The sequence below is a fragment of the Gobius niger genome, assembly GCF_951799975.1.
Source record: "Gobius niger genome assembly, chromosome: 1".
NCBI lineage: Eukaryota > Metazoa > Chordata > Actinopteri > Gobiiformes > Gobiidae > Gobius > Gobius niger.
The window spans coordinates 923,731-995,319 of NC_136852.1; the positions used below are offsets into that span (position 1 = coordinate 923,731).

General features: G+C 39.5%; 4 protein-coding genes and 1 long non-coding RNA gene across 5 annotated transcripts; 1 reads left to right on the forward strand and 4 right to left on the reverse strand.

Moving 5' to 3' along the window:
• Positions 1-12,328: 12,328 nt before the first annotated feature.
• Positions 12,329-19,563, reverse strand: LOC306978419 (arachidonate 12-lipoxygenase, 12R-type-like; the record flags this gene model as incomplete). The annotated part of the gene is made up of 12 exons (XM_079576948.1): positions 12,329-12,508; positions 12,587-12,757; positions 12,850-12,950; positions 13,040-13,161; positions 13,231-13,400; positions 13,466-13,552; positions 13,623-13,826; positions 17,123-17,266; positions 18,934-19,100; positions 19,181-19,296; positions 19,364-19,486; positions 19,556-19,563. 12 exons carry the CDS (start codon positions 19,561-19,563, stop codon positions 12,329-12,331), a joined length of 1,593 nt encoding a protein of 530 aa, XP_079433074.1.
• A 3,971-nt stretch (positions 19,564-23,534) lies between these two features.
• Positions 23,535-31,852, reverse strand: LOC306978426 (polyunsaturated fatty acid lipoxygenase ALOX15B-like; the record flags this gene model as incomplete). The annotated part of the gene is made up of 15 exons (XM_079576959.1): positions 23,535-23,714; positions 23,787-23,957; positions 25,068-25,168; positions 25,249-25,370; positions 25,451-25,620; positions 25,695-25,793; positions 28,459-28,662; positions 28,735-28,878; positions 29,211-29,365; positions 29,434-29,537; positions 29,605-29,721; positions 29,794-29,875; positions 30,739-30,943; positions 31,009-31,175; positions 31,840-31,852. The coding sequence occupies 15 exons, from the start codon at positions 31,850-31,852 to the stop codon at positions 23,535-23,537; spliced, it is 2,034 nt and encodes a 677-aa protein (XP_079433085.1).
• A 26-nt stretch (positions 31,853-31,878) lies between these two features.
• On the reverse strand, positions 31,879-33,759 carry LOC306970263. Its single transcript, XR_013793383.1, has 3 exons — positions 33,733-33,759; positions 32,110-32,276; positions 31,879-32,044 (listed from the first exon to the last, which is right to left on the reverse strand). It is a non-coding gene; the product is annotated as an uncharacterized lncRNA (long non-coding RNA).
• Positions 33,760-42,054: 8,295 nt separating this feature from the next.
• Positions 42,055-53,610, forward strand: LOC306978449 (polyunsaturated fatty acid lipoxygenase ALOX15B-like; the record flags this gene model as incomplete). The annotated part of the gene is made up of 15 exons (XM_079576983.1): positions 42,055-42,157; positions 44,520-44,686; positions 44,752-44,956; positions 47,513-47,594; positions 47,667-47,783; positions 47,851-47,954; positions 48,023-48,177; positions 48,522-48,665; positions 48,738-48,941; positions 51,134-51,232; positions 51,307-51,476; positions 51,557-51,678; positions 51,759-51,859; positions 53,188-53,358; positions 53,431-53,610. 15 exons carry the CDS (start codon positions 42,055-42,057, stop codon positions 53,608-53,610), a joined length of 2,124 nt encoding a protein of 707 aa, XP_079433109.1.
• A 9,353-nt stretch (positions 53,611-62,963) lies between these two features.
• clrn1 (clarin 1) lies at positions 62,964-69,100 on the reverse strand (the record flags this gene model as incomplete). The annotated part of the gene is made up of 4 exons (XM_079563427.1): positions 68,838-69,100; positions 64,507-64,686; positions 64,354-64,436; positions 62,964-63,146 (listed from the first exon to the last, which is right to left on the reverse strand). Exons 1-4 carry the CDS (start codon positions 69,088-69,090, stop codon positions 62,964-62,966), a joined length of 699 nt encoding a protein of 232 aa, XP_079419553.1. The 5' UTR covers positions 69,091-69,100.
• Between the last annotated feature and the right edge of the window lie 2,489 nt (positions 69,101-71,589).

The following is a 71,589-nucleotide window of genomic DNA, read 5'->3' on the forward strand; positions in this document are numbered from 1 at the left end:
TCTTTTGTAATTTATATAGAACATCTGTATTGCTTTTATACGTGTTCCCCCAGATTTCCGCGCAGTAGGTCAGGTAAGGTAGTATAAGAGAACTGTACATATGTAATGACTGCTTATCAAAGAAATGTCTCGCTCTGCCCATTAAAGACACGTTTTTTGCCATTTTGGCTCTGATCTTAGTGATATGGGTTTTCGCAGAGCTTTTCGTCAACATTATGAATTGTCCCTTGTTTTGCTCATCAGCTTCTGATTCCTCACACTCGTTGCACCTTTGCTATCAACACTTTGGCGAGAAAACAACTCATTTCAGAAGACGGGGTTTTGACAAAGGTAAGCCATCATTTCATAGATAGTATGTCCCTAATGCACAAAGATGATTAAAAACAATCAAACTTCTGTCTCAGTATGCAGCCGCTGGTGGTGAGGGTATAATCACCATCCTGGAGAGGGCGCTGTCCTCACTGACCTACCGCTCCCTCTGTCTCACAGAGGACATTAAGGACAGAGGGGTGGAGTCAGTGCCCAAATACTACTACAGAGACGACGGCCTCCGGCTGTGGGACATCATACACAGGTACAAAGGATTCTGAGGAGGCTGTTCGTTCTACTGCTGCAACAGAGACACATGTGACTGTGAAATGATGATCTTTTAAGGTTTGTGAGCGGCATCTTGACCAACTACTACAAGAGCGACAGCGACGTCCAAAAGGACTCGGAGCTGTAGAACTTCATCAAGAATGTATTTGAAAATGGATTTCTGTCTCGCAAAGAATCAGGTGAGTCATTTGGAAAACTCAGCTCTTTACCAAACACAGTTGGACAATAATGAAGTTTATAATGAAAGTCGTGATGTTTTAGGAATCCCCCAGAGCTTCAGTGCAGTGGATGAACTGGTGAAGTTTGTCACTATGGTCATTTTCACCTCCTCCGCCCAGCACTCAGCGGTCAACAATGGACAGGTGATGATGTGAACTATGAAAAAGGTTCCTTGTATATTGTATATCTGCACTATAGGATTGTACCTATTAACGTCTATATCCAATTTTAATATGCAGTGGTATCTGTTTAAAACTTCAATAATAATAATACATGTTATTTGTTGGTGCCCTTCTTAACACCCAAGGTCACCTTACATTTAAAAGAGGGTAAAAACGACAGCACATGGGTGAACGCATGTGCAGTGGGAGTGAGTTCCGGAGCCCGGGTGCTGAGCGGCTGAAGGTCCGAGCGCCCGCATGAGGAGCGGCGTGAGCGTGCTGGGGTGTAAGGGGCGAAGTAAACCGGAGCCAGATTATGGAGAGCGTTGAATGTTAGCAGGAGGAGTTTGTTCTATTCGCTACTTGACCGGCAGTGGATTTGTTCAGAACTGGTGTTATGTGATCTGAGGAACAGGTGTGGGTGATGATTCCCAAACCTTTTTGTCTCCGAGGCCAAAATGAAAAAGTGCCTGTGAGTCGCGGGCCAAACACGGGGATGTCAAGCATGAAAAACACATAGAACTGAAAATTATAAAGCTACTTTATTTTATTTACTTTTAATGTTTTCGATCGCCTACATTTGCATTTGATTCTATCCATGCAAATAACGTGCTATATTAAAACAAATGGTAACTATGGCAAAAGCCTAGATTTAGTAGAACAAAGTCAACCATTGTGGCAATTTAGTGCAAAAAAAAAAAAAACACCTGCATCTACATCACCTACAGAAACTTTACCTCATTCGTTCACTCAAAGAAAATGCTACATTAGATTATTTTGAAAAAGTGTCAGTTCAGCATCAATTATTTTATAAGTACAATTTTAACATATACTGTTGTTGATGTAACAACCTTTGCAATAAATGTTGGAAAACTGTGAAAGTTGCTGCTAAAACGCTCTGTAATTGATAAATACCAAGACACCACAACAGTGTTTCCTTAACTCTGTGAAAGGAGTGAAACAGCGCCCCCAATTTGACGCTGGTGGTCAAAAAGTGTACTGCATCCATATTTACCATTGAGAATGAATGGAAGAGAGTTAGTATTAACCACACACAGCGCAAAGGTTGGTCTCTCTCCGGCCAACAGAATTGTTTCGGCCCCACTTTGGGCACCCCTGTTCTAGACCGTCTTGCGGTGGCTTATGGGATTTCACGTAGCTCCTAACCGCTAGTGAGGAACCTCCAGAGGTCCCTATAATAAAGGAGGAAGCACAGGCTCCTTTCCCAAACTCCTTCCTCACTGACAGCTCTATTCGGACGCTTCTGATCATGGCAGACGCTGATGCACATCGAGTAAACCGGACCTCTAAGTCTAAGCAGAGAAACTCAGAGTCTGGGGGAGGAGGCAGCAACTATTAAACTGTTACATCTAAACTCAATTGCCATCGAGAGTGTGTGTCATTTTAATGTGTCAGCCTCGGGTGATTTTGATGCTTTGCAGTTGGACATTGGGAACTGGATGCCCAACTTCCCGCCCACCTTGCAACGCGCCCCGCCCACCGTGAAGGGCGGAGCCAACGAGAACGTCTTTCTGCAAACACTCCCTGACGTCAACGCCACCGTGAACATCCTGGCCATTCTCTGGCTCCTCAGCAAACAGTCCACAGACTTTGTATGTGACTTTTACTTTTACCATGTGAGCTACTGTTGCTGTTGTGTGATTGGTTTCATGACTTTTGCTGTTCTCTCAGGTTCCTCTTGGTCGGTACCCAGAAGAACTGTTCTGTGAGGAGGTTCCCCGTGACCTGATCAAGAAGTTTCAAGAAGAACTGAAAGAGTTAGGTGCAGCTATTGGCAAACGGAACGCAAATCTGGACCTGCCGTACACGTATCTGGATCCAGAGTTGATGGAGAACAGTGTGGGAATTTAAAGCTTTTACTTTTATCTTTGTTTTGTCCTGATTTCTGGTGGAGGGCAGAGTGCTGATCCTGGCTTTGTGCTTGACCAGTGCTGTCGAATGTGTCGTGTTTCTTACAGCATGAATTCCAAACTAATCAAATGACGTCTGGTAGATATTGGGAGGAAAAATCTTTCAAAATAAACTGAACTGTAATGAAAGACTTGTGTTGTCTTGCGTGATGTGGATAATGGTGTGATTGTTTTCAGAGCGAAACACAATAAAGTATTCAGTGTCACTCATGGCGTCTGACCTGCAGTTGAACTCTGAGGAGTCAGTTCAAAGTAACAGTGGGGGATCAGCATTCTTCTTCTCTTCCAATAACCTTTTTCTCATTTGGACTGAAGACATGATTATTTTTTTCCCATCATTTAATGTCTGGGTTATTTTTGCAATGAGTTATTTCCTTTTGTTAGAGAGTGGTTAATTTTTTGTATAAAAAGTGACTTTGGGCAGAAATTGCATTTACATTTATTCTAAAACACCCTTGGGTCAACGATCAGTAACAGCTTTGATTTAGATCGTTTTTTTTGGTTTGTTTGTAAAGTTGAGTTTTCACATTTTCTCCCTAGTGGTTTTTTCTGCCCCATCGACTCCCGTTATAAACTCACCTTTTCCTCGCTCTGCATCACACTTTGAATCTGCAGCTTTAGTTTTTGGAGAGTTTGTTTGCAGGATGTCAGAATAACCTCCCAGAGCTGCTGTTTGGATGTGAACTGCCTCCCACCCTCATAGAAGTTTTGCTTGAGGCTCCAAAGGTTCTCAATAAGGTTGAGGTCAGGGGAGGAGGGGGTCCACATCATGAGTTTCTCTCCTGTTATGCCCAAAGCGTGGACATTAAACTGAATATAAAAAAACATCCTCGTCATTAAGCACAAGGATCAGAACTGCTCTCTTCAGCTATTCTATTCTTAAACAAAGCCTCCTCATCCAGCTCCTCTAACCCTAAGAACCAGCCCCACTGCTGCCTCCTCATCCAGCTCCTCTAACCCTAAGAGCCAGCCCCACTGCTGCCTCCTCATCCAGCTCCTCTAACCCTAAGAGCCAGCCCCACTGCTGCCTCCTCATCCAGCTCCACTAACCCTAAGAACCAGCCCCACTGCTGCCTCCTCATCCAGCTCCACTAACCCTAAGAACCAGCCCCACTGCTGCCTCCTCATCCAGCTCCACTAACCCTAAGAACCAGCCCCACTGCTGCCTCCTCATCCAGCTCCACTAACCCTAAGAACCAGCCCCACTGCTGCCTCCTCATCCAGCTCCACTAACCCTAAGAGCCAGCCCCACTGCTGCCTCCTCATCCAGCTCCATAAACGCTAAGAACCAACCCCACTGCTGCCTCCTCATCCAGCTCCACAAACCCTAAGAGCCAGCCCCACTGCTGCCTCCTCATCCAGCTCCTCTAACCCTAAGAACCAGCCCCACTGCTGCCTCCTCATCCAGCTCCTCTAACCCTAAGAGCCAGCCCCACTGCTGCCTCCTCATCCAGCTCCCCTAACCCTAAGAGCCAGCCCCACTGCTGCCTCCTCATCCAGCTCCTCTAACCCTTAGAGCCAGCCCCACTGCTGCCTCCTCATCCAGCTCCACTAACCCTAAGAGCCAGCCCCACTGCTGCCTCCTCATCCAGCTCCTCTAACCCTAAGAGCCAGCCCCACTGCTGCCTCCTCATCCAGCTCCTCTAACCCTAAGAGCCAGCCCCACTGCTGCCTCCTCATCCAGCTCCACTAACCCTAAGAGCCAGCCCCACTGCTGCCTCCTCATCCAGCTCCTCTGGGTTCAGGACCACGGACAGTTCCCAGGCGCAAACGGGGAAAATCACTTTTAATCCAAACTAAAAGCAACCAGGGCTGTAGAGGGACACCTGCTGCCATCTGGTGTTCACTCTGGGTTGATGCAGCCATGTCATGTCCGGAGTTGGTTGGATGAGACTTTATCCACACAAGAAGCAGAGAGTGAAGGGTCAAACAGTGTCCAGAGGGGGAGAGGGTTAAACAGTGTCCAGGGGGGAGAGGGTTAAACAGTGTCCAGGGTGGGAGAGGGTCAAACTTCAATCATCAGCTCCAGGTTCTCAGGGCTCCACCAGGACAAGAGCCGAGGCACCGCTCTCCTGTGAACAGAATCATCACGGGTCAATATGAGCCTGATGATTACGGTCCATCAATGCCAACATCGAGTCATCAATGTTCTACAACTACTCCAGAAATAGATTTGAAATTAAGAAAAAAAAAAATTCACAAAAAAATGTCAATTTACATGAAAGATGTTTTTCCCCCGTCATTTTAACCTCTTAACTCCCACCTGAACCGAGCACATTTTCTCCAGCTTTACCCCAATCCAAAAGCTTCTGGAAAAAAGGTGTGAAAATGGCAATAAAACAGAGACGAAAAAATTGATGGAAATGTGAAAAAAGTGAGAAAAATTTGATGAAAAAATGACAAAAAATGGACAAAATGAACGAAAAGTGACAAGAAAATTAAAAAAATGTGACAAAAAATTTATAAAAAATTGACAAAAAAATGACAAAAAATGGACGAAAAAGTGATATGAATATTACAAAAAAATGCAAATAATTTGTCGAAAAATTGACAAAAAAGTCACGAAAATTATACAAAAAAGAGACGACTGCCCGACTAAAAAAGTGATGAAAAAAAAATCTGACGTGAGGAAAAAGATGCATTTCATTTTGTAGGTCTTTCAAATGAGGCGCTACACTGGCCTACAGGATTTGGGTAAAGCTGAAGTGGAGAAAATGCTCTCGGTTCAGGCGGGAGTTCAGAGGTTACCTTTAAAGTCAACATTACTCAAATGAAGGTCAAATCTTAACTTGAGTCATTCTAACTCTTTGGCAGTGGAGATAAAACAGTGGAGATGGTGAAAAACGAGGGTTAACACAAGGGGTCTGCGCAACAACAGAAAAAGAAAAGCTAAAGAGGCAAAAGTTGTATTTTTTTTCAAGAATGTCCTTGTACTTTAGAAGATATATCTTTTTTGAAAAGCCAACGGGGAAAAGACTTGTGGCCAGCACGTGGTTCAAATAAATTAGCTGGAGTGGGTATTTTGAAAGATCATTTTAAAGGTAGAGTTTTAGCTGTGATGTCTGATAAAAAAAGGTCACTGGATTTTTTTGGTGGTTGAACGTCATTGTAATGTTTTTTTGCTGTGAAATATTTATGGCTACAACAACTCAGACGGCTTAAATGCAACCTTATTAAAAGAACTGGTCATCCCACATAGTTATTGGGAGGAAAAATCTTTCAAAATAAACTGAACTGAAATGAAAGACTTGTGTTGTCTTGCGTGATGTGGATAATGGTGTGATTGTTTTCAGAGCGAAACACAATAAAGTATTTAGTGTCACTCATGGCGTCTGACCTGCAGTTGAACTCTGAGGAGTCAGTTCAAAGTAACAGTGGGGGATCAGCATTCTTCTTCTCTTCCAAAAAACTTTTTCTCATTTGGACTGAAGACATGATTGTTTTTTTCCCATAATTGAATGTCTGGGTTCTTTTTGCAATGAGTTATTTCCTTTTGTTAGAGAGTGGTTGATTTTTTGTATAAAAAGTGAGTTTGGGCAGAAATTGGATTTACATTTATTCTAAAACACCCTGGGTCAACGATCAGTAACAGCTTTGATTTAGATCGTTTTTTTTAGTTTGTATGTAAAGTTGAGTTTTCACATTTTCTCCCTAGTGTCTTTTCTGCCCCATCGACTCCCGTTATAAACTCACCTTTTCCTCGCTCTGCATCACACTTTGAATCTGCAGCATTAGCTTTAGTTTTTGGAGAGTTTCTGCCGGGATTTGTTTGCAGGATGTCAGAATAGCCTCCCAGAGCTGCTGTTTGGATGTGAACTGCCTCCCACCCTCATAGACGTTTTGCTTGAGGCTCCAAAGGTTCTCAATAAGGTTGAGGTCAGGGGATGAGGGGGTCCACATCATGAGTTTCCCTCCTGTTATGCCCATAGTGTGGACATTAAACTGAATATAAAAAAACATCCTCGTCATTAAGCACAAGGATCAGAACTGCTCTCTTAGCCTATTCTACTCTTAAACAAAGCCTCCTCATCCAGCTCCTCTAACCCTAAGAGCCAGCCCCACTGCTGCCTCCTCATCCAGCTCCTCTAACCCTAAGAACCAGCCCCACTGCTGCCTCCTCATCCAGCTCCACTAACCCTAAGAACCAGCCCCACTGCTGCCTCCACATCCAGCTCCCCTAACCCTAAGAGCCAGCCCCACTGCTGCCTCCTCATCCAGCTCCACTAACCCTAAGAACCAGCCCCACTGCTGCCTCCTCATCCAGCTCCTCTAACCCTAAGAACCAGCCCCACTGCTGCCTCCTCATCCAGCTCCACTAACCCTAAGAACCAGCCCCACTGCTGCCTCCTCATCCAGCTCCTCTAACCCTAAGAGCCAGCCCCACTGCTGCCCCCTCATCCAGCTCCTCTAACCCTAAGAGCCAGCCCCACTGCTGCCTCCTCATCCAGCTCCTCTGGGTTCAGGACCACGGACAGTTCCCAGGTGCAAACGGGGAAAATAACTTTTAATCCAGACTAAAAGCAACCAGGGCTGTAGAGGGACACCTGCTGCCATCTGGTGTTCACTCTGGGTAAATGCAGCCATGTCATGTCCGGAGTTGGTTGGATGAGATTTTATCCACACAAGAAGCAGAGTCGAGGCAAATTAATCAGCTCCCTCTTTGTTGGCCCTCAGATAAAGTTTGTACAATTTATGAAGGGTCAAACAGTGTCCAGGGTGGGAGAGGGTTAAACAGAGGTTCTGGCAAACCGTCCGGCGCCTCAGGAGGCAGTGCTTCACCAACACTGTTTACAGTGCGGGTGGGGGGCTGCTGACCTCGACTGGGGATGTCGTCGGGCGGTGGAAGGAGTACTTCGAGGACCTCCTCAATCCCGTCGTCACGTCTTCCAATGAGGAAGCAGAGGCTGAGGACTCGGAGGTGGCCTCGTCCATCACCGGGGCTGAAGTCACCGAGGTGGTGAGAAAGCTCCTTGGTGGCAAGGCTCCGGGGGTGGATGAGATTCGCCCTGAGTACCTTAAGTCTCTGGATGTTGTAGGACTGTCTTGGCTGACACGTCTCTGCAACATCGCGTGGCGGTCGGGGACAGTACCCCTGGATTGGCAGACCGGGGTGGTGGTCCCTCTCTTTAAGAAGGGGGATCGGAGGGTGTGTTCCAATTACAGAGGAATCACCCTCCTTAGCCTCCCCGGTAAGGTCTACTCCAGGGTGCTGGAGAGGAGGATCCGGCCGATAGTCGAACCTCGGATTCAGGAGGAACAATGCGGTTTTCGTCCTGGTCGTGGTTTTCGTCCCGGTGGTTTGGGAGCCTCAGGATCTCATCTCTGCTGTTTGCGGATGATGTTGTTCTGATGGCTTCAACGAACCAGGACCTTCAGCTGCTCTGGGGCGGTTTGCAGCCGAGTGTGTAGCGGCCGGGATGAGGATCAGCACCTCCAAATCTGAGGCCATGGTTCTCCTTCCCCTCTACAGGTCGGTGGGGAGTCCTTACCTCAAGTGGAGGAGTTCAAGTATCTCGGGGTCTTGTTCACGAGTGAGGGACGGATGGAGCGTGAGATGGACAGACGGATCGGTGCGGCGTCAGCAGTGATGCGGTCGCTGTATCGGTCTGTCGTGGTGAAGAGGGAGCTGAGTCGGGGCAAAGCTCTCGATTTACCGATCGATCTACGTTCCCGCCCTCACCTATGGTCATGAGATTTGGGTCATGACCGAAAGGACAAGATCGTGAATACAAGCGGCCGAAATGAGTTTCCTTCGCAGGGTGGCTGGGGGTGAGGAGCTCAGTTACCCGGGAGGAGCTCAGTTACCCGGGAGGAGCTCGGAGTAGAGTCGCTGCTCCTTCACGTCGAAAGGAGCAGCTGAGGTGGCTCGGGCATCTGTTCCGGATGCCTCCTGGTCGCCTCCCGCGGGAGGTGTTCCAGGCATGTCCTAGTGGGACAAGGCCTCGTGGAAGACCCAGGACACGCTGGTGGGACTATGTCTCCGAGCTGGCCTGGTGTGGCCTCGGGGTCAGAGCAGCTGGAGGAGGTGTGGCCTCGGGGTCAGAACAGCTGGAGGAGGTGTGGCCTCGGGGTCAGAACAGCTGGAGGAGGTGTGGCCTCGGGGTCAGAACAGCTGGAGGAGGTGTGGCCTCGGGGTCAGAACAGCTGGAGGAGGTGTGTGTGGATCGGGAAGTTTGGGCATCTCTGCTGAGACGCTGCCCCCGCGACCCGGCCCCGGATAAAGCGGAAGAAAATGGATGGATGGAGTAACATTATTGTGGCTGGATTTCTATGGCCGTGATGTGTTAATGTGGAAAGACATTCAGAGTTTGTAAAACAATTGTTGTAAATATTGTGCAGGTTGTTATAAAAGAAGAACGATTTGAGCTTCTTTTGCTCCTGTAAAAATATCAAGTAGAAAGGGGGGCGGGACTAAATGAGGTCACACTTCAACCCACTCCTTTTTGAACAATTGCTGTGTTGGTATCCATTACTTGTATTATCATTGTTTTTAAATTGTTCGAAATAAACTAAACTATTATAATCTAATCTATCAACCAAAATCGTCTGTTGATCGTCTTTAAATCATCACAGATCCAATGGTTTTGGTTGGATTTTGATCATTTCTTCTGTGGGAAGTGTCTACAGTCTGTTGAAAATAATGGCATATTGACTGATGCCATAAGTGGGTGAAATAGTTGATTGCCAATGAAGTAAAGATAAAAATATTGGAAAAAAAGTGAGAAAACGCCTAATTTTTCTACATTAAATTGATGAAGAATCTTGTAAAAATGTGTTTTAAGAGCTATTTTTTCAGTGGATGTTCTCAGCACATGTGTTCTGTGTATCTGGAATGCATTTATTGACAGCCTACTCAACCCACTGAGGATTTGAGGGAAAAACATAGTTTTTCACATTTTTCTGGGTGCATGCACTAAAATGGCCATAATGTTTTTTGTCGCGATACTTCCATCAGAGCAGACCCTCCGATTATTGGTCCTTAGGGTCAAAGTTAACAGAAAAAACACAAACGAAAGGTATAGCAGACCATGTCAGGTTCAACCTCATTTAAAGAGCTTTTGAGACTTTGGGGCCCTGACTATTAGACGAGTTGATCTGTACCTGTCTGGTCTTTGTGTCCGTGGAAGAGCTCGGTCGCTTCAAACTTCACCCCCGTCTGGAGCCATAGGAATACACTGGGAGAGGCCAAATACTAGCAACATCTTTGGTCGTTTTGCGTGATTGAGCGCACACACAAAGACCAGACAGGTACGCATGAACTCGTCTAAGCTCAGGTAAGAACAGATCTCAGTGTGGAAGAACCGCGGTCTGTTCCTTTAAACACCATTATAGTGTTTATTGGTGTGTTGTTTTCAAGCTCATCTTTTAGCATGACTTGAAGTGCGCTTAACCCCTTAACTCCCACCTGAACCGAGCACATTTTCTCCAGTTTGGCTTTACCCCAATCCAAAACTGAGACGAAAACAATGATGGAAATGTGAAAAAAAAGTGACGAAAAATGGATGAAAAAATGACACAAATTTGACCAAAAAATGACAAAAAAATGACAAAAATGTGACAAAAAATGACAAAAATTTGATTAAAAAATTGATGATTTTTTTTTTTAAATGTGACAAAAAAGTGACGAAAAATGGATGAATAAAAGACACAAATTTGACAAAAAAATTACAAAAAAGACAAAAATGTGACAAAAATTTCACATTTTGATAAAAATTTGACAAAAAATTTATGATTTTTTTTTAAAAATGTGACAAAAATGTGACAAAAAAAAGACAAAAATGTGATAAAAATTTGACAAAAAATAAAAAAAAAATGTGACAAAATGTGATACAAAATTGACAAAAAAATGACAAAAATTGGATAAAAAATTGATGATTTTTTTTTTAAATGTGACAAAAATGTGAGAAAACATTAACAAAAAAGTGACGAAAAATGGATGAAAAAATGGCAAAAATATGACAAAATGTGACAAAAAATGTGACAAAAATTTGATAAAAAATTGACAAAAAATTACAAAAAATGACAAAAAGTTACAAAAATGAGTTGAATACCCAACAAACAAATGATGGAAAAAACGTGCTGACGTGAGGAAAAAGCTCCTCTCAGGCGGGTTCAGGCGGGAGTTAAGAGGTTCATGAAGGACACGCGTGTGAACACATGATCCACAGTTGAAAATAGAGAAGATGGAATTGTTTGAAAATACGGTGACACTGACAGATAAAAACATAAGGAGGAACCCCCTGGAGCTTATTTCTGGTCTCTTCTATATTTTCATAATCAGACTGTAAACTTCTGTGGCTGAACCCGTGTGACAGTAACACGTGACACATGTACAGGACTGTCGTGTGAGCCAGTGATGAGCATTGTTTCTGTACTGGATATAACAAAGCTTTATTTGCGTCGCTCACTTTGGCTGTTGAACATTTCACAGAAGAGTTGAGACAAAATAGAGATCAGACTTTTAAACAAATGAAAAAACAATATCCAAACCAAACAGTGACGGTCAATAAGAACACGTTTGGATCCAAAAGAGCAAAGAGAAGCAGCTTCCTGTGGCCTCACCTTAGAGGCAAGAAAAGAAGCATTTCTGTGACGACCTTTAACCCCTTAACTCCCACCTGAACCGAGCACATTTTCTCCAGTTTGGCTTTACCTCAATCCAAAAGCTTCTGGAAAAAAGGTGAGAAAATAGCAACGAAACTGAGAGGAAAACAATGATGGAAATGTGACAGAAAAGTGAGAAAACTTTGATCAAAAAGTGACGAAAAATTGATGAAAAAATGTGACAAAATGTGACAAAAAAAAGACAAAAATCTGATAAAAATTTGACAAAAAATAAAAAAAAAATGTGACAAAAAAGTGACAAAAATGTGATACAAAATTTACAAAAAAATGACAAAAATTTGATAAAGAATTGATGATTTTTTTTTTAAATGTGACAAAAATGTGAGAAAACATTAACAAAAAAGTCACGATAAATGGATGAATAAATGACACAAATTTGACAAAAAAAAGACAAAAATGTGAGAAAAATTTGACAAAAATGTGATACAAAATTGACAAAAAAATGACAAAAATTTGATTAAAAATTGATGATTCTTTTTTTTTAATGTGACAAAAAAGTGACGAAAAATTGATGAAAAAATGTGGCAAAATGTGACAAAAAAAAAAAAAAAAAGATAAAAAATTGACAAAAAAATGATAAAAATTTGACAAAAATTTGACAAAAAATTGACAACATTTTGATAAAAATTTGACAAAAAATTGATGATTTTTTTTTTAAAATGTGACAAAAATGTGATAAAAAATTGACGAAAAAATGACAAAAAAACGAGTTGAATACCGAACAAAAAAATGATGGAAAAGAAATGTGATGACGTGAGGAAAAAGCTCCTCTCGGTTCAGGCGGGAGTTAAGAGGTTAAATAGACACACTGTTCTCCATCAGCGTCGGCCTCAGATGTGAGTACGCCGGCGTGCGCTCTTTGTTCTTCTCATCGATTTCCTCATCGAGTATCTTCAGATCAGCAGCAAACTCTTCCATCAGGCGGCACGGAGCGTCTTCTGTGAAATGCTGGTTCGGGAACTGGCCGAGAGCCACCTGAGGAGACAGAGTCAGGTTAAAGATCTGGATTAAAACCACACTGAATCTAAATGACGGCGCTCCAGCGGGACTCACAAAGTCAGAGGACTGTGAGTTCAGCAGCTTCATGACGGAGACGCCTCTTTGAGTCGTGTTGTGATCAGGAAGTGTCTGCAGGACCGTTTCTAAAGTGGCGGTGCCTTTCTCAGTCGGGGGAGGTTTCTGTAAAGAGGTGGGAGTGTTGGGCATCCAGCTGCCATAGTCAGCCTGACCAACGATAGAGACATAAAGATTAAAGACAAATGTGATCAGGGATGTTCATGTGTAACGTCCTCTGAGTGTCAGGGTCAGAAACACACCTGCCCGTTGTTGACCACGGAGTGTTGGGCTGAGCAGGTGAAAATCACCATCGTTACAAACTTGACCAACTCATCAACGGTCTCGAACCTTTGAGGAATCCCTGAGCGATAAACAAAACACAACATTTGAATGAAGTGTGGCCTTTGATACAACAGTATTATTAAAACAGCTACAGTGATTTGAACTCACCTGATGTTTCTCTAGAACCAAAGCCGTGCTCAAATATGTCCTGGATATAATCCTGCAGCTCAGTGTCTCGTTTGATTTCCTCGTCTTCCTTGTAGTAGTAGGTTAGTACTCCTTTCACAAACCTTTAAAGATTTCAAATATAACATGAATCAAATCAGCAATGAACTGAACAATCAGTGTGAATCCAGTACTTCTCGATGACGTCCCAGAGCTTGAATCCATCGTCTCTGTAGTAGAAGTTTGGCACTGACTCCAGTCCTCTCTCTTTAACGTCCTCTTTGATACAGAGCGCCTCGTACGTCACAGTGGAATGAGAGCGTCGCATGAGGCCGGTCATTCCCTCCACACTTGCAGCTGCCAACTTTAAATCAATTGAAATATGTGAGTTTACTGTGTGTCTCACTGTATTTTAAATGTAATAATTACCGATGCAAAAACCCCGTCTTCAGAAATCACCCTTTTCCTTGTGCTGACGTTGGTTTGTAGAGTGTAGCGAGTGTGAGGAATGAGAAGCTGAAGAAGAAGACAGTCTTCATTAGTCACACACATTACAGTCAAAGGCCTGGACCTGTCCCTGTGGTACCTTGTAGAGAGGATGCACCTTGGGCAGGTTCCTCAGTAAAGCCACAGCGTAGACTTCAGCCAGCAGGTGAGTGCGCAGCAGGTGAGCCGTGACCTGCTGTTTGTTAGAATCTGCACTTCTCACAAAGATCTTGGCCAATAACCAGTCGTACTCGCGGTCGGTGGAGACAAAGATGGGGTTGTCCTTTCCTGGTTTCTGTTTGAGCTGAACACAAAGCACCATCTTTCATGAGCTTTACAAGTAAATGAACAAACAGGGTAACGTAGGCCAAGCCAAACCCCTCGAGCAGCATCACGGAGCACACATCAGAAGAAGACAGTGAAGACAGTGAGGAAGATCATGTCCCTCCGACCACAATGAGAATCCCACAACCTGAGAAATCTATGCACAAAATGCACTGCAGAAAGTGGATTCTAAGCAAGTAAAAAATGTCTTACTTTAAGAAATAAGTTCTTATTTTTCCCTAAAAAGTAATCATGTTTTGTGGAGCAAAGTTTTCTTGAGAAAAAAACTTATTTTAGGAAATAAAATCTAGCCATTTCTTGTTCAGATAAATTTGCTAAAAACATGAAAAACTTTTTGAATCTTCTTCAGTTTTAGACAAAGAATATTTTTTTCTTTTTTTTTAGAAAAACTAAGATCAACAACTCTTAATGTAAGAACTGATTCTCACAGAGAGATAAAACATTCCATTCTTTAAAGTGGGCGGCTCGGTGGCACAGCGGTTAGAGCCTCAGCTTCACAGCTTGAAGGTCCCGGGTTCGATTCCCACCAGGACGGGGCCTTTCTGTGTGGAGCATGTTCTCCCCATGTCTGCCACTAAAAACATGTACAATAGGTGAATCCTCCAGCAGGTGATTCTGACCATCAGCCTGGCTCCACATGGAGGCGGGTCTCCGGGCAATACTTTCCTTAAATATTAGTATTTATTAACAACATTTTGCTCAAAAATGTGAGTAATTTAGAACATTTTACTTAAATCAAGCAACATTTAAGTAAAATATCCAAAAATGTTTCACTAAATAAGAATGTTTTCCTTAAATTATTCCATTTTCTGGGGACATTTTGCTTAATTCTAGCTTTATTTGCTTAAATTTAGTGTTTCTTTCTTGTTTTATGATGAGAAAAATATTCCAGAAAAAAACACTGACCCCGTTGGCAGAATTTTTTCCTTAAAACAAGACAAAATGTCTTATTTTAAGATTGTTTCCCTTGTTTTTAGTCGGCAACATTTTGCAGTGTGGGAGCTGAAATGTTGAAACAAGTTCCTCTGCCTGACCACAAAGAAAAGCTGCTTATAGGAGCTTATACTGGTGGTTTATATTCATATGTATTTATTATAAGACAGTGCATATTAACACTTACACAGCGAAACTAACACTTACACAGAGAAACTAACACTTACAGAGAAACTAACACTTACAAGACACTACACTTACTGACAAGAACAAAAGAACACAACAAACACACACAAGGGTCGTCACAAGAGGGCAGCAAAGAGTTTAACGATGACGGGTCTGGCTTTTCATCAGCCATTTGATGAGATGTGAGTGGAATAAACTAAAGGAGGGGTTTCTCTGATTGTAGTTGGAAGACTGTTCAGTCTTTTGAAGCCCTGACTGTAGAAGAAGAAGATCTTTATTTATACAGCGCCTTTCACAGACATGGTCACAAAGCGCGAGGTGGGGGTGCCAGGAAACGCACAATGTTTAAGGGGGGGTATTATGCTTTCCATCATGTTATTATGTCATTCCCTCATGAACCTCTTACCACCCGCCAAAACCAAATCCATTCTCTCCTCTTTGCCATTGTCCTCACTTTTTATTTGCTTTAGTCATTTTTTTATTACTTTTTTGCTGTTCTTTTGTCTTTTTTTTTGCTGTTCTTTTGTCACCTTTTTTACTGGATTTTTGTCTTTTTTTACTGGATTTTTGCCACTTTTCGCTGGATTTTTGTCACTTTTTTGCTGGATTTTTGTCTTTTTTTTTGCTGGATTTTTGTCACTTTTTTGCTGGATTTTTGTCTTTTTTTGCTGGATTTTTGTCTTTTTTTGCTGGATTTTTGTCTTTTTTTGCTGGATTTTTGTCACTTTTTTGATGGATTTTTGTCTTTTTTTTGCAGGATTTTTGTCACTTTTTTGCTGGATTTTTGTCATTTTTTTGCTGGATTTTTGTCATTTTTTTGCTGGATTTTTGTCACTTTTTCGCTGGATTTTTGTCTTTTTGTTGCTGGATTTTTGTCTTTTTTTTTTGCTGGATTTTTGTCTTTTTTGGTGGATTTTTGTCACTTTTTTGCTGGATTTTTGTCACTTTTTTGCTGGATTTTTGCCTTTTTTTTGCTGGATTTTTGTCACTTTTTTTACTGGATTTTTGTCATTTTTTTTACTGGATTTTTGTCTTTTTTTTGCAGGATTTTTGTCACTTTTTTGCTGGATTTTTGTCACTTTTTTGCTGGATTTTTGTCACTTTTTTGCTGGATTTTTGCCTTTTTTTTGCTGGATTTTTGTCATTTTTTTTACTGGATTTTTGTCTTTTTTTTGCTGGATTTTTGTCACTTTTTTGCTGGATTTTTGTCACTTTTTTGCTGGATTTTTGTCATTTTTTTTGCTGGATTTTTGTCTTTTTTTGCTGGATTTTTGTCTTTTTTTGCTGGATTTTTGTCTTTTTTTGCTGGATTTTTGTAATTTTTTTGCTGGATTTTGTAATTTTTTAGCGTTTTTTTTGTTGCGTTTACATCCTCATTTTCTTCTCGTTTTTTTGCCTCTGTTTTGAAGAAGCTTTTAGATTTGGAGAATTTGGAGAAAACACGTTCAGGTGGGAGTTAAGAGGTTAAAAACATGGCTGAAGTGTTGCCTTGGCACATTCACGTATTTCTGAGTAATCTGTAAAAACTCTGATGGCGGCCATTTTAGGGATAGGTTTGCCCGAGTCCTCCTAGGAACGCCCCCACCTCCTGGAGACGCCTCCGAGCCGAGTAACCAACCACTGCTCCTCAGCAGAACCCCCTCCCCACTGATGCCACAGACAGCGTGTGGAGGGGGCGTGTCTAAAGGCTCAGAGGTTCTTAAAGAGACAGAGGCCTATTTCAAGACATTCACTACAGCCATTTTGAGAGAGACATTTTATACAAGGCAGTTATTCTAATTTACTGCATTTACAGACCAACAGAAGGTTTGTCATCATTGTAGTGAGATATAGACTGGTGCTATGGGACTGACAATAGAATACCCCCTCTTTAAATCAGACAGATGTTGGTGAAGTTGAATGTTGTGTTTGGAGAGGAGGTTTGTATAAGGACTGTCGTGGTTTGGTGTTTTCGGCTTGAGGTTTTGTGGGAAAGAATCATTGAGTGCATGAACACTTTGGCTGCTTGGGTGGACATGGATTTTCTGATGAATCTGAAGTTAGACGAATTAAATATAACTCAGAGCATGTTGTTGTTCAGGTCCCTGGAGGCGACACATAAATGTCCCCACTCCGTATGTGGACGTGAAGTCTCACCTGAATGGCCACAGGCTTCAGTTCATCCTCAGGAGTTCTGTGGAGGAGGACAAGAGGAGCCGCCAGATACTGCTGTTTATTATTGATGAGACCGGTCTGGACTCCATCCAAATCCTCGTAGTCGACCAGGAACAAGTTTCCATTCTGAAATATGAATTAGCATAAAATTAACTCTTTATCTGTGTAATCATCACAATGTTTTTCATTCAAACCCTCGTCTAAAGCAGGGGAGGAAGTGTCGTGGAGGTCAGATTTCCTTTGATTTCTTGGGAATCTCAGGAATTTTAAACATATAAGCAAGAATATTTCTGAAAATCATCTTGGGGCCAGAGGCTCTTTGCTGAGGGGCCGGATCTGGCCCGTGGACCTGACATCTAACTAATAATAAAGCATGATTATGTATGACACGTGTTGGAGAGCCTTTATTCCAACATGTTTCATACATGTCTCACACATGTAGAGCTCTCACATCTGAACCCCTTAACTCCCACCTGAACCCAGCACATTTTCTCCATTTTGGCTTTACCCCAATCCAAAAGCTTCTGGAGAAAAGCTGTGAAAATAGCAACAAAACTGAGATGAAAACAAGGATGGAAATGTGAGAAAAAAGTGACGAAAAAATGACAAAAATGTGACAAATATTTGATAAAATGTTGACAATTTTTTTTTTTAAATGTGATAAAAATTTGACACAAAAATTACAAAAAATGACAAAAAATTGAAGAAAAAATGACAAAAAATTGAAGAAAAAATGACAAAAAAATGAATAAAAAATGACAAAAATGTGACAAAAATGTGAAAAAAAAATGACAAAAAATTTGATAAAAAAATGACAAAAATGTGACAAAAAAATGACAAAAATGTGATAAAAATGACAAAAAAATGAAGAAAAAATGACATAAAAATGACAAAAATGACAAATATTTGATAAAATGTTGACTTTTTTTTTTTTAAATGTGATAAAAATTTGACACAAAAATGACAAAAAATTGACCAAAAAATGAAGAAAAAATGACAAAAATGTGACAAAAAAATGACAAAAAATGTTACAAAAAAAAATGACAAAAACGTGAAAAAAAATGACAAAAATGTGACAAAATGTGACAAAAAATGACAAAAATGTGACAAATATTCGATAAAATGTTGACATTTAAAAAAAAAATGTGATAAAAATTTGACACAAAAATGACAAAAAATTGACAAAAAAATTACAAAAAATGAAGAAAAAATGTGACAAAAAAATGACACTTTTTTTTAAAAAATGTGATAAAATTTTGACACAAAATTACAAAAAAATGACGAAAAAATGACAAAAATGTAACAAAAAAATGACAAAAATGTGACAAAAAAATGACAAAAAAATTAAAAAAAAATTAAAAAAAATGTGAAAAAATAAATAAAAAATGTGGTAAAAATTTGACACACATTTTTTTTTAAAAATGGCGAAAAATGTGACAAAAAATTGACGAAAAATGCGAAAAATGTGACAAAAAATTGACGAAAAATGACAAAAATTTGACAAAAAAATGACAAAAATGTGACAAAAAATTGACGAAAAATGAGAAAAATGACAAAAAAAAGGACAAAAAAATGACAAAAAAATTGACGAAAAAATGACAAAAAAGTTACAAAAATGATGAGTTGAAAATCAAACAAAAAAATGATGGAAAAAAAAATGTGATGACGTGAGGAAAAAGATCCTCTCGGTTCAGGGAGTTCAGAGCTTAACATCAGCAGAGCCTGAATCTAACATCTCCTTCACAGGGTCAGATCTAATCCCAGAGAAGAGGATCATTCAAATGGGTAAAGACCTTCAGTTCCTCTGATAATGTCTTGGTTCCCTCCAGTGTGACCAGATCATCAGTGACAGGGAACTTTTCGGGCAGACGGTCGCAGCGTTTGATCATCATGGGGTTGACGCCGTTCAGACACTGGTAACCAAAGAAAGCGTCTTCTCTCCAGTTCTGTTTCACATAAACTGAAGAACAGAACCAGTGATAACAAACACATATATGCTTCTCATGGGGGTCAGTGAATGTGAATGTTCCTGGACATTACCTGACACGTCCGAGCTGATGCTTTTGGCCAACGCTTTTTCAACGGCATCGAAACTCTCCCAAGAGTCTATGCCCCAAATCCAGTTATACATCTCCATCATCTTGGCCTTCAGCATCCTACACACGTGTCCTTTGTTAGCACATACGTGATGAAAGCATGTTCTTAGTTCACTTCAGGACTTACTCAAGAGTAGCATTGAGGAAAAAGTCTTTAGTCTTCGTGAAGGAGAAGCGGACTTCCGACGGCAGAGCGTAGACGTCGTCTGCATCGATGCATTGGGGTAAACCCTCCTTATACACTTTCCAGCTGGAAGAGACGGGAACGTGAGCTGCAACATGGAGCTCACGATCCTACTGTGTGTGATCTGAAGTTCACACGCCCATCCCTACAGTCATTGTTCTGTCATTCTCCCTCATCGTCCTCTTTGCTCGTGTAATAAAGTGTATTTCACTCTTTTTTCAGGTTGTGGTCGTTGTGAGTGAATTATTATCATGTTTTGTACTTGCCAGTATTTGTCCTTCCTCCTGTCGAGCTCCTGCTGTCTCGTGTACTTATACTTGTCTGTGTCATGTTGTTCCCAGGATCTCAGAGCTACAGAGACAATACATAAAGTTACACAGACCTTATAAACCAGATTCATGCACGTCTAAACACTTCACAAACGCCTCAAGGACATTTGGACCAGTTTTCACACCTAAGCCCCGCCCCTGTTCTCGTCCTCAGTTCAGCCCACAGCGCCCCCTGCAGACTTAGCTCTTCATGCACCTATTTGACATACTTTAATATGAACCCCCGGCTCATGTCGTCTGTACTCACATATGTGCACATCAAAAAAGACAACACGACCCCCCCTTTAACAAATCCTGTGTGAGACGTTTGGGAACAGCAGGAAGCCTGGCTGAATGTAGTGAGTGAGTGAGTGGTGGTGGGAGGGGCTGATGGCAAAGATTGACAGCTTCACTTCCCTCAGTCTACCCCAGCGGTTTGAGCGGTTTTCACTCATTTAGACACTTTTCCTGATCGGACCGAGTTTGCTTGGCTTGTTTGAGGACATTTCAGACCAGTTCTAGGGGAAATCTCGCTTGAAATAAGAAAGTAAAACTGCCAATGAGATAAGACCAATTTTCTTTCCCCATTGGCAAAGAAAATGACCTGAAATAAGGACGAAATGTATCGAAACGAGTCAGAAACATCTCAGAACAAGTGAAATAATCCAGGGCAAATGCCCAAAACAACTAACTTTGGATTATTTTGCTCAAATTTAGATGTTTATACTGATCTAGTTAAATACTTTATGCAGTGCAGTGTTGTAATCCTGACCTTTGCCCTCACAGAAGCTGTACTCCTTGGTTCTCTTGATCCAGTGGTAAATGGGAAACTTGAAGACTTTCTCCTCTGGAGAAGTCACCTCCACCTTCTCTACAAACCAAGGGTTCTCAAAGACATTCCTCTGCTTTTGGAGCTGAACACACAGCAGTTCTCCCAGGGGGTTTCCACACGTCAGCGTTAGCGTAGTTTCCTGAAACACATTTACATTTGCTGATTCATTCTGGGGTTGATTAAGAAAAGTTTAAAAAAGACTTACCGTCCCAGTCATCCTGGTCCAGTCGCTTTCACCATCTTCACCCACGAGTTTAATGTTGATCATGTCTAAACTGTCAGCCAGACTGGAAGCAGTGAAGACCTTTACTGTGTAAGTCAGCATTTTCAGCGAAATTGAGAAACCGGATTCCTGAAAATGCACAAAAGAAACTGTTCCAGAAGAAAAGAGTCGGTCCAATGTGGAGCTGAGGTGGTTTCTGGACTGAGATCTGCTCCTTTATGAGCAGCAGCCTGTGATTATGTGGGAGGAGCTTGGCCCAAAAACGTGTTTGTCGAGATGGATTAATTTTGATCTTTCCCAAGAAATGTCGTTAAAACGCCCTGAAGTAACTGGCAAAGACATGAACTGTAAACATGTCTCTGCCAAATGAGTTTAAACTGAGGGGACGGTTTCGTCCTCTGGAAGCTGCTCCAGGTTTCAGCTGCGTCAAACTGAGTTTAACCTCTTAACTCCCGCCTGAACCGAGAGGATCTTTTTCCTCACGTCATCAGATCTTTTTTCCATCATTTTTTTGTTGGGTATTCAACTCATTTTTCTTTGTCATTTTTTTGTCATTTTTTGTCACATTTTTGTCATTTTTTGTCACATTTTTATCATTTTTTATCAATTTTTTTGTCAATTTCTTGGGACATTTTTGCCACTTTTTCATACATTTTTCGTCACTTTTTCGTCAATGTTTTCTCACGTTTTTGTCACATTTCCATCATTGTTTTCGTCTCAGTTTTGTTGCTATTTTCACAGCTTTTTTCCAGATGCTTTTGGATTGGGGTAAAGCCAAACTGGAGAAAATGTGCTCGGTTCAGGTGGGAGTTAAGGGGTTAAGCGCACTTCAAGTAAAAGATGAGCTTGAAAACAACACACCAAGAGGCCAACCTACTTTTAAATGTCACCATTTGAGGCAACACCCAAAAAAATCTGGCACCTGATGGATGTTGGATGGTTGAAGATCTCAAGTAACAACACGCCGTGACCGATAAACCTGTTCTTATGATTATCATGGTGTTTAAAGTTAGTATTTGGCCTCTCTCAGTGTATTCCTATGGCTCCAAGGGTTAACAATGTTCATGGTTGATAGAGGTTATTAGAGACAGACATTGTGTTGTTTTTTCTGAAGGAGCTGTTGGAACACCCTGTGTGCTTGGATAATGTTAATGTGACTGATTTTTTTGCATCTGTTTGTATAATGCATAATAATAATATTAACTTTGTCATCCACTTTACACAAATGTCTTTAAAAATAAGAACCACTGTTTTGAAATTCAGCATAAAAAAACAGGGTAAAGGGGGGGTATTATGCAAAATCGACTTTTTCAAGCTTTACATCATGTTATTCTGTCATTCCCTCATTAACCCCTTAACTCCCACCTGAACCAAGCACATTTTCTCCAGTTTGGCTTTACCCCAATCCAAAAGCTTCTGGGAAAAAGCTGTGAAAATAGCAACAAAACTGAGACGAAAACAATGATGGAAATGTGACAAAAATGTCACAAAAATTTGACAAAAAATGACACAAAAAATGACATAAAAATGACGAAAAAATGACAAAAAGTGACAAAACATTTGCAAAAAATTGACGGAAAAATGACCAAAAAAAGTGAATGAAGAAAAAATGAAGGAAAAAAAAAACAAAAAAATGACAAAAAATGGACGGAAAAATTACAAAAAAAAAAGCAACAAAAATGTAGAAATTGAGAAAAAAAAATTACAAAAAAGTTACAAAAATGAGTTGAAAACCCCAAAAAATGATGGAAAAAAATCTGATGACGTGAGGAAAAAGATCCATTTAGATGAGTTTTGTAGATCTCAGCTTTCAAAGGAGGCGATACACTGGCCTACAGGATTTGGGTAAAGCTGAACTGGAGAAAATGCTCAGTTCAGGCGGGAGTTAAGAGGTTAAAAACATGGCTGAAGTGTTGCCTTGACACATTCTCGTATTTCTGAGTAATCTGTAAAAACTCTGATGGCGGCCATTTTAGGGATAGGTTTGCCTGAGTCCTCCTAGGAACGCCCCCACCTCCTGGAGACGCCTCCGAGCTTTGGTCACCAGCCGAGTAACCAACCACTGCTCCTCAGCAGAACCCCCTCCCCACTGATGCCACAGACAGCGTGTGGAGGGGGCGTGTCTAAAGGCTCAGAGGTTCTTAAAGAGACAGAGGCCTATTTCAAGACATTCACTACAGCCATTTTGAGAGAGACATTTTATACAAGGCAGTTATTCTAATTTACTGCATTTACAGACCAACAGAAGGTTTGTCATCATTGTAGTGGGATATAGACTGGTGCTATGGGACTGGAAAAAGCAGAACACCCCCTCTTTAATTAAAACAATGTACAGGTTAATTTTAATATGCTGAATAAATTCAGTGTATAAAAACACTTGTGATAAAAACACAAATTTACCTTCATAAGTTGGAAGCTGAAAAAGGCCCAGTTATCACTTTTATGCCCTTTCTGCAATAAAATGTGCGTCTTTACAAAGCCATGAGTGACAATAAATCCTTTATTGTGTTTCGCTCTGAAAATAATCACACTATTATCCACATCACGCAACACAACACAAGTCTTTCATTTCAGTTCAGTTTATTTTGAAAGATTTTTCCTCCCAATATCTACCAGACGTCATTTGATTAGTTTGGAATTCATGCTGTAAGAAACACGATACATTCGACAGCACTGGTCAAGCACAAAGCCAGTATCAGCACTCTGCCCTCCACCAGAAATCAGGACAAAAAAAAGATAAAAGTAAAAGCTTTAAATTGCCACACTATTCTCCATCAACTCTGGATCCAGATACGTGTACGGCAGGTCCAGATTCGTGTTCCGTTTGCCAATAGCTGCAACTAACTCTTTCAGTTCTTCTCCAAACTTCTTGATCAGGTCGAGGGGAACCTCCTCACAGAACAGTTCTTCTGGGTACCAGCCAAGAGGATACTGAGAGAACAATATGGAAAAGTCATTAAACCAATCACACAACAGTAGCTCAGAGTAGGAAAAGTCACTTACGATGTCGTTGTACTGTTCGCTGAGGAGCCAGAGAATGGCCAGGATGTTCACGGTGGCGTTGACGTCAGGGAGCGTTTGCAGAAAGATGTGCTCGTTGGCTCCGCCCTTCACGGTGGGCGGGGCCAGTTGTAAGGTGGGCGGGAAGTTGGGCATCCAGTTCCCAATGTCCAACTGCAAAGCATCGAAATCAGTAACAGAGTTTCAATGTAACAGTTTAATAGTTGGCGCCTCGGTTAAGGCGGGCGGTAAGAGGTTGACATGTGTATTTAACCTCTTAACTCCCGCCTGAACCGAGAAGATCTTTTTCCTCACGTCATCAGATTTTTTTTCCATCATTTTTTAGTTGGGTTTTCAACTCATTTTTGTAACTTTTTTCTCATTTTTTTCTCATTTTTTTGTCACATTTTTTCTCATTTTTGTCATTGTTTCATAAATGTTTTCTCACGTTTTTGTCCCATTTTTGTCATTTTTTTCGTCTCAGTTTTGTCGCTATTTTCACACCTTTTTTCCAGAAGCTTTTGGATTGGGGTAAAGCCAAACTGGAGAAAATGTGCTCCGTTCTGGTGGGAGTTAAGAGGTTAACCTCTAACCACCCGCCTTAACATTAACGAGTGCATTTTCCCCAGTTCGGCTTTTTATTATTGTTTTTTTGATCGGCATCATCAGCAAAAAGAGCGGGAAAGGCGGTCGTAGAAACAGAAGCAAAATCATTCATATAAATAATAAATAATAATGGTCCCAAAATTGAACCTTGTGGTGCACCATACTCCACGGAATTCCTTTTAGATTCATGTTTTTTTATACTGGGCTTTACCCAAATCTAAAAGCTTCTCGACTGGAGATCAACAATGTAACGCCTCATTTGAAAGCTAAGACCTACAAAAGTGATGGAAACTTTTCGTCACGTCGCCACATTTTTGTTGTTTTTTTAAATTATTTTTTCTATCATTTTTTGTTTGTTTTCTCGCTATGTTGATGCTTTTCTTTTTAGCTTTTAGATTTGGATAAAGCTCGGTTGGGGCGGGACTGGTGGCCCCTCTGTGCTCTTCCAGAATGGACATATGGCCGGTCCGCCCCTGGCCTCTCGACGGATGAATTCATCAGCGCATTTCACACCTTTCAGGATGAAACACTGTCACGACAACGCAAACAACGAGCTGGTGCACGATTCCACAAATGTCTCCTTTTACAAGACACTGAAGGACTAAACAGATCGTTTCGTTACCAGAAGAAAACCGTATGTGAGCGTTTGCAGATATACAAGGTAGTTCACATCATCACCTGTCCACTGTTGACCGCTGAGTGCTGGGCGGAGCAGGTGAAAATGACCATAGTGACAAACTTCACCAGTTCATCCACTGCACTGAAGCTCTGGGGGATTCCTAAAACATCACGACTTTCATTATAAACCTCATTATTGTCCAACTGTTTGGTAAAGAACTGGGTTTTCCAAATGACTCACCTGATTCTGTGCGAGACAGAAATCCATGTTCAAATACATCCTTGATGTAGTTCTGCAGCTCCGAGTCCTTTTGGACGTCGCTGTCGCTCTTGTAGTAGTTGGTCAAGATGCCGCTCACAAACCTTAAAAGATCATCATTTCACAGTCACATGTGTCTCTGTTGCAGCAGTAGAACGAACAGCCTCCTCAGAATCCTTTGTACCTGTGTATGATGTCCCACAGCCGGAGGCCGTCGTCTCTGTAGTAGTATTTGGGCACTGACTCCACCCCTCTGTCCTTAATGTCCTCTGGGAGACAGAGGGAGCGGTAGGTCAGTGAGGACAGCGCCCCCTCCAGGATGGTGATCATACCCTCACCACCAGCGGCTGCATACTGAGACAGAAGTTTGATTGTTTTTAATCATCATTGTGCATTAGGGACATACTATCTATGAAATGATGGCTTACCTTTGTCAAAACCCCTTCAGAACCCACCTCTTCTGAAATGAGTTCTTTTCTCGCCAAAGAGTTCATGACAAAGGTGTAACGAGTGTGAGGAAGAAGGAGCTGAAAAAAACAGTAGACAATTTAAATGATCGGAAACATGCAGCTGTGCCATACATCTTTGTTTACTCCAAGGAGATACATTGACTTTGTTTAAGGGACGTTCCCATGGCAACGTGTTCAGAGATTGATGTGCCTTTAACCCCTTAACTCCCGCCTGAACCAAGCACATTTTCTCCAGTTTGGCTTTACCCCAGTCCAAAAGCTTCTGGAAAAACAAAAACTGAGACAAAAAAAAATATGGAAATGTGACAAAAAAGTAAGAAAACATTGACAAAAAAGTGACGAAAAAATGACAAAAATGTGATAAAAATTTTACAAAAAAAGACAAAAATATGACAAAATGTGACAAAATATTAATAAAAATTTGACCAAACATTTAATAAAAATTTGACAAAAAAAATTACAAAAAAATGACGAAAAAAGGACAAAAATGTTTTTAAAAAATGACCAAAAAAAAAGACAAAAAAAGTTACATAAATGAGTGGAATACCCAACAAAAAATGATGCAAAAAAAAAAATCTGATGACCTCAGGAAAAAGATCCTCTCGGTTAAGGCGGGAGTTAAGAGGTTAAGATATCCTGTCAAAATGTCACTAACTAATTGGGGGCGTGGCCACAATTATATTTTTAGTTTGTTGCCATGTGATGAAGGTCTGTGCTGAACGGCGTCGCTCTACAACAAAGTTGACGTTGGCTCCGCCCCCATAGGTGCAATGTCTTTTCACTTTTGTAGGTGGCCCCACTTTCGCCTCAGTCCCATCCCGTCCTCACTGTCGCCGCAGCGGTGCTTTTCACACGCTGTATAGTTGAAATCTTTTCTCTTGGGTGAACTTTATTGCCGCAATACCCAGTAGGTAGGTGCCCAGTCAAAAAAAAAAAAAGATTCAGGGTTGGGATTGATCTGCAGTCTCATGGTTGAGAGTCCAGTGCTCTACCTATGGAGCTACACAAGCTGAGTGAAATAGTGCCACTAAACATATACATAACCCGCACTCATGTATTTGCAGAAAACGGAGCATTTTGTAATTAGAGAAAATTCGTCTGGGTGTCCAAAGAGTTGAGAGTTTGCTCCAGCCCTGCAGCACCCTCGATGGGTGAAACGACATTTTGGTCAGACCCATGTAGTAGGAGGAACATAGGGCTGCTCGATTATTGAAAAAAAAAATAATCACGATTATTTTTGTCATAATTGAAATCACGATTTTTCAAACGATTATTTGTTGCCTTTAAAAAAAAGTCTATCTTTATTTTATTTATTTATTTATCAAAATACTATGATGATATTTTAAGTTTTCTGGACAGTCATAAAAGTACAAATGATTTCAAGTACGCCTTGATTAATGGGAGGTCCCTGTTTCACACCTGCCCCCTGCTGGCCAGCCCTCACACCTACACAAATAAACTGAGCAGTGCGGCCTGATGACATCATCACACAGCGCTGTTTGTTTTTATGTCAGACAAAAGCATGAGCCATGGCACATGAAAAGCGAAGGGAAAATAATCCCAGCGGCCTGAAATAACGCAAGTCTGTTTGCAAAAAAAAATGTTTTTGAAAAAAATAAAAATAAAAAATTTGAAGAAAAAAAAAACATTGAAAAAAAATGTAACATTTTTTTTTGCGATTATGCTAATTTTGTAATCGTTTACTGTTGTAATAGAAATCGTTATCGAATTTCGATTAATTGCACAGCCCTAGAGGAACACACAGAGAGACGGACAGGAAACAGCCAATCAGAACAGAACCTGTGATTGTACAGTCCAAAAAGTGGAATTTGGAGCCAAAAACGTAGAAATTAAAGCTTCTTTCTATGACAGAGGGGTAGCATAAAGGCGTAGGAGTCTAATTAAAATGAAATTTATGAATTTGAGGAGAAACTCTGACAGAGACCAGCGTGCTGCAAGGCTTAGAAATCTAGCTATTTTAACAGTGGATGGGTGGGCCACTTACAAGCCACTTACAAGCCACTTACAAGCCACTTTAAAGGCATTTTTGGCGGTAGTGGCTGCGTTTGCGCAACATTAGGTCCAGCTCAGGAATGTGCAGGCGCGCCGGATTGTGTCCATTCCAGTCCAACAAAGTCTGTGAAAGATATGAGGCTTTGATTTTTGTCAAAAATGGCCTCTGACTTGCGGGCTTGTCATGACCACGCACAAATATATTTCATAAATGTAACTGATGATTTTGAAAGCCACATGGGTCTGGGACATTGGCCGAAATTTGACGCTTTCGATTGAAAACTCGGAGATCAGAGGTCAGAAGTTTAATAGGTACGATTTTGAAGGTTCCAGGTTCGAGCCAAGATGTACGACTTCCTGTAGCGTTTTTGATGGGGCCATAATATATGCCTGTTTGAGGGGGCGCCACTGAGCCATCTTTTATCACCTTGAGTTTTTGGTCTCTGTTATTGATTTTAATTAGACCCTCACGGGACACTGCGTGTCCGTTGCTCGGACCTAATTATAAATTTGCAAAAACACTTAGTATTATGTTATTTATCAAGACAGGTGCTAAATAGAGCATGGAAGCAGTAAAATGGCTATTTGTGGGCACCACATGGGCTCCAAATGTGACATGTGAATGACAGAAGGCTGCGTGACTAAGAAACGCATCAGTGACTTTTGGGGAGCGACTGGTGAATGAGCCCGTCGTTAGTGCGTACTGTACCTTGTAAAGAGGGTGCACTCTGGGGATGTTCCTCAGTAAAGCCACACCGAAGACCTCCGCCAGCAGGTGAGTGCGCAGCAGGTGCACATTGAGCTCGTGGTCATGGAAGTCGGCGCTTCTCACAAAGGTCTTGGCCAATAACCAGTCGTACTCACGGTCAGAGGGGAGGAAGATCGGGTTGTCCTCTGCTGGTTTCTGTTTGAGCTGCAGGAGAAAATCAAACCTGTAACTCTTTACACCAGAGTGTAACACCAGAGCTCTGGACATGCTCCTCACCTGAATGGCCACAGGCTTCAGCTCATCCATCGGGGTTTTGTGAAGGAAGACGAGCGGAGCCGTGAGATACTGATGTTCACCATTGATCACATTGGTCTTCACTCCATCCAAAAGCTTGTAATCACACAGGAACATGTTTCCTTTCTAAAACACAAACAACACTTATTATCCATAACATTCACGGACTGTTTCTCAGTCTTGTTACTTTAAAGTGATAGTCTGTAAGTTTGCAACGAGAGAGTCATGTGACATTTGGAAGTAATCGCGTTCCTGACAGGCTCGTCTCATTGGTCGGAGTGATGGCACCACGATTCTGATTAGCGAGTGAGGGACTTCAGAAAAAGTAGGATTATTTAATAATACTTATGTAACATCTGATATAGACCCAGGTGTCAGTTCTAAACAAATGGTTACATTTGTAAAACATTTGGCTTTGATCTACTTTTTAATCAAAAGTCTTTCGAGTGAGCACAGACCTCCATTTCCTCGTTTAAATCCAAGTGGACCATCTCATCCGTGACAGGAAAGTGCTGAGGCAGAGCGGTGCAGCGTCGGATCAGGATGGGGTTGAGTCCACTCAGGTACTGGGAACCGAAGAAAGCGTCTTCCCTCCAGTGCTCGTACACGTACTCTGAGAAACATCAGCACAGTGATGACTCTGAAGTCACTAACACTAGAGCTTTAGGTTCAGGACTTTACCTGAGGCTTCGTCTTTGTGCCAGTTGAACACTCTGTGTAGAGAATCAAAGTCGGGCCAAGGTTCGACACAGTCGGCCAAACCAGTCAGTTTCATCACTGCAAGTCTTTGAACAAAACATTATCAAATCAGTAATTCACAAAATATTCAACACTATTGTGAAAATGACTTACCCTTGAAAATTTGTCCGAGTCAATTCAATAGTTTTTGAGTAAGAGAATTTGACTTCAGAAGGCAGACCATCCTCTGTGCTCATGCAGTGAGGCATTCCCTTTTCATAAACCGCCCAACTGGAAGAGATGCAGATGTACAATTACGCTGATCACATTATTAAACAAATGTAAGGAACATTAGGTGCTCACCTGTATTGTTCTTTTCTGCGCTCGAGCTCGAGCTCCCGCGCTCCTTTGACCACAGCTTTCTGTTCCTCAAAGGCAAACGTGGCTATTCAAAAAACAAACTTAATGTAAGATAATCAGTGACGTCACATTATACTACCTAGATAGGCCTACTCAAAGCTATCACACTCACTGATGAACATCTTCAATGAAGGTTTTTGAGCCATCGTCTGTCCTGTGTAGTTCAAGTGTCAAACGTTTCACTTCTTCATCCAAAAGGCTTCGTCAGCTACACTAAAGTTTCAGTTCAACCCAGATAAAGACCAGGTTCAGCAGTTACTCTCCTGTAGGTAAACATCTTTGTAGTTATGAGTCTTTGTGGTTCTAATCTCAGCTGATCACTGCTTATTACCTGCCTATTGACCTATTGTCATGTCAATGAGGCCGACACACAGATCTATAGGTGGGTAATTATCAGTGATCAGCTGAGACTAGGGTCGTTGGAAGTTAGAACTACAAAGACTCATGACCACAAAGACGTTTACCGGCAGGTGAGAGTAGCTGCTAATAGAGGGGAGGAGCCAAACTGAACTCCTCCCTGTGGTCTATCTGGGCTGAACTGAACCGAAGCCTGTTGGATGAAGAGGTGAAACGTTCGACACTTTGACTACAAAGTACAGACGATGACTTAAGAACCCTCACTGAAGATGAACAACTCCTGTACGACTGAGAGCCTACACGGACATCACTGATGAACAGGCCTATTCAAAGCATTTAACCCTGATGTGTGATGGCAGACCGACTCTAGTGCATGATTTATAATGAGAGTCAACATAAGGGCCGTAAATGGAACAACATGGTTAAACTCAAAGCTTTTAAAGTCACTGATGAAGAGACTGACTCCTTTAGGAACAACTGAAGAAGCTTATTAGAATGGATTTGAACAAAGTGTCCCCAGCCTGCACTGACCTGTCTCCTCCATGTAGTAGTGAGTATCCTCATCCTCGATCCACTGATAAATGGGAAACTTATAAACCTTTCCTTCTGGAGACGTCACCTCCACTTTGTCCACAAACCAGCTGTCTTCAGCAAACAGTGGCAGCTGCTGCTTGTCCAGCTCAATCATCAGCAGCTTCCCCAGGCTTTCCTTGCAGCTCAGAGAGATTGTAGATTCCTGAAATCATCCAGATCTGAGAGGTGCTGTCATGCACGTGTTAATGAATACTATAAACGACTTACTGATCCGTGGAAGAAGCCGAACAGCCCCTTAACCCAGGTACGTTCACTCTCTCCATCCTCACCCACCAGCTTGATATAGACGTTGTTAAAAGTGTGTGAAAGCGGGCGGTCCCCAGTAAAGATTTTCACAGTGTATGACGGCATGTTCAGCTTCAGAACAATGAACCCTGAAAACAGAACGTTCCAAATGAAGTGTGTCTGTGGTTAAGGGGAGACACTACAGGCAAAACTCAATTCTTTCACTTTTCAGGCTTATAACATATAAACTTTCAACCGGAAACAAACAAATAAATCCCTGATCTTCACAAAACAGGTTTAATTAATGACTGATTCAAGGCCATTGTTAGTTCTTGCCTGTGCATTAGCTGGAGCAGGGGCGGGGCCAAGGAGAGCGAGTGTAAAACATGATGAAAAGTAGATACTATTTCGAAAACATTTAATGTTTCCATTATCTTTCCCTGCTACTTTTGTTGAGCCAAGACCACATTTTCTGTGCATGTATCTCATGTCTCAATATACAGGTGAAACTCAGGAAATCAGAATATCATGAAAAAGCTCATTTATTATTTTTGTTGAGTTTTTGTGACATTTTTTGTCATTTTTTTGCTGAGTTTTTGTCACTTTTTTATGATTTTTGTCATTTTCTTCTCGTTTTTTGTTGCTATTTTGAAGAAGCTTTTAGATTTGGAGAACAGGAGAAAACATGTTCAGGTGGGAGTTAGAGGTTAAAGTCACTGATGAAGAGACTGACTCCTTTAGGAACAGATGAAGAAGCTTATTAGAATGGAATTTGAACATACGCTGAAAGAAGTGTCCCCAGCCTGCACTGACCTGTCTCCTCCATGTAGTGGTGAGTATCCTCATCCTCGATCCATTGATAAATGGGAAACTTATAAACTTGTCCTTCTGGAGACGTCACCTCCACTTTGTCCACAAACCAGCTGTCTTGAGTAAACAGTAGCAGCTGCTGCTTATCCAGCTCAATCATCAGCAGCTTCCCCAGGCTTTCCTTGCAGCTCAGAGAGATTGTAGATTCCTGAAATCATCCAGATGTGAGAGGTGCTGTCATGCACGTGTTAATGAATACTATAAACGACTTACTGATCCGTGAAAGAAGCCGAACAGCCCCTTAACCCAGGTACGTTCACTCTCTCCATCCTCACCCACCAGCTTGATATAGACGTTGTTAAAAGTGTGTGAAAGAGGGCGGTCCCCAGTGAAGACTGTGACAGTGTATGACGCCATCTTCAGCTTCAGAACAATGAACCCTGAAAACAGAACGTTCCAAATGAAATGTGTCTGTGGTTAAGGGGAGTCGGTGAACCCAGTTCACTGAGTCAACTGTGTTTGTTTAACATTTCCCTGAAAACTGAAAGAACCGAGAACTGACTCAGCGAACTTTCAGCTTTCAGGGAGACTTGAAACATCTGGAAACAAACAAACAAATCCTTTCACAAAACAGGTTTAATTAGTGACTGATTCAAGGCCATTGTTAGTTCTTGCCTGTGCATTAGCTGGAGCAGGGGCTCCACCAGGAGAACACCTGTCCTTAAGTATCACAAAAGATCCTGGGCCTGGTGGTTTCGCTTACAAAGCATGACGAAAGATCCCACTCTCCCTCCACCGCCCGCCTGGTTTCATTCCCATGCAAAGCGCCTTTTGGGCCGATTTTCTTGATTGTAAATAGACCGAGGGCTGAAGACGCTGATTATTATGGTTTTTCGCCCAAAGTAAAGCACAACACTGGAAACATGAGCCTCTTAAATGAGATAAATGACTTAAAATTGCTTGAATTAAAGTTCTTCTATGTTGAATTTGAGTTGGTTTGAACTAATCCAAGATACAAATGCGACAGCGCCGATGGAACAAGAATAAAACCCACTTGGAATCAGACAAATAATTGTTTTTCACTTTAAATGACACAAAATTATCGGAATTAAGAGAATAACGACTACGAGAGTTTTTATCTCATCGAAGATCAGACCAAATCTACTCAAACATTAGATTTAACCTGTTACTTCAAGTAGATTTATGCCACTTCTTCCTTAAAACGATTACTCTTTTTCCAGTGCACTTCCTTCAGATGCCAATGTTGTACATAATATATGACCTACTTGGGTGTATTAACAGTATTTCTACCTTTCTTTCTCCCATTTAACTCTAATAATGTTAAAAGTACTCTCTGATTTGGGTAATCATGATTCTCAAAATCATCTTGAGGGCCACACTGCAAAAAGTCATTAACAAGATCAGTATAAACATCTCAATTTGAGCAAAATAATCAAAATTTTAGTTGTTTTGACGAGTTAAGAAGTTGTTGGGCTTTTGTCCTGGATTATTTCACTTGTTCTGAGATGTTTCTGACTCGTTTCGATACATTTCGTCCTTATTTCAGGTCATTTTCTTTGCCAATGGGGAAAGAAAATGGTCTTATCTCATTGGCAATTTTACTTTCTTATTTCAAGCGAGATTTACCCTAGAACTGGTCCTAAATGTCCTCAAACAAGCAAAGGAAACTCGGTCCGATCAGGAAAAGTGTCTAAATGAGTGAAAACCGCTCAAAACAAGAAACATTTCCTCAATTCCAGTCATTTAAGCCAATGTTTGATATTGACTTTTAAAAAGCAAGTGCATCATTATCATTATTATTATTCTAAATCCACTTCCCAACCCCTCCCTCCCCACTCGAGGTTAGTTCTGTTCCCCGTCAGTGTGAGGTCTTACCTGGACGGAGCCGGACCAGGATCTGCTGCTCAGACCAGCGTCCGCCTCTGACCTCGGCCTGTATTTGTGGGCCGACCCAAGGGCGGGACTTTCCTCGGAACATTGGGGAGGTTAAACTTCTATAAACTTCTATAATCATTCTATAATTCTTCTATAATTTTTGTCACATTTTGTTTGAATTTTTGTCACATTTTTGTAGAATTTTTGTCACATTTTTGTTGAGTTTTTGTCACTTTTTTGTTGAATTTTTGTTGAGTTTTTGTCACATTTTGTTTGAATTTTTGTCACATTTTGTTTGAATTTTTGTCACTTTTTTGTTGAGTTTTTGTCACTTTTTTGTTGAATTTTTGTCACTTTTTTGTTGAGTTTTTGTCACTTTTTTGTTGAGTTTTTGTCACTTTTTGTTGAATTTTTGTCACTTTTTTGTTGAGTTTTTGTCACATCTTTGTTGAATTTTTGTCACTTTTTTGTTGAATTTTTGTCACTTTTTTGTTGAGTTTTTGTCACATCTTTGTTGAATTTTTGTCACTTTTTTGTTGAATTTTTGTCACTTTTTTGTTGAATTTTTGTCACTTTTTTGTTTGTATTTTTGTCACTTTTTTGTTGAGTTTTTGTCACTTTTTTGTTGAATTTTTGTCACTTTTTTGTTGAATTTTTGTCATTTTTTTGTTGAGTTTTTGTCACTTTTTTGTTGAATTTTTGTCACTTTTTTGTTGAATTTTTGTCACTTTTTTGTTGAATTTTTGTCATTTTTTTGTTGAGTTTTTGTCACTTTTTTGTTGAATTTTTGTCACTTTTTTGTTGAATTTTTGTCATTTTTTTGTTGAGTTTTTGTCACTTTTTTGTTGAGTTTTTGTCACTTTTTGTTGAATTTTTGTCACTTTTTTGTTGAGTTTTTGTCACATCTTTGTTGAATTTTTGTCACTTTTTTGTTGAATTTTTGTCACTTTTTTGTTGAGTTTTTGTCACATCTTTGTTGAATTTTTGTCACTTTTTTGTTGAATTTTTGTCACTTTTTTGTTGAATTTTTGTCACTTTTTTGTTTGTATTTTTGTCACTTTTTTGTTGAGTTTTTGTCACTTTTTTGTTGAATTTTTGTCACTTTTTTGTTGAATTTTTGTCATTTTTTTGTTGAGTTTTTGTCACTTTTTTGTTGAATTTTTGTCACTTTTTTGTTGAATTTTTGTCACTTTTTTGTTGAATTTTTGTCATTTTTTTGTTGAGTTTTTGTCACTTTTTTGTTGAATTTTTGTCACTTTTTTGTTGAATTTTTGTCATTTTTTTGTTGAGTTTTTGTCACTTTTTTGTTGAATTTTTGTCACTTTTTTGTTGAATTTTTGTCACTTTTTTGTTGAATTTTTGTCACTTTTTTGTAGAATTTATGTCACTTTTTTGTTGAGTTTTTGTCACATTTTGTTGAATTTTTGTCTTTTTTTGTTGAGTTTTTATAGCTCAGTTTGTAAAAAAAACAACAACAAATAAAACATCTCAGAAAATTTGAATATTTAGAAAATGGACGTTAAGCCATAATCATCTCATTTATAACAAAGGCTTGACAGTGTTGTGACAAGTGTGGTTGAAGTTCAGGCCGGCTCCCGTCTGGGTGACCACACCGGTTTCTTCCTGTACCCCAGACGGACAATAGACAAGGTGGGCCTGAAGTATCACAAAAGATCCTGGGCCTGGTGGTTTCGCTTACAAAGCATGACGAAAGATCCCGCTCTCCCTCCACCGCCCGCCTGGTTCATTCCCATGCAAAGCGCCTTTTGGGCCGATTTTCTTGATTGTAAACAGACCGAGGGCTGAAGACGCTGATTATTATGTTTTTTCGCCCAAAGTAAAGCACAACACTGGAAACATGAGCCTCTTAAATGAGATAAATGACTTAAAATTGCTTAAATAAAAGTTCTTCTATGTTGAATTTGAGTCGGTTTGAACTAATCCAAGATACAAATGCGACAGCGCCGATGGAACAAGAAAAAAACACACTTGGAATCAGACAAATAATTGTTTTTCACTTTAAATGACACCGAATTATCTGAATTAAGAGAATAACGACTACGAGAGTTTTTATCTCGCCCAAGACCAGACCAAATCTACTCAAACCTCATTTTTTGTCCATTTTTTATCACATTTTTGTCACATTTTTGTCACATTTTTGTAATTTTTTTGTAATTTATTTGTCATTTTTTGTCAATTTTTCATCACATTTTTGTCATTTTTTTGTCATTTTTTTGTCACATTTTTATCACATTTTTATCACATTTTTATCACATTTTTGTCAATTTTTTTGTCATTTTTTTGTCATTTTTTTGTCATTTTTTTGTCATTTTTTTGTCACATTTTTATCACATTTTTATCACATTTTTGTCCATTTTTTTGTCATTTTTATGTCATTTTTTTGTCATTTTTTGTCATTTTTTGTCCATTTTTTATCACATTTTTATCACATTTTTGTCCATATTTTATCACATTTTCCAGCCAAACTGGAGAAAATGTGCTCGGTTCAGGTGGAAGGTAACGGGTTAAGCCTCACTGTGTTTAGTCCTGACTCTGGGACGAGCAGGAGACTTCTCCCTGTGGTTCTCAGAGCCCCAGAATACAGAGATACAAGGACTTTTTTAGTATTTACCATATTATGATTTTGTTTCCTCAAGTTTTACCAGAGCTTTCTGTCCCAAATATCTTAAATACCACAGGTTCTTCACAGTCGGTCCCACTGCAGGATGTCAGAGTCCAGGAGGCTCCACAGTGTTTGTGAAACTCCTCTTCACAAGACGACTCAGCCAGGAAGAGTTGTCTTTTCTCTAACCTCAGTATTCAACATTTCATCTGTCTTTCAAATGTAATCAATACACTGCAAATTCCTTACAACTTGGCAAGATTTTAAATCTTATTTTTAGTCATGCTAGATTATTTCACTAACTTTTAGAGTTATTCACTTATTTTAAGCCATCGACTTTGCATTATAGCCTTATTTTTAGCACAGACCTTTATTATTTGTCTTATTTAGTTCAGAAATCTTAAATCAGGTTTTTTTGGAGTCAAAATAAGATATTGTTTATTTCAACGTCGAAAATCTTGATTAGAGATTTTTGGAGCGTAAAAAATGACTTAATTCATGGATGAGTGTTTGGCACTAGATTTATTTTAGAAAGGCCGTCAGTCAGGAGAAACCTACAACTACTAATTATTTTCATAGGGTTGGCCCTGATTTACATTCTTTATGTTGTTCTATTTAGTGTCTCAGCACAAAAGGCACATTTAATTCACTAGTATTACAGAAAAGTCTGAGTGTGTAGGATGATGAGACAGGAGTGTAAAAGTTTGAAAGTCTAAAAGAAGTTCATTTCCCATGAGTCTAGGATACAGCAGGGGTCCCCAACCTTTTTGTCCTTGAAGCCCCGTCTATGACCTGACTCCCTGGAACGAATTGTATTTTTATTTTGATCCATAAAGAATCCGTTTGTTTGAATTGTTCTAAAATTACTGCCACATGACACTTTGAGGAAAACAATAAATGCTGATGTTTTCATATTGCTTTTCTGGTTTTGATTTCAGTAAGATTTACATCCTTTAAACAAGCACTGGTTTCAGGTTTTTAGAGCTAGTTTTAGGATAAAGTTTGGTTCATTTTAAGATATATTGACTTGTTTCAGGATAAATTCCACTTTTTTTTTAAGTAAGGTTAACTTTAAACAAAAGTTGATATGCTCATAATAAGTATATTTTCCTCATAGTTGAATCTAAAGATACGTTTTCTGAGCTTAAAATCAGTCTTGCTTATTTTGTACTGCTTGTTTCAAGATTTTGACATCTTATTTTAAGATTTCTTACTAAGTAAAATTAACTTGCTGCATGGACAGATAATTTGACTAGTTTTAAGTATTTTTATCTTGAAATGCTGGTATTTTATCTTGTTTTTAGCTACCTCTTATTTGCAGTGTACAAACTGTCCACACTGGAAAAAGGACTTAACTAGATCAGGATAAACATCTCAATTTGAGCAAAACAATCCACATTTTAGTTGTTTTGACTGGTTAAGAAGTTGTTGTGCATTTGTCCTGGATTATTTCACTTGTTCTGAGATGTTTCTGACTCGTTTCGATACATTTCGTCCTTATTTCAGGTCATTTTCTTTGCCAATGGGGAAAGAAAGTTGGTCTTATCTCATTGGCAGTTTTACTTTCTTATTTCAAGCGAGATTTACCCTAGAACTGGTCTGAAATGTCCTCAAACAAGCAAAGCAAACTCGGTCCGATCAGGAAAAGTGTCTAAATGAGTGAAAACCGCTCAAAACAAGAAACATTTCCTCAATTCAAGTCATTTAAGCCAATGCTTGATATTCACTTTTTGCAGTGCAAAAAAAGTAACAAAAATGGTGCAATGTCTAATATGAACAAAAAGTACAAAACGAGGAACAGAAAGATAAAAAGTACAACATAGAAATAAACTAAACAGTGTGAAAGGAACATGCTGCCTCTGTCCTCATGGGTCGAGCCTGTGGCCTTAAAGCACATTTTCACTGTGTTTCTGGCAGTTTAGTTCAATACCACGACCACTCATCAGGCCACATTTGCTTTGGACACTGTGTATCCTGGAGCTTTGGAGGTCATTGACTCATCACTGCGTCCTTTACGCCGGGTGGGGCCGCTCGTCTTCGTCGTTTCATAGATTGAAACATTGGTGTCTTTTGATTTATAAATGTATTGCTGGACTCGTCCCTCCGTATCTGCAGCAGCTCAGTGAGCTGAGGACATGGGCGGACCGGCCATATGTCCATTCTGGAAGAGAACGGCCACCATTCCCGCCTCCACCGAGCTTTACCCAAATCTAAAAGCTAAAAAGAAAAGCATCAAAATAGCGAGAAAAGGGGGATGAAAAGTCAAACAAACACAACAAAAGATGTTAGAAAAAATAATTTAAAAAACAACAAAAATATGACAAAAATGTGGCGACGAAAAGTTTCCGTCACTTTTGTAGGTCTTAGCTTTCAAATGAGGCGTTACATTGTTGATCTCCAGTCGAGAAGCTTTTAGATTTGGGTAGAGCCCAGTATAAAAAAACATGAATCTAAAAGGAATTCCGTGGAGTATGGTGCACCACAAGGTTCAATTTTGGGACCATTATTATTTATTATTTATATGAATGATTTTGCTTCTGTTTCTACGACCGCCTTTTCTGCTCTTTTTGCTGATGATGCCGATCAAAAAAACAATAATAAAAAGCAGAATTGGGGAAAATGCACTCGTTAGTGTTACGGCGGGTGGTGAGAGGTCAAAATATGTATTTGTGGAAGTGTCACGATTACGCTAATTTGGGCCAGGCTGGTCAGAGTCCAGGGCTGTTTCTCAGTCCCAGCCGCCCCAGGCTGAGGAGCAACAGCAGCTCCAGCCTGCGCTCTCAGGACCTCCTCCTGCTCTCAGGACCTCCTCCTGCTCTTTGAATGGGATTTCCCAACGTTCTACCGGTCATTATTTTCTGATAAAGGACCTCTGAAAAAAATAATGACGCTGCCAATGGTAACGGAGTTGGTGCTTTCATATCACTCTGCACGTACGTAGCAGCGACACTATCTGTCCCGTCACTGAGAGAGAAGTCGGGGAATCGCTCGTGAAGTTAGCGTGAGTCTGACTTTCAACTTACCCAGAGATTCACCACCTCCTCCAACTGCACCTTCAGCTAAGTAGCTAGGCTAGCTGCTAGCCTTGCTGCTTCTAGCCTAGCCAAACGTTGCCGAGCAACGCGCAAACTTTTGGGAACTATTTGTCGTGGAAGTCATTAAATAAACCTTTGGACCTTCATAAAAGTGTACTAAGTTTATGTTGTGTGTGTTCAGTTGGCAAATGGCCGTATAATAAGCGGATAATGTAGAGAACGCTGGTCATTATCGGGAAAATAAGCACCTTCAGGGCGAACCGGACCCCGACGCGAAGCCTTACGTATTATCTTGATTTAAACTTTAAATTATGCAATGTTTATTTTGTGATCATCTGTGTAAAACTGTAACTTGTATGTAAACCTGTTCCCTGCATCTGGGCCAGGACACTCTTGATATTGATATCTATGATCTCTATAGGGGAGCAGCGCTGTCCTCCAGTCACACCAAACACTTATCAGAGCAGACACGAGCTGTGGGCACTGAGCCAACTCACAATTCTATAGAAAAGCTGGCAGAGAGCTGTGATTGGCTCAGAGCAGACACGCCTGTGACCAGAGAGCTGTGATTGGCTCAGAGCAGACACGCCTGTGACCAGAGACTTTATCAACGTCCTCTCAGGAAGTCACATGTCGCTGCTGTTCCTCCACCTCCCTGTTCTCTGCAGTCGCTGCGTTTGTTTCAATCCAGTCACGTGACCCTGATCTACACTCGGGGTCACACGGTGTCACGGGTTCCACTCCCTTTGTCTGGAACAAACTCGATAAGTAAAAACACAAAGATGCAATGAACACAAACGCACACGGACACACACAGATTCCAACGGCATTTCTTTCAGAGTTTTGGCAACATAGCCACTTTTACTTATTTACTAATTCTAGGGCACTGATTTATAAAATCTATGTTGCAAAGTCCAATTCTTGTCTTAACATGGTCAAAAAGACACGTGTGAAGTGTGGAAACGGCAACAGAGCCAGTTACCACCGGTTCTGTTTGCAAAATAATAACAATAATCACAATAATAATAGTAACAAAACAGTGGAAGCACAATGGTGTGTAACTTTGCAGTGAAATCATCCGGCTCAGATCGCATTGTTGTCCGATCATATTTTACTTATTATTTATGTTATTAATTGATTTTAATATCTTTATGCCCTTATAGTTTTAAAGTTTTCATAGCTTCATTTTTAATCTAAATTCTGTGTAATGTGTTTTTTGTGGCACGAGTGTAACAAGAGCGAGCTCCATTAGCGACTTCGAGGAACAATGTGACAAAGTGATTTATTCTTATGTACCTTTGGATGATGTTATAATCTTATTGAAACTGTTCTTTTCAGAAAAACGCCCTGTTTAAACCAAAAGGGCTTGATTTATATGAACCTCTCGATCTCTTTTATAAATGTCAGGGGGGTTTATCTCTCTCCAGCACCAGAGAAGCTTCTTGGGGAAAAAGCACCAAAACAGCCACAAAAAATGAGAAGAAAAACAAGGATGTAAACGCAACAAAAATGTGACAAAAAATCAACAAAATGTGACGAAAACTCAACAAAAATCTGACAAAAATGCAACAAAAATGTGACAAAAACTCAACAAAAATGTGACGAAAACTCAACAAAAATGTGACAAAAATTCAACAAAAATGAAAAAAAAGTGACAAAAATTCAACAAAAATGTGACAAAAACTCAACAAAAATGTGACAAAAATTCAACAGAAATTTAACAAAAATTCAACAAAAATGTGACAAAAATTCAACACAAATTTAACAAAAATTCAACAAAAGATGTGACAAAAATTGAACAAAAATGTGACAAAAACGCAACAAAAATTTAACAAAAATTCAACAAAAAATGTGACAAAAACTCAACAAAAATGTGACAAAAATTCAACAAAAATGAAAAAAAAGTGAAAAAAATTTAACAAAAATTTAACAAAAATTCAACAAAAATGTGACAAAAACTCAACACAATATTAACAAAAATTCAACAAAAGATGTGACAAAAATTCAACAAAAGATGTGACAAAAATTGAACAAAAATGTGACAAAAACGCAACAAAAATTTAACAAAAATTCAACAAAAAATGTGACAAAAACTCAACAAAAATGTGACAAAAATTGAACAAAAATGTGACAAAAACTCAACAAAAATTCAACAAAAATGAAAAAAAACAAAACAAAAAAAAACATACAAAAGGTGACACAACACAGCAACAACACGAGGAAAAAGATCAGTTTTGTGGGTCTTAGCTTTCAAATGAGGTGTTACACAGGCCTATAGCCAAAGAGGACAGAGTGCATTTGGTTTAGGCGGGTGGTAAGAGGTTAAAAACAGAATGCAGTCCAGGTAAAACTGTGATACTAATATATGACATAGACCCATGACATGTCAAGCCTTTGTTATAATTTAGATGATTATGGCTTAACGTCCATTTTATAAATATTCTAATTTTCTGAGATGATTTATTTTTTTTGTTTTAATTTACAAACTGAGCTATAAAAACCAAGGCCTAAGTATGTGCAGGATTATAGTTTTCAGAGGACCCACCTCTTGATCTCTTTTATAAATGTTGGGGGTTTATCTCTCTCCAGCACGTGGAAAGAGATCCCCCCCCCCTACACAGCCGCCGATAATCATAACATGATTATAGGAGTTTAACCTCCCCAATGTTCAGAGGAAAGTCCCGCCCTTGGGTCGGCCCACAAATACAGGCCGAGGTCAGAGGCGGACACTGGTCTGAGCAGCAGATCCTGGTCCGGCTCCGTCCAGGTAAGACCTCACACTGACGGGGAACAGAACTAACCTCGAGTGGGGAGGGAGGGGTTGGGAAGTGGATTTAGAATAATAATAATACTAATGCACTTGCTTTACATTGCACTATTCGTTCACTCCATTAAAAACAGAATGCAGTCCAGGTAAAACTAAATAGGATATTGTGAAAAAGTTCATTTATTTGTGATATACTAATATATGACGTAGACCAGGGGGAGGCAACGTCAGGCCCGGGGTCCAAATCCGGCCGTCCAGCACAGAACCTCTGGCCCTCAAGATGATTTTGAGGAACATGATTACCCAAATCCGAGAGTACTTTTAACATTATTAGAGTTAAATGGGAGAAAGAAAGGTTGGAATACTCTCAATACACCCAATGAGGTCATATATTATGGACAACACTGGCATGTGAAAGAAGTGCACTGGAAAACGAATAATTGTTTTAAGGATGAAGTGGCATAAATCTACTTGAATTAGATTAAATCTAAGGTTTGAGTAGATTTGGTCTGGTCTTGGGCGAGATAAAAACTCTAGTCATCGTTATTCTCTTAATTCAGATAATTTTCGGTCATTTAAGGGGAAAAACTAAATTTTTTCAGTTTTCAGGTTTTGGGCCAAATCTGTCTCTGAACATATAAGCTTTCACCCGGAAACAGAAAATATGCCTAATCTTCACAATAACATATTTAAATATTGCGCTGATTCAATGTTCCCCCATAGACTTATATGGGAGAACACAATTTCAAGGCCCTTTTCTCCAAACACATGTTTCTGTCATTGTGGCGACACTATGTCCACGTCAGTCGGACCTAAAGACGTCACATTTTCCAGCCTTGGACTGAACAAGATTTGGAAGATTTTTTCAGAGGGATTTTTTATTATTTAATCCCTTAAGCTCCATTTATTGAGTTTTGAATGTCAAAAAATAAGGCGAAAATAATTTTTTTACACATTTTTCCACTAAAAAACAGCTTATTTTGAAACTAAACAAGAAATCCAAAATCCCCTCTGAGAAAGTCTTGGCAACTCATTCATCAATAAAATGAAACCATAAATTTGTGCTCTATCCATTATTCAGATTTCGTTGCCAAAAAGATGGGAAATTTGGGGCATTTTTAGGCATGAAACACCTTGTTCTTGTACAGCACTTTGGTCGACTATGGTTGTTTTTAAATGTGCTTTATAAATAAAATTGGCATTGACATTGACAAAAGATAAACTTGCAATGTATTTTTTTCTCACATTTATGTCAGTGATCGACAGCAAACGTTTCAAATTGATATCTGTAAATATAAATTTTTTCCCTATTCACCTGCAGTGTCTCGCCTTAAAGTGAAAAACAATTATTTGTCTGATTTCAAGTGGGTTTTATTCTTGTTCCATCGGCGCTGTCGCATTTGTATCTTGGATCAGTTCAAACCGACTCAAATTCAACATAGAAGAACTTTAATTCAAGCAATTTTAAGTCATTTATCTCATTTAAGAGGGCCTTGTTTCCAGTGTTGTGTAAACAATAAAGAAAATCGGCCTCTGCCAAGAAAACTTGCCTCCCCCTGATGTAGACCCATGCCATGTCAAGCCTTGTCAAGCCTTTGTTATAAAATGGACGTTAAGCCATAATCATCTATGGCTTAACGTCCATTTTATAAATATTCCAATTTTCTAAGATGTTTTATTTATTTATTGTTTTTACAAACTGAGCCATAATAGCCAAGGACTAAGTATGTGCAGGATTATAGTTTTCAGAGGACCCACATTTCTATCTTTATAATCATTTGTTTTATTGATTTCATGCAATATTTTAATCTTTGTTTAAAAGCTGTAAGCCAAAATCATCAAAACAAAGGCTTGACATATAGACTCAGGACATGCAAAATGACATGTATTAGTTTCACATTTTTTAATTACAGAAATAAATGAACTTTTTCATGATATTCTGATTTCCCGAGTTTCACCTGTATATTGAGACATGAGATACATGCACAGAAAATGTGGTCTTGGCTCAACAAAAGTAGCAGGGAAAGATAATAGAAACATAGTGGTGTAGTAGTAGTAGTAATAGTATCTACTTTTCATCATGTGTTACACTCGCTCTCCTTGGCCCCGCCCCTGCTCCAGCTAATGCACAAGCAAGAACTAACAATGGCCTTGAATCAGTCATTAACTAAACCTGTTTTGTGAAGGGATTTGTTTGTTTGTTTCCAGATGTTTCAAGTCTCCCTGAAAGCTGAAAGTTCGCTGAGTCAGTTCACTCGGTTCTTTCAGTTTTCAGGGAAACAAACACAGTTGACTCAGTGAACTGGGCTCACCGACTCCCCTTAACAACAGACACATTTCATTTGGAACGTTCTGTTTTCAGGGTTCATTGTTCTGAAGCTGAAGATGGCGTCATACACTGTCAAAATCTTTACTGGGGACCGCCCTCTTTCACACACTTTTAACAACGTCTACATCAAGCTGGTGGGTGAGGATGGAGAGAGTGAACGTAAATGGGTGAAGGGGATGTTCGGCTTCTTCCACGGATCAGTAAGTCGTCTACAGTATTCATTAACACGTGCATGACAGCACCTCTCACATCTGGATGATTTCAGGAATCTACAATCTCTCTGAGCTGCAAGGAAAGCCTGGGGAAGCTGCTGATGATTGAGCTGGATAAGCAGCAGCTGCCACTGTTTGCTCAAGACAACTGGTTTGTGGACAAAGTGGAGGTGACGTCTCCAGAAGGACAAGTTTATAAGTTTCCCATTTATCAGTGGATCGAGGATGAGGATACTCACTACTACATGGAGGGGACAGGTCAGTGCAGGCTGGGGACACTTCTTTCAGGGAATGTTCAAATTCCATTCTAATAAGCTTCTTCAGCTGTTCCTAAAAGAGTCAGTCTCTTCATCAGTGACTTTAAAAGCTTTGAGTTTAACCATGTTGTTCAGAGCCATGGGAAGATATTTTAGTTTGGGGATGCTGAGGGAAAAAATACTTTTTCTGTGCATAAATCCTATTTATTAACCTCTTAACTCCTCTGAACCGAGAGCATTTTCTCCAGTTCAGCTTTACCCAAATCCTGTAACCCAGTGTAACGCCTCATTTGAAAGCTAAAATCTACAAAACTCATCTGAATGGATCTTTTTCCTCACATCATCAGATTTTTTTTCCATCATTCTTTGGGGTATTCAACTCATTATTGTTACTTTTTGGTACATTTTTTGTCAAATAGTAAATTTTTTGTCACTTTTTGTCACATTTGTCCTTTTGTTGTCAATTTTTTTTTTGTCAAATTTTTGTCAATTTTTTGCCACTTTTTCATCATCTTTTCATAATTTTTTTTGTCAATTTTTTGTCTTTTCTTTGTCATTTTTCATACATTTTTTTGGTCCTTTTCTGTCAATTTTTTGTGACATTTTAGCCACTTTTTCATCATTTTTTGTAAATTTTTCGTAATTTTTTTGTCACTTTCTGTTTTTTTTTGTCCGTTTTTTGTCAAAGTTTTCGCACTTTTTTTCCATCATTGTTTTCGTCTCAGTTCTGTCGCCATTTTCTCACCTTTTTCCAGAAGCTTTTGGATTGGGGTAAAGCCAAACTGGAGAAAATATGCTCAGTTCAGGTGGGAGTTAAGGGGTTAATATTGCCTGCAGTTCACAAACTATCCACCAGGGGGTGTTGCAGCGCCCTCAGCACCCTGGGTTCCCACGGCCTTGATGTTGTTCCATTTACGGCCCTTATGTTGACTCTCATTATAAATCATGCACTAGAGTCGGTCTGCCATTATACATCAGGGTTAAATGCTTTGAATAGGCCTGTTCATCAGTGATGTCCGTGTAGGCTCTCAGTCGTACAGGAGTTGTTCATCTTCAATGAGGGTTCTTGAGTTATCGTCTGTACTTTGTAGTCAAAGTGTCGAACGTTCCGCCTCTTCCTCCAAAAGGCTTCGTCAGCGACACTAAGGTTCAGTTCAGCCCAGATAGACCACAGGGAGGAGTTCAATTTGGCTCCTCCCCTCTATTAGCAGCTACTCTCACCAGTAGGTAAACATCTTTGCAGTCATGAGTCTTTGTAGTTCTAACTTCCAACGACCCTAGTCTCAGCTGATCACTGAGGCATTGAGTCAATGAGAGCCCGGTCACAAAAAATGTCATCGTACAAAAGTGACACTGGCCAAGGCCACATCAGGACATGCAAAAAATACATAATGGCTCCGTCAAAAACGCTACAGGAAGTCGTACATCTTGCCTCAAACCTGGAACCTTCAAAATCATATTTCTTGAACTTCTGACTTCTGATCCCAGAGTTTTCAATCGAAAGCCTCATATTTTGGTCAATGTCCCAGACCCATGTGGCTTTCAAAATCATCAGTTACATTTATGAAATATATTTGTGCGTGGTCATGACAAGGCCGCAAGTAAGAGGCCATTTTCAACAAAAATCAAAGCCTCATATTTTTCAGAGACTTTGTTGGATTGGAACGGACACAATCCGGCGCGCCTTCACATTCTCGAGCTGGACCTAACGTTGCGCAAACGCAGCCACTACCGGCAAAAATGCCTTTAAAGTGGCTTTAAAGTGGCTTGTAAGTGGCTTGTAAGTGGCCCACCCATCCACTGTTAAAATAGCTAGATTTCTAAGCCTTGCAGCACGCTGGTCTCTGTCAGAAATTCTCCTCAAATTCATCAATTTTATCTTAATTAGACTCCTAAGCCTGTATACTACCCCTCTGTCATAGAAAGAAGCTTTAATTTCTATGTTTTTGGCTCCAAATTCCACTTTTTGGACTGTACAATCACAAGTTCTGTCCTGATTGGCTGTTTCCTGTCCGTCTCTCTGTGTGTTCCTCCTACTACATGGTCTGACCAAAATATTGTTTCACCCATCGAGGGTGCTGCAATTCGGCTCCTCCCCTCTATTAGCAGCTACTCTCACCTGTAGGTAAACATCTTTGTAGTCATGAGTCTTTGTAGTTCTAACTTCCAACGACCCTAGTCTCAGCTGATCACTGATAATTACCCACCCATTGATCTGTGTGTCGGCCTCATTGACATGACAATAGGTCAGTAGGCAGGTAATAAGCAGTGATCAGCTGAGATTAAAACCACAAAGATTCATAACTACAAAGATGTTTACCTACAGGAGAGTAGCTGCTGAACCTCCCCGTGGTCTTTATCTGGGCTGAACTGAAACTTTAGTGTAGCTGACGAAGCCTTTTGGATGAAGAAGTGAAATGTTTGACACTTGAACTACACAGGACAGACGATGACTCAAGAACCTTCATTGAAGATGTTCATCAGTGAGTGTGATAGCTTTGAGTTGGCCTATCTAGGTAGTATAATGTGACTTAAGTTTGTTTTTTGAACACTGTAGCCACGTTTGCCTTTGAGGAACAGAAAGCTGTGGTCAAAGGAGCGCGGGAGCTCGAGCTCGAGCGCAGAAAAGAACAATACAGGTGAGCACCTAATGTTCCTTACATTTTTTTAATAATGTGATCAGCGTTATTGTATATCTGCATCCCTTCCAGTTGGGCGGTTTATGAAAAGGGAATGCCTTACTGCATGAGCACAGAGGATGGTCTGCCTTCCGAAGTCAAATTCTCTTACTCAAAAACTATTGAATTCACCCGGACATATTTTCAAGGGTAAGTCATTTTCACAATAGTGTTGAATATTTTGTGAGTTACTGATTTGATAATGTTTTGTTCAAAGGCTTGGAGTGATGAAACTGACTGGTTTGGCCAACTGTGTCGAACCTTGGCCCGACTTTGATTGTCTACACAGAGTGTTCAACTGGCACAAAGACGAAACCTCAGGTAAAGTCCTGAATCTAAAGCTCTGGTGTTAGTGACTTCAGAGTCATCACTGTGCTGATGTTTCTCAGAGTACGTGTACGAGCACTGGAGGGACGACGCTTTCTTCGGTTCCCAGTACCTGAGTGGACTCAACCCCATCCTGATCCGACGCTGCACCGCTCTGCCTCAGCACTTTCCTGTCACGGATGAGATGGTCCACTTGGATTTAAACGGGGAAATGGAGGTCTGTGCTCACTCGAAAGACTTTTGATTAAAAAGTAGATCAAAGCCAAATGTTTTACAAATGTAACCATTTGTTTAGAACTGACACCTGGCGCTATATCAGATGTTACATAAGTATTATTAAACAATCCTACTTTTTCTGAAGTCCCTCACTCGCTAATCAGAATCGTGGTGCCATCACTCCGACCAATGAGACGAGTTCCTGCCTGTCAGGAACTCGATTACTTCCAAATGTCACTGTCACTCTCTCCTCACGTTACAAACCTACAGACTATCACTTTAAAGTAACAAGAATGAGAAACAGTCCGTCAATGTTGTGGATAATAAGTGTTGTTCGTGTTTTAGAAAGGAAACATGTTCCTGTGTGATTACAAGCTTTTGGATGGAGTGAAGACCAATGTGATCAATGGTGAACATCAGTATCTCACGGCTCCGCTCGTCCTCCTTCACAAAACCCCGATGGATGAGCTGAAGCCTGTGGCCATTCAGGTGAGGAGCATGTCCAGAGCTCTGGTGTTACACTCTAGTGTAAAGAGTTACAGGTTTGATTTTCTCCTGCAGCTCAAACAGAAACCAGCAGAGGACAACCCGATCTTCATCCCCTCTGACCGTGAGTACGACTGGTTATTGGCCAAGACCTTTGTGAGAAGCGCCGACTTCCATGACCACGAGCTCAATGTGCACCTGCTGCGCACTCACCTGCTGGCGGAGGTCTTCGCTGTGGCTTTACTGAGGAACATCCCCAGAGTGCACCCTCTTTACAAGGTACAGTACGCACTAAAGACGGGCTCATTCACCAGTCGCTCCCCAAAGTCACTGATGCGTTTCTTAGTCACATATTTCTTGAACTTCTGACCCCTTATCCCAGAGTTTTCAATCGAAAGCCTCACATTTCGGCCAATGTCCCAGACCCATGTGGCTTTCAAAATTATCAGTTACATTTATGAAATATATTTGTGCGTGGTCATGACAAGGCCGCAAGTCAGAGGCCATTTTCAACAAAAATCAAAGCCTCATGTCTTTCACAGACTTTGTTGGATTGGAATGGACACAATCCGGCGCGCCTGCACATTCCCGAGCTGGACCTAACGTTGCGCAAACGCAGTCACTACCGGAAAAAATGCCTTTAAAGTGGCTTGTAAGTGGCTTGTAAGTGGCTTGTAAGTGGCCCACCCATCCACTGTTAAAATAGCTAGATTTCTAAGCCTTGCAGCACGCTGGTCTCTGTCAGAATTTCTCCTCAAATTCATAAATTTTATTTTAATTAGACTCCCAAGCCTGTATACTACCCCGCTGTCATAGAAAGAAGCTTTAATTTCTACGTTTTTGGCTCCAAATTCCACTTTTTGTACAATCACAGGTTCTGTTCTGATTGGCTGTTTCCTGTCCGTCTCTCTGTGTGTTCCTCTAGGGCTGTGCAATTAATTGAAATTCGATTACGATTTCTATTACAACAGTAAACGATTACAAAATTGGCATAATCGCAAAAAATCGATTATATATATTTATTTTTTCAATTCAATTTTTTTTTTTTTTTTCGAAGTTTTTATTTTAATTTTTTTCAAAAAAATATTTTTTGCAAAGCAGACTTGCGTTATTTCAGGCCGCTGGGATTATTTTACCTTCGCTTTTCATGTGCCATGGCTCATGCTTTTGTCAGACATAAAAACAAACAGCGCTGTGTGATGATGTCATCAGGTCGCATTGCTCAGTTTACTTGTGCAAGTGGGAGGGCTGGCCAGCAGGGGGCAGGTGTGAAACAGGAACCTCTCTTTAATCCAGGCGTACTTGAAATCATTTGTACTTTTATGACTGTCCAGAAAACTTAAAATATCATCATAGTATTTTGATAAATAAAATGAAGATAGACTTTTTTTAAAGGCAACAAATAATCGTTTGAAAAATCGTGATTTCAATTATGACAAAAATAATCGTGATTATTATTTTTTTCAATAATCGAGCAGCCCTATGTTCCTCCTACTACATGGGTCTGACCAAAATGTCGTTTCACCCATCGAGGGTGCTGCAGGGCTGGAGAAAACTCTCAACTCTTTGGACACCCAGACAAATTTTCTCTAATTACAAAATGCTCCGTTTTCTGCACAAACATGAGTGCGGGTTATGTATATGTTTAGTGGCACCATATCACTCAGCTTGTGTAGCTCCATAGGTAGAGCACTGGACTCTCAACCATGAGACTGCAAGATCAATCCCAACCCTGAATCGTTTTTTTTTTTTTGACTGGGCACCTACATACTGGGTATTGCGGCAATAAAGTTCACTGGCCAGAGAAAAGATTTCAACGATGCAGGACGGGATGGAACTGAGGCGAAAGTGAAAAGACACCTATGGGGGCGGAGCCAACGTCAACTTTGTTGTAGAGCGAGGCCGTTCAGCACAGACCTTCATCACATGACAACAAACTAAAAATATAATTGTGGCCACGCCCCAATTAGTTAGTGACATTTTGACAGGAAATCTTAATCTCTTAACTCCCGCCTTAACCGAGAGGATCTTTTTCCTCACGTCATCAGATTTTTTTTTGCATCATTTTTTGTTGGGTATTCAACTCATTTTTGTAACTTTTTTGTCATTTTTTTGGTCATTGTTTGTCACATTTTTTGTCATTTTTTGGTCACATTTTTTGGTCACATTTTTATCATATTTTTCTCACTTTTTTGTCACACTTCCATCATAGTTTTTGTCTCAGTTTTGTTGCTATTTTCACAGCTTTTTTTCAAGAAGCTTTTGTATTGGGGTAAAGCCAAACTGGAGAAAATGTGCTCGGTTCAGGTGGGAGTTAAGGCGCATCAATCTCTGAACACGCTGCCATGGGATCGTCCCTAAAACAAAGTCATTTTGTGGCCGTTAAAATATATCTCCTTGGAGTAAACAAAGATGTAAGGCACGGCTGCATGTTTCTGATCATCATTTAAATTGTCTAATCTTTTTTTCAGCTCCTTCTTCCTCACACTCGTTACACCTTTGTCATCAACACTTTGGCGAGAAAACAACTCATTTCAGAAGAGGTGGGTTCTGAAGGGGTTTTGACAAAGGTAAGCCATCATTTCATAGATAGTATGTCCCTAATGCACAATGATGATTAAAAACAATCAAACTTCTGTCTCAGTATGCAGCCGCTGGTGGTGAGGGTGTGGTCTCCATCCTGCAGGGTGCGCTGTCCTCACTGACCTACCGCTCCCTCTGTCTCCCAGAGGACATTAAGGACAGAGGGGTCGAGTCAGTGCCCAAATACTACTACAGAGACGACGGGCTCCGGCTGTGGGACATCATACACAGGTACAAAGGATTCTGAGGAGGCTGTTCGTTCTACTGCTGCAACAGAGACACATGTGACTGTGAAATGATGATCTTTTAAGGTTTGTGAGCGGCATCTTGACCAACTACTACAAGAGCGACAGCGACGTCCAAAAGGACTCGGAGCTGCAGAACTTCATCAAGGATGTGTTTGAACATGGATTTCTGTCTCGCAAAGAATCAGGTGAGTCATTTGGTAAACCCAGTTCTTTACCAAACAGTTGGACAATAATGAGGTTTATAATGAAAGTCGTGATGTTTTAGGAATCCCCCAGAGCTTCAGTGCAGTGGATGAACTGGTGAAGTTTGTCACTATGGTCATTTTCACCTGCTCCGCCCAGCACTCAGCGGTCAACAATGGACAGGTGATGATGTGAACTACCTTGTATATCTGCAAACGCCCACATACGGTTTTCCTCTGGTAACGAAACGATCTGTTTAGTCCTTCAGTGTCTTGTAAAAGGAGACATTTGTGTAAGAAAAGACGGTGTATCGTGCACCAGCTCGTTGTTTGCGTTGTCGTGACAGTGTTTCATCCTGAAAGGTGTGAAATGCGCTAATGAACTCATGGGTGACCGTTTCCCGCCCTCCACGTCCACGCAAACCCCCGGTCACACCCGCCTCCTCTCCACCCCGCCCTGTGTCTCTCTCACACCAAAACCACAAACATGCAGAGTTAAAAAATACAAATAAAATACACCGTCCACAGTGTGAGCGAGGATACAAAACACACATGGGAGTATCTGAGTATCTCTGCAAACTTCAGTTCAGATCCTGAATCAACATTAGTGTCATGTTGTGTTCTCTGGAGCCTGTGCTCACAGCGGCGAGAGAGACAAGTCTGAGCCGAAGTCTGAACTGAAGTCTGAGCTGAAGTCTGAGCTGAAGTCTGAGCTGAAGTCTGAGCCGAAGTCTGAGCCGAAGTCTGAGCCGAAGTCTGAGCCGAAGTCTGAGCCGAAGTCTGAGCCGAAGTCTGAGCCGAAGTCTGAACTGAAGTCTGACTGAAGTCTGAGCTGAAGTCTGAGCTGAAGTCTGAGCTGAAGTCTGAGCTGAAGTCTGAGCCGAAGTCTGACTGAAGTCTGAGCTGAAGTCTGAGCTGAAGTCTGAGCTGAAGTCTGAGCCGAAGTCTGAGCCGAAGTCTGAGCCGAAGTCTGAGCTGAAGTCTGAGCCGAAGTCTGAGCCGAAGTCTGACTGAAGTCTGAGCTGAAGTCTGAGCTGAAGTCTGAGCCGAAGTCTGACTGAAGTCTGAGCTGAAGTCTGAGCTGAAGTCTGAGCTGAAGTCTGAACTGAAGTCTGAGCTGAAGTCTGAGCTGAAGTCTGAGCTGAAGTCTGAGCTGAAGTCTGACTGAAGTCTGAGCTGAAGTCTGAGCTGAAGTCTGAACTGAAGTCTGAGCTGAAGTCTGACTGAAGTCTGAGCTGAAGTCTGACTGAAGTCTGAGCTGAAGTCTGAGCCGAAGTCTGAGCCGAAGTCTGAGCCGAAGTCTGAGCCGAAGTCTGAGCCGAAGTCTGAGCCGAGGTCTGAGCCGAGGTCTGAGCCGAGGTCTGAGCCGAAGTCTGAGCCGAAGTCTGAGCCGAAGTCTGAGCCGAAGTCTGAGCCGAAGTCTGAGCATACAGGCGGAGCAGAGAAACTCAGGAGGCACCAACTATTAAACTGTTACATTGAAACTCTGTTACTGATTTCGATGCTTTGCAGTTGGACATTGGGAACTGGATGCCCAACTTCCCGCCCACCTTACAACGCGCCCCGCCCACCGTCAAGGGCGGAGCCAACGAGCACATCTTTCTGCAAACGCTCCCTGACGTCAACGCCACCGTGAACATCCTGGCCATTCTCTGGCTCCTCAGCGAACAGTACAACGACGTCGTAAGTGACTTTTACTACTCTGAGCTACTGTTGTGTGATTGGTTTAATGACTTTTTTATGCTGTTCTCTCAGTATCCTCTTGGCTGGTACCCAGAAGAACTGTTCTGTGAGGAGGTTCCCCTCGACCTGATCAAGAAGTTTGGAGAAGAACTGAAAGAGTTAGGTGCAGCTATTGGCAAACGGAACACAAATCTGGACCTGCCGTACAAGTATCTGGATCCAGAGTTGATGGAGAATAGTGTGGCAATTTAAAACTTGAATTGAGTTCGATTTCACCTTTTTTTGTCCTGATTTCTGGTGGAGGGCAGAGTGCTGATACTGGCTTTGTGCTTGACCAGTGCTGCCGAATGTATCGTGTTTCTTACAGCATTAATTCCAAACTAATCAAATGACGTCTGGTAGATATTGGGAGGAAAATCTTTCAAAATAAACTGAACTGAAATGAAAGACTTGTGTTGTCGTGCGTGATGTGGATAATGGTGTGATTATTTTTAGAGCGAATAATATATTGCAGAGTAGTTGTAGGTTTCTCCTGACTGACTGACTTTCTAAAATAAATCTAGTGCCAAACACTCATCCTTGAATTAAGTCTTTTTTTACGCTCCAAAAATCTCTAATCACGATTTTCAACGTTGAAACAAACAATATCTTATTTTAACTCCTAAAAAAACTGATTTAAGATTTCTGAACTAAATAAGACAAATAATAAAGGTCTGTGCTAAAAACAAGACTATAATGCAAAGTCGATGGCTTAAAATAAGTGAATAACTCTAAAAGTTAGTGAAATAATCTAGCATGACTAAAAATAAGATTTAAAATTTGCAGTGCACACTTTAGGTGTCAGTCGGTTCACAGTCTTTTCTTTAGGTCACACTAGCTTTTCAGTTCGTACAAACAAAACGAAACAGGAAGCAAGACAAGAAACAAGACCGCAGCAGATGGTCCAGCTAAACGTAAATAAAGAGGTTAGCTACGGAGCAGTTCTGAACAGGGCTAACGTCGAGCCAACCTTACCGTCGCACGCCCGTCTCCAGCCCGACTCCAGCCCGACTCGGCCGCCGCGGTGCTTCGATCGCCTCCCAGCAGACCCCCGACCAAACACACCGAGAGAGCCGTGAGAGAGCATCTTTATTTATCTATCTTAAGAATCCTTGTCTCTGTTTTAAAATCTTCTTTTTATTTTTTATTTTTGTTATTTTTTATTATTTTTATTATTGTTTTTTGTTGCTGTTCAGTTCATGATAAAATCAGTTCATTATAAAATCAGTTCATTATAAAATCAGTTCATTATAAAGTCAGTTCATTATAAAAATCAGTTCATTATAAAGTCAGTTCATTATAAAGTCAGTTCATTATAAAATCAGTTCATAATAAAGTCAGTTCATTATAAAGTCAGTTCATTATAAAATCAGTTCATAATAAAGTCAGTTCATTATAAAGTCAGTTCATTATAAAATCAGTTCATAATAAAGTCAGTTCATTATAAAATCAGTTCATTATAAAATCAGTTCATTATAAAGTCAGTTCATAATAAAGTCAGTTCATTATAAAATCAGTTCATAATAAAGTCAGTTCATAATAAAGTCAGTTCATTATAAAGTCAGTTCATAATAAAATCAGTTCATTATAAAGTCAGTTCATTATAAAGTCAGTTCATTATAAAATCAGTTCATTATAAAATCAGTTCATTATAAAAATCAGTTCATAATAAAATCAGTTCATTATAAAATCAGTTCATTATAAAAATCAGTTCATAATAAAATCAGTTCATTATAAAATCAGTTCATAATAAAATCAGTTCATTATAAAATCAGTTCATTATAAAATCAGTTCATAATAAAATCAGTTCATTATAAAATCAGTTCATAATAAAATCAGTTCATAATAAAATCAGTTCATAATAAAATCAGTTCATAATAAAAGTTCATTATAAAGTCAGTTCATTATAAAGTCAGTTCATAATAAAATCAGTTCATAATAAAATCAGTTCATAATAAAATCAGTTCATAATAAAATCAGTTCATAATAAAATCAGTTCATAATAAAATCAGTTCATAAAGTCAGTTCATTATAAAGTCAGTTCATAATAAAATCAGTTCATTATAAAATCAGTTCATTATAAAGTCAGTTCATTATAAAATCAGTTCATAATAAAATCAGTTCATAATAAAAGTTCATTATAAAGTCAGTTCATTATAAAGTCAGTTCATAATAAAATCAGTTCATAATAAAAGTTCATTATAAAATCAGTTCATAATAAAATCAGTTCATAATAAAATCAGTTCATAATAAAAGTTCATTATAAAATCAGTTCATAATAAAATCAGTTCATAATAAAATCAGTTCATAATAAAATCAGTTCATAATAAAAGTTCATTATAAAGTCAGTTCATTATAAAGTCAGTTCATAATAAAATCAGTTCATAATAAAGTCAGTTCATAATAAAATCAGTTCATAATAAAATCAGTTCATAAAGTCAGTTCATTATAAAATCAGTTCATAATAAAATCAGTTCATTATAAAGTCAGTTCATTATAAAATCAGTTCATTATAAAATCAGTTCATAATAAAGTCAGTTCATAATAAAATCAGTTCATAATAAAATCAGTTCATAAAGTCAGTTCATTATAAAGTCAGTTCATTATAAAGTCAGTTCATAATAAAATCAGTTCATTATAAAGTCAGTTCATTATAAAGTCAGTTCATTATAAAATCAGTTCATTATAAAGTCAGTTCATTATAAAATCAGTTCATAATAAAGTCAGTTCATTATAAAGTCAGTTCATAATAAAATCAGTTCATTATAAAATCAGTTCATTATAAAGTTAGTTCATAATAAAATCAGTTCATAATAAAGTCAGTTCATTATAAAATCAGTTCATTATAAAATCAGTTCATTATAAAATCAGTTCATAATAAAATCAGTTCATTATAAAATCAGTTCATTATAAAATCAGTTCATAATAAAATCAGTTCATTATAAAATCAGTTCATTATAAAATCAGTTCATTATAAAATCAGTTCATTATAAAGTCAGTTCATAATAAAATCAGTTCATTATAAAATCAGTTCATTATAAAATCAGTTCATAATAAAATCAGTTCATAATAAAATCAGTTCATTATAAAGTCAGTTCATTATAAAATCAGTTCATAATAAAATCAGTTCATTATAAAATCAGTTCATTATAAAATCAGTTCATAATAAAATCAGTTCATTATAAAATCAGTTCATTATAAAATCAGTTCATTATAAAATCAGTTCACTGCAGACACAGCAGCAGCAGGTCCACTTCATTAAAGGAGAGGACAAAGGAACAGACCGACTGAACGACATTAATACTTACAACTTATTCAGCTCCTTGATGGCAAAGGGAACAAAAGAGTTCCCATTTTTCTTGGCACAAGGAAGTCTGTCTCTGCCCTGATGGAAGGAGCTCAAAGTGACGGGACAGCGGATCGTCATCTGTGATCTTAATACAGACACGACTGCTTTACTCTAACGCTGAGATAAACTGGTTTGTTCTTGGCCTGTTATTTTACTGCCCTGTTTAACAACTCTGCCAAGTTTAGCTTTGTTTTTGACAAATAATTGATAAGATCTGGTCACTGACTTCAAAACCTCTCAGCGACGCAGCAGGAAAAGCCTTTGCTGAGCTTTCTCGTAAACACAGTCAACATGTTCGTTAAATGTGAAAGAATTGTCCAAAATTGTTGCTAGATATTTGAATAAGTCCACTTGCTCAACATCATGTCCGTTTAACTGAAGTGGTTCGAACTTGCTTGCTTGTTGCTTGTAAACTGTGCACGCTGCTGTTAGTGCCATTTCTGTTTTCTGTCTGACTGTTTTGTGAAAATGAGATGCTTTCCATTAATAAACAACAAATTAAACAACAAATGAAGGTGGTGCGCGTGAATCTTAAAGCTACGTTAGCGGCTAAACCAACATTGAAAAGAGGACGAATAAACCATACACTGGAAAAAATGACATCTTATCTGAGACAAAAATGACTTAAAAGTGCTTCAAATAAGACTTTTAATGCTGCTTTTGATACGGTTTTGACTCGTCTTGAAACAAGATTGCCAATGGAACTAGACCGATTTTTCTTGTCTTTGACCATTTTGTCTCATTTCAGGGTTTTTTTTTTTGTCTTATTTTAAGCGTTCAAGTTAATTTGTCTTATTTTGAGCAAATTAATGCTTGTTCCATTGGCAGTCTTATTTCAAGACGAGTCGAAACCTAGTCAAAATCAGCATCAAAAGTCTTATTTCAAGCACAAATCAAGCTATTTTTCTAAGATAAGATGGCATTTTTTCCAGTGTAGCTACCTGGACCAACCAGCCGGGGGATGCCAGGGAGGAGACAGAGGAAGTGCTGTGAACCAGGGTGGGCTTTTATACCTTTTACGCACTGGCGCCATCTGCTGTCCAATATTTATTTTAAAATACATCAAGTTTTATTAGAATAAAAGGCATACATAAAACTGATAATGCCACACAAAGAATCTGTGGAGGCATTAATACCAAGAGTCCCAAACAGGCATGAAAGCAGCATCACAAGTTTCTTTCTATGATAAGCAAGACTTAAAGCAGCACTAAGTAACGTGTTTACCTGAATAAACCCTCCCCGTAGTCCCTGTGGGGGTAATACAGGTGTTTATGGGATGATTGGAGGGTCTTTCATCGCCCCCTGGTGTCTCTGGACAGAAAACCATGTTTGCAACTTCACTGCCCCCGGTCCGGAGAAAGCAATACACACTAATGGAATCACGAAGAAGAAGCTAACATGCTAACGGGCAAAGCTAGCTGTGGGGTAGCGTCACTTTAAACAGTATTTACAGCAAAGTTTGAGTGAAAAAATATATTTCCATTGTATAATTGGATGCACAGTAACCCTCTGTCCCTTCACCTTTCCTGTCAGCGTAGGATTTACTCTCCAAGACAATTAATAAGTAAAAAAATCGTAACTCGCTACGACACCTGCAGTTGCGCTGATGGCCTCTAGGGGGAAGAGTTACTTAGTACTGCTTTAACACGAAAGTAGAACCCGAGTTTTAATTTTAATCGGTGTCTCGGTTTTTTAACATGGGGCTTAAAAGATAAACAATCATCAATTAAAATCCCAAGATATTTATGTTCAGTTACCAGTTGGATGTGATGCCCCTCGTTTGAAATGATGGAGCTCGCTCTGAGAAGATGATTTTCTGTGTGAGAACACCATGGATTTGGTCGTATCTGTATTTATCATACGGCTCTTCACAACGTAAGCAGAAGCTCCGTTGATTTGAATGGGATTTCCCAACGTTCTCCCGGTCATTATTTTCTGATAAAGGACCTCTGAGAAAAATAACTCCGCTGCCAACGGCAACGGAGTTCGTGCTTTCATATCACTCCACACGTACGTAGCAGCGACACTATCTGTCCCGTCACTGAGAGAGAAGTCGGGGAATCGTGAGTCTGACTTTCAACTTACCCAGAGATTCACCACCATTCCTCCACCTGCGCCTTCAGCTAAGTAGCTAGGCTAGCTGCTAGCCTTGCTGCTTCTAGCCTAGCCAAACGTTGCCGAGCAACGCGCAAACTTTTGGGAACTATTTGTCGTGGAAGTCATTAAATAAACCTTTTGACCTTCATAAAAGTGTAGGAAGTTTATGTTGTGTGTTCAGTTGCAAATGGCCGAATAATAAGCGGATAATGTTTAGAACGCTGGTCATTATCGGGAAAATAAGCACCTTCAGGGCGAACCGGACCCCGACGTGAAGCGGAGCCCACTTAGGTCATAGGGCTGGTACGATGCTTTATTCCATATCTATATTAAAATATTCCGGCGTCTAGAACCAGAAAACAGAACCATCATGTATGGAAGGAAAATGTGGCTAAAAATAAGGGAAAATCGTGTTAAAATTGTTTTGGGGGAAAAAATAGGGCAAAAATAGGGAATCAATTTGGGAAAATTAGTAAGACGGAAAAGACAATTGCGAAAACTTGGGAAAAATAAGAAAGAAAAAAAGATTGGGTGAAATGGGGAAAAAGAAATCATTTGATTTGAGCTGAAACAACTAAGTGTCTTCCTTTAATGTTATCCCTGGACTAACAGTTTCAAAGCCTGTTTTTTTTTCTCGGTACCTGCTTTAGATCAGCAGAACCTAAACTTTTTTTCCCGATACCTGATGTTGTTTAAGTACGGCCATAATCATGTACAGACAATGCTGGCATTTGTAGAAAACGGTGCTTTACTTTGGGGTCCGGCCCTCGGTCTTTTTACAATGAAGAAAATCGACCTCCCCCTGATGTCGGCTAATGTTCCTCTTTCTCATGGTGTGACCCACGAACCCCTTTAACTGTTATAATGGGGGTCGCGGCTCCAAAAGGTTGAGAACCACTGGTCTAAATCATTTATGTAAATAATAAAAAGAAGTGGCCCAAGGATCGAACCCTGGGGGACACCGGAAGATACTGTTAAAGGACCTGTTTTTTTTATTTTGGACCTTTACACACAATTTAAAGTTTAAAACTGTGAAAATAAACTGTGCGTGTTTGGAAAGTGCTCTCACATTTCTACTTCATGTCCTGGGTTCAGTTACAGTGTTGATTTTTACAGTGCATTGGATCTTTATTTATTTATTTTTATTTACTTTTTTATTCATTTCAGTCATGTTAGTTACATGTTTTCACATTTCAACAACTATACATGATTTCTTTTATTTATATACATGATTGAAAAGGAGCACGATGAAGACAAGGCTTATGCTAATGCCCCTTTCTTCAAATACAAAAAGTAGACAAAACATAAAAGGTCTGATTTGCAGGTATTATTTAAGCCCTAAGCTAGAATAAACACAGGTACTACTGTTTTTTTTAAGTTAGATGAGATCTTGTAATTTTAATAGTTTTGATTTTATAAATAGTTCATTTGTATGTTCTCTACAATGCGTTTTATTTATTTTTCTTATTCTCATTTTTTTGTCATTTTTTGTCACATTTTTGTCATTTTTTTTTAACTTTTTTGTCACATTTTTGTCATTTTTTTGTCATTTTTTTTACTTTTTTGTCACATTTTTTGTCATTTTTTTTGTCATTTTTTAGTCATTTTTTAGTCATTTTTTTGTCATATTTTTGTCATTTTTTGTCATTTTTTTGTCATTTTTTTGTCACATTTTTTTGTCACATTTTTTTGTCACATTTTTGTCACATTTTTGTAATTTTTTTTACTTTTTTGTCACATTTTTGTCATTTTTTTGTTACATTTTTGTCATTTTTTTTGTCTTTTTTTTGGTCATTTTTTTGTCAAGTATAATAATCCATAATCTTATGGATTATTATACTTTAATCCATAAACTAGAATAAATAACACAGGTACTACTGTTTTTTAAGTTAAATGAGATCTTGTAATTTTAACAGTTTTGATTTTATAAACAGTTGATTTGTATCTTCTCTACAATGCGTTTTATCTATTATTCTTATAGATTTTTTGTATTTTTATCAGCGGTTGAGTTGTTGTCTTGTATGTGTTTCCCCAAACTTCTGAGCAGTAAAGTAAGTGAGGCAGTATTAAAGCGCAGTATAAGACCCTTAAATATTCACGATTTAAGAATTATTATACTTTGTGAAGAACAGCAGTGTTTCTACATAATTTATTTCTATCTAAAACCGCACTGACGTTCACTCCACTGATGATGAGACGGTTCTTCCCACAAATGTCTGAGATGAAAATATGCAAAACAAAAAGACAAAACCATGAGTGAAAGTGTCGCCTCTGTTTATTCATCACGGAGTAAAGTTTTATCTACATGACGCACATTTCAAAGGTTAGAATGAAGCCGTGAAAACAAACAGTTCAAGACGAGGGGAGTTTCGTGGCTAATTATGAATAAAAACGAGCCAGAAACGAGACTCTGCAGGTGAGAAAAACATGAGGAAAAGGCGTCGCAGGTTTACTGTCGTTTTCTGTTTTCATCTAAACAGTGTTAATTTTGACGACATATTTTAATCTAGTTTTAGTTTAAGTCTTTTGACTTTTGACTGTGACATTTTTGCCACTTTTTCATCCATTTTTTCTTTCATTTTTTTTAATCAATTTTTTGTCATTTTTATCAATTTTTTGTCCTTTTATTGTGATTTTTTGTCATTTCTTGTCATTTTTCGTCATTTTTTGTCACATTTTTTTTTTATTTTTTTTTATTTTTTGTCACATTTTTGTCATTTTTTGTCAATTTTTTGTGAATTTCTTGAAACATTTTTGCCACTTTTCCATCAATGTTTTCTCACTTTTTCTCACATTTCCATCATTGTTTTCGTCTCAGTTTTGTTGCTATTTTCTCACCTTTTTCCCAGAAGCTTTTGGATTGGGGTAAAGCCAAACTGGAGAAAATGTGCTCGGTTCAGGCGGGAGTTAAGAGGTTAAAGGTAAAAGTTCAAAGTGGGTTTCATGCTCGTCCCGTTGGCATCAGCATTTGTATCTTTACCTTAGATGAATCCAAACAGACTCAAATTCAACACAAAGAACCTTTATTCAAGCAGTTTGAAGTCGTTTGTCTCATTTAAGAAGGGCATTTTTCCAGTGTCGTGCTTTACTTTGGCCGCGGTCTTTGGAGAAACTCACAAAAAATCTCTACATCGACCCATTTTTTTTCATTTTTTCATCAATTTTTTCTTCATTTTTTTTAACATTTTGTCAATTTTTGTCAAATTGGTGTATTTTTTTGTCATTTTATTTTGATTTTTGTCATATTTTTGTCAAATTTTTGACATTTTTTCATCAAGTTTTTGTAATTTTTTTGTAATTTTTTGTAATTTTTTTGTCACATTTTGTCAAATTTGTGTTTTTTTTGTCACATTTTTTTCATTTTTTTGACCATTTTTTGTGAATTTTTTGTGACATTTTTGCCACTTTTACATCAATTTTTTTTTTCACTTTGTTGTCACATTTTTGTCAAATTTTTGACCTTTTTTCATCAATTTTTTTCATTTTTTTTGACCATTTTTTGTGAATTTCTTGTGAATTTTTTGTGACATTTTTGCCACTTTTATATCAATGTTTTCTCACTTTTTTGTCACATTTTTGTCATTTTTTTGACACATTTTTGTCATTTTTTTGTCATTTTTTTGTCATTATTTTGTCATTTTTTGTCATTTTTTTGTCTTTTTTTGTCATTTTTTTGTCATTTTTTTGACACATTTTTCATTTTTTTGACAAATTTTTGTGAATTTCTTGTGACATTTTTGTGACATTTTTGCCACTTTTACATCAATGTTTCTCACTTTTTTGTCACATTTTTGTCAATTTTGTCAATTTTTTTTGTCATTTTTTGTCAATTTTTTGTCACATTTTAGTCACAAAGAAATGACAAAAAAAAGAGAAAAAAATTGACAAAATGTGACAAAAAAAAGACAAAAAAAAGATTAAAAAATGAAGAAAAAATTCATGAAAAAATGACAAAAATGTGACAAAAAAATGACAAAAAAATGACAAAAATTTGTATCTTTATTTTTTTTTAAATTGTGTATCTTTATCTTAGATTCATCCAAACAGACTCAAATTCAACACAAAGAACCTTTATTCGAGCAGTTTGAAGCCGTTTGTCTCTTTTAAGATGGAAGTTTCCTCAGTACATGAGGTCCGCCGCTCCCGTCTGCGCGTCCGTGGGTTTCTGGGCGCCGAACGGGAACTCGATCCCGGCGACCCGGATCAGGCCCAGGACCAGGCCTTGGACGAAGAAGACGAGGAGGAAGAGCCAGTAGCAGCGGTCGTAGCGCTCGCTGTACGTCTGGAAAACGAACGTGGCCTCCTGGAAGTTGGCGATGTCACATTTTAGTCATTTTTTTGTTATTTTTTTGTCACATTTTTTTGTCTTTTTTTTGTCACATTTTTGTCATTTTTTTGACACATTTTAGTCATTTTTTTGTCATTTTTTGTCATTTTTTTGTCATTTTTTTGTCATTTTTTTTGTCATTTTTTGTCACATTTTTGTCATTTTTTAATCATTTTTTGTCATTTTTTAAATATTTTTGTCAATTTTTTGTCATTTTTTTGTCGTTTTTTTGTCATTTTTTGTCATTTTTTTGTCATTTTTTTGACCATTTTTAGCCACAAAAAAATGACAAAAAAATGACAAAAAAATGACAAAAGAAATTGACAAAATTGACAAAATTGACAAAAAATGACAAAAAAAATGACAAAAAATGATTAAAAAATGAAGAAAAAATTCATGAAAAAATGACAAAAATGTGACAAAAAAAATACAAAAAAAATACAAAAAAATGACAAAAAAATGACAAAAAAATGACAAAAAAATGACAAAAAAATGACAAAAAAATGACAAAAATGTGACAAAAAAATAACAAAAAAATAACAAAAAAATGACAAAAAAATGACTAAAAAAGACAAAAAAATGACAAAAAATGACAAAAAAATGACAAAAATGTGACAAAAAATGATAAAAATGTGACAAAAAATGACAAAAAAATGACAAAAAATAACAAAAAAATGACAAAAAAATGACAAAAATGTAACAAAAAAATGACAAAAAAATGACAAAAATGTAACAAAAAAATGATAAAAAATGTGACAAAAAATGACAAAAAAATGACAAAAAATTGACAAAAAAATGACAAAAATGTGACAAAAAATGACAAAAATGTCACAAAAATGTTTTTGTCATTTTTTTGTTACATTTTTGTCATTTTTTTGTCATTTTTTTGTCATTTTTTTGTCATTTTTTTGTCACATTTAAGTCATTTTTTGGTCATTTTTTTGTTTTGTTTTTGTCCTTTTTTTGTCACATTTGTCATTTTTTTGTCATTTTTTTGTCACATTTTTGTCATTTTTTTGTCATTTTTTTGTCATTTTTTTGTCACATTTTTGTCATTTTTTGTCATTTTTTTGTCATTTTTTTGTCATTTTTTTGTCATTTTTTTGTCATTTTTTTGTCATTTTTTTGTCATTTTTTTGTCACATTTTTCATTTTTTTGTCATTTTTGGGTCATTTTTGTCACCTGGAAGTTGGCGATGCGCTCGGAGACCCTGCGGATCTTCACCTCGCAGGCGAAGAGCACCAGCACCAGGAAGCTGCAGCCGCCTGGAGACCAGAGGTGGAACCGGGTCAGGAACGTGGTCTTAGCTTTCAAATAATGAGGTCACACACTCACAGCTGAGGGCGGTCCACAGGTACAGGCCGGGCGGTCCGTGGAGGGTGTGGTACGGGCGGCCGAAGGCGTTGTAGAAGAAGAAGCCGCTGCCCAGAGACGAGAAGAGGACGACGGAGCAGCAGAAGATCAGCACCGAGACGTGGAGGCCGGCCGGGATCTGAGGGAGGAGCTCCGGGAAAACTAAACCAGAAACCGAGACGAGGAGGCGGGATCAGAGGGAGGAGCTCCGGGAAAACTAAACCAGAAACCGAGACGAGGAGGCGGGATCTGAGGGAGGAGCTCCGGGAAAACTAAACCAGAGACAAGGGACGAGGAGGCGGGATCAGAGGGAGGAGCTCTGGGAAAACTAAACCACAGACAAATAAATATAAAAGACCAGAAACCGAGACGAGGAGGCGGGATCTGAGGGAGGAGCTACGGGAAAACTAAACCACAGACAAATAAACATAAAAGACCAGAAACCGAGACGAGGAGGCGGGATCTGAGGGAGGAGCTCCGGGAAAACTAAACCAGAGACAAATAAACATAAAAGACCAGAAACTGAGACGAGGAGGCGGGATCTGAGGGAGGAGCTCCGGGAAAACTAAAACAGAAACAAATAAATATAAAAGACCAGAAACCGAGACCAGGAGGCGGGATCAGAGGGAGGAGCTCCGGGAAAACTAAAACAGAAACAAATAAATATAAAAGACCAGAAACCGAGACGAGGAGGCGGGATCAGAGGGAGGAGCTCCGGGAAAACTAGACCAGAAACAAATAAATATAAAAGACCAGAAACCGAGACGAGGAGGCGGGATCTGAGGGAGGAGCTCCAGGAAAACTAAAACAGAGACAAATAAACATAAAAGACCAGCACGGGGACGAGGAGGCGGGATCAGAGTAAAACTAAAACACAGATAAATAAATATAAAAATGTGACAAAAAATATTAATTTTTTTTTTAAAATTGATAAAAAAATGATTAAAAAAATTGATAAAAAATTGATAAAAAATTGATAAAAATATGACAAAATGTGACAAAAAAAATTACAAAATATTTTACAAAAAAATGACCAAAAAATGACAAAATGTGACAAAATGTGACAAAAGAATGAAAAAAAAATGAAAAAAAAATGAAAAAGAATTGACAAAAAATTGGACAAAAATTTCACAACAATTTGACAAAAATTTGACGAAAAAAATAACAAAAATGTGACAAAAAATGACTAAAAAATGACAAAAAATGACAAAAAATTGACAATAAACCACAGACAAATAAATATACACGACCAGCACCGAGACGAAGAGGCGGGATCTGAGGGAGGAGCTCCGGGAAAACTAAAACACAGATAAATAAATATAAAAATGTGACAAAAAATATTCTTTTTTTTTTTAAATTGATAAAAAATGGACAAAAATATGACAAAATGTGACAAAAGTATGAAAAAAAAGGAAAAAATAAATAAATGTTTTGACATTTTTTCTTCATTTTTTAATCAATTTTTTGTCATTTTTTTGTCATTTTTTTGTCGCATTTTTGTCAAATTTCTGTTTTTTGTCACATTTTTTTTATTTTTTTTTGTCAATTTTTTGTGAATTTCTTGTGAATTGAAAAAATGACAATAAAATGACAAAAAATAAACAATAAAACACAGATTAATCTAAAAGACCAGCACGGGGACGAGGAGGCGGGATCAGAGACCAGTGTAGCGCCTCATTAGAAGGGGGGAGGTGGGGGAGGGGGGGAGGGAGGGGGGAGGAAGGGGGGGGGTCTGATGAATGTCCCAGTGAAGGTTCATTGACCCGTGAAACAGCTCCAGCCTCATTAGTGTGAGGCTCCTCTGCAGCAGCAGCGCTCCTCCCACCGCCCAAAACATGCACAATGGGGGGGGCACATGGGGGGCACATGGGGGGACACATGGGGGGCACATGGGGGGGGACATGGGGGGGGACATGGGGGGGCACATGGGGGGGGGACATGGGGGGGCACATGGGGGGGGGACATGGGGGGGCACATGGGGGGGGGACATGGGGGGGGACATGGGGGGGGCACATGGGGGGGGACATGGGGGGGGCACATGGGGGGGGACATGGGGGGGGACATGGGGGGGGCACATGGGGGGGGACATGGGGGGGGACATGGGGGGGCACATGGGGGGGGGACATGGGGGGGACATGGGGGGCACATGGGGGGACACATGGGGGGCACATGGGGGGGGACATGGGGGGGGACATGGGGGGGCACATGGGGGGGGGACATGGGGGGGACATGGGGGGGGGGACATGGGGGGGACATGGGGGGGGACATGGGGGGGCACATGGGGGGGCACATGGGGGGACGACGGATGGAAATGAGCTCAAGGGTACAATCAGGTGTGTCTGTGTACTAATACAGTAGAAGTATACAAGTAATACAGTAGTAATACTCACAGTAGAAGTATACTGTAGTTCTAGTACTCACAGTAGAAGTATACTGTAGTACTAGTACTCACAGTAGAAGTATATAGTAGTTCTAGTACTCACAGTAGAAGTATATAGTAGTTCTAGTACTCACAGTAGAAGTATACTGTAGTTCTAGTACTCACAGTAGAAGTATATAGTAGTTCTAGTACTCACAGTAGAAGTATATAGTAGTTCTAATACTCACAGTAGAAGTATATAGTAGTTCTAGTACTCACAGTAGAAGTATACTGTAGTTCTAGTACTCACAGTAGAAGTATATAGTAGTTCTAGTACTCACAGTAGAAGTATATAGTAGTTCTATTACTCACAGTAGAAGTATATAGTAGTTCTAGTACTCACAGTAGAAGTATATAGTAGTTCTAGTACTCACAGTAGAAGTATATAGTAGTTCTAGTACTCACAGTAGAAGTATACTGTAGTACTAGTACTCACAGTAGAAGTATATAGTAGTTCTAGTACTCACAGTAGAAGTATACTGTAGTTCTAGTACTCACAGTAGAAGTATATAGTAGTTCTAGTACTCACAGTAGAAGTATACTGTAGTACTAGTACTCACAGTAGAAGTATACTGTAGTTCTAGTACTCACAGTAGAAGTATATAGTAGTTCTAGTACTCACAGTAGAAGTATATAGTAGTTCTAGTACTCACAGTAGAAGTATATAGTAGTTCTAGTACTCACAGTAGAAGTATATAGTAGTTCTAGTACTCACAGTAGAAGTATATAGTAGTTCTAGTACTCACAGTAGAAGTATACTGTAGTACTAGTACTCACAGTAGAAGTATATAGTAGTTCTAGTACTCACAGTAGAAGTATATAGTAGTTCTAGTACTCACAGTAGAAGTATACTGTAGTTCTAGTACTCACAGTAGAAGTATATAGTAGTTCTAGTACTCACAGTAGAAGTATATAGTAGTTCTAATACTCACAGTAGAAGTATATAGTAGTTCTAGTACTCACAGTAGAAGTATATAGTAGTTCTAGTACTCACAGTAGAAGTATATAGTAGTTCTAGTACTCACAGTAGAAGTATATAGTAGTTCTAGTACTCACAGTAGAAGTATATAGTAGTTCTAGTACTCACAGTAGAAGTATATAGTAGTTCTAGTACTCACAGTAGAAGTATATAGTAGTTCTAGTACTCACAGTAGAGTTATACTGTAGTTCTAGTACTCACAGTAGAAGTATATAGTAGTACTAGTACTCACAGTAGAAGTATATAGTAGTTCTAGTACTCACAGTAGAAGTATATAGTAGTTCTAGTACTCACAGTAGAAGTATACTGTAGTTCTAGTACTCACAGTAGAAGTATACTGTAGTTCTAGTACTCACAGTAGAAGTATACTGTAGTTATAGTACTCACAGTAGAAGTATACTGCAGTACTAGAAGTATTCTGTAATACTCACAGTAGAAGTATGCTTTGTACTAGTACTCACAGTAGAAGTATATTGCAGTACTAGTACTCACAGTAGAAGTATATAGTACTAATACTCACAGTAGAAGTATATAGTACTGATACTCACAGTAGAAATATACTGCAGTACTAGAAGTATTCTGTAATACTCACAGTAGAAGTATCCTGTACTAATACTCACAGTAGAAGTATATTGCAGTTCTAGTACTCACAGTAGAAGTATATTATAGTACTCACAGTAGAAGTATACTGTACTAATACTCACAGTAGAAGTATACTGTACTAATACTCACAGTAGAAGTATATAGTAGTTCTAGTACTCACAGTAGAAGTATATAGTAGTTCTAGTACTCACAGTAGAGTTATACTGTAGTTCTAGTACTCACAGTAGAAGTATATAGTAGTACTAGTACTCACAGTAGAAGTATATAGTAGTTCTAGTACTCACAGTAGAAGTATATAGTACTAATACTCACAGTAGAAGCGCGTGGGCCTCCCTCCCAGCCCGCACTGCTTGACTCTGCTCCCGGTGAACAGGCCGTAACTCACGGCTCCGAGGAACTGCTGCAGCTCCGCCTCTGAGGCGTTCACGAGCTCGGCCCCGGTGCGGCAAAGCACCGCGGCCTCCACCCACAGCGGGAGCCCCGTGCCCACGGCCGCGGCCAGAGCGCAGCCCAGGCCCAGGAGCGCGGAGGCGGCGAAGAGGAGGCGCTTCTGCCGGGAGCCCATCACTGAGGGAGGGGGGTCCGAGAGCCGGGGAGCGGGGTCTGAGGGGCGGGGAGAGCGGGGGTCAGAGAGCCGGGGAGAGGGGCGGGGAGCGGGGGTCTGAGAGCCGGGGAGCGGGGGTCTGAGAGCCGGGGAGAGGGGTCTGAGAGGCGGGGAGCGGGGCGGGGAGCGGGGGTCTGAGAGCCGGGGAGCGGGGGTCTGAGAGCCGGAGAGAGCGGGGTCTGAGAGCCGGGGAGAGAGGCGGGGAGCGGGGGTCTGAGAGCCGGGGAGCGGGGTCTGAGAGCCGGAGAGTTGGGGTCAGACCCGGGGAGCGGGGCGGGGAACGGGGGTCAGAGAACCGGAGAGAGGGGCGGGGAGCGGGATCTGAGAGCCGGAGAGCGGGGAGCGGGGGAGCGCTCACAGGCGGGGGCAGCAGGTGGAGCTCTCACATACTGACACGGAGGATCCTCATCCTTACCGCCGCGGAAAGGCTCTGTCTCGGGCGTAAATGTCTGGGGTTTTCACCGGGTCCTGGTCCTCCCCAGGTCCATGCCCCCTCCTCCCGTTTGCTTCGTTTTTGTCTTGTTTTCTTCCTGCGCCTCAGAGTGTCATGTACAAACCCGATGCCGCCGTCTCCATAGTAACGGGACCCACGTGACCTGTCCCGTAACAGGACAGTCCCGTCACCGTCACCTGCCCCGCCGCGCCCTCCAGCGGTGAACGCGCGCCGCTGCAGCCCGTGCGTAAAAGTCTGTGCGCTTTGGGTTCAAATCAATCAATAATGACCCTCTTACTCCAGCAGCTTTACCCAAATCTAAAAGCTCTCAGCCTACAGGCCAGAGCGACGCCTCATTTGAAAGCTAAGACCTACAAACTCATCCAAACAGATCTTTTTTGTTACTTTTTTGTCCCATTTTTGTCGATTTTTTTGTTGCTCTTTTTTCCTCCTCATTGTCGTGAAGCTTTTAGATTCGGGTAAAGCCGAGCGAGAGAGGCGGCGCCGGGTTCAGGCGGGGGTTAAGAGGTTAACGCCCTGAACCCGCCCCCAGAAGCCCCTCAGTCAGACTCAGGAGCGAAGTCCAGGCTCAGAGCGGCTCCAGACCAGAGTGGACCAGGACAGGAGCGGACCGGGACTAAACCAGGACGAAACCAGGAGTCGACCAGGGCTGGACCAGGAGCGGACCAGGAGTGGACCAGGACCAGGACCAGGACCAGGAGCGGACCAGGACAAAACCAGGACTTGGGGCCGGATCAGGGACCGAGCCGTCATGAGGTCAGTCACTTTTGGACAAAGTACTTCAAATATAGACCGTGTACTTCCAGTTTACTTGTGATTTCCTTCAGAGTTTACTTCACCTGAATCCTTTTACTGAAGTTTACATTTGCAAAAAAACACAAACTCAACGTTGAAGGAACTCGGCCGAAACAGAACAAGGGCGATGGTCCCAAAAGACTAAATCAGGACTAACCAGTGTTAAAACAAATCTAAACTAAACCAGGTCTTTTTCAGGCCATGATTACGACGTCACTAAATGAAATGAACCTAAAGAGTCATTCGTTCACTGCAACTAGATCAGGATAAACATCTCAATTTGAGCAAAACAAGAAACATTTCCTCAATTCCAGTCATTGAAATTTGACAAAAATATGACAAAAAAAATATGACAAAAATTGATTAAAAAATGACAAAAAATGGACCAAAAAATGACAAAAAATAACAAAAAAATGACCAAAAAATGAAAAAAAAAAAAGATTAAAAATTGATTTAAAAATGACAAAAAAAATACAAAAAAATGACAAAAATGTGACAAAAAAATTGATGAAAAATGGACGAAAAAATGACACAAATTTGATTAAAAAATGACGAAAAAAAATGAAAAAAATACAAAAAATGTGATGAAAATTTGACGAAAATGACAAAAAAACGGACCAAAAAAATACAAAAAATGACAAAAAATGACAAAAAATGACAAAAAAAATGACAAAAAAATGACAAAAAATGACAAAAAATGACAAAAAATGACAAAAAAAATGACAAAAAAATGACAAAAAATGACAAAAAAATGACTAAAATTGGATTAAAAAATGACAAAAAATGACAAAAAAATGACAAAAAATGACAAAAAAACACAAATTAGATTAAAAAATGACGAAAAAATGAAAAAAAAATACAAAAAAAAAAAAAAAATGTGATGAAAATTTGACGAAAATGACAAAAAATACAAAAAATGACCAAAAAAATGACAAAAAAAAAAAAAAGACAAAAAAATGACAAAAATTTGATTACAAAATGACGGAAAAATGACAAAAAGTTAAGAAGTTGTTGGGCATTTGTCCTGGATTATTTCACTTGTTCTGAGATGTTTCTGACTCGTTTCGATACATTTCTTCCTTATTTCAGGTCATTTTCTTTGCCAATGGGGAAAGAACATTGGTCTTATCTCATTGGCAGTTTAACTTTCTTATTTCAAGCGAGATTTACCCTAGAACTGGTCTGAAATGTCCTCAAACAAGCAAAGCAAA